A 72089-nucleotide genomic window follows, 5' to 3' on the forward strand; every position below is an offset into this window, starting at 1 on the left:
GTTGATTTGAAGTTTATACATCTCATCGGACTTCTTTTCCCGTCACAACCGTTAGCTATAGTTCTTTCTTTTATTTTTATTTTTTATCTTAGCAAAAGCGAAAAAAGATCATCTTATCCGTAGATCTATAGATCTGCGTAATTGAAAAAAAAAAGGATAGATTCGAGAAAAAGCCTAAATGATAGAGTCTGGTTTTAGAGTGAGAAAAGTGTTATGTTAGACTCATAAAAGAAAAAGGCTAGCTTACGGGATAGCTTTCTCTAGCTTACTTTAGCTTCCCCTCCCCCCGTCCATGGAAAAGAATTCCTTTCTTCTTCAGCCAACAAAGCTTGTTCTTATTCCTTCCCCGAGCAAACCTTCTCTGAGCCAACAGCCCGATCCATCTTAGTTCGATTAGGAAGTCCAGGCACAACGAGAACGAAGTCATGCGAACTCAGAAGGAGCAGCAACATTTATTCCGTTTCCGACCGGCCTATATAGCTTTCTCATCACAGTAACCTGCTCTTTTCAAAATCCTTAGCTCCCTGCTATCTAGTTGTTTTAGCTGTCAGCTATCTAGTTTCCAGTCCTAAAAGACCAGCTAAGCATCATTAGGGTTCCCTAAATGGATGTTTCCTCCTATCTATGCAATTCTCTGTCTTCGGTCCCAATAGCTTCATTCAGAAACGAACAACCACTAAATTGCTTGTTAAATGGAGGAGCGGAAGGGGCCAAGTCAACAACCAAGGGACTACAACAATTTTCCAACAAGATTCAAATTAGTAGAAGAATATGATTTTTTTTAGTGTTTTGTATTTATACCTTTTATGGTTCTTATAGCTCTTTAGTCTTTTGTATTTCTTTTGTGGATCTTATACTGACTATAGTTTGTATAAGTTGGAGATTTTATTCGTCATGTATCCATTCTCTTTAATCTAATGGAATAAAATTTAACAAAAGTTTATGGATTAGAAAAAAAAATATTACATTTTAATATAATACGTAAGCTTTTAGAACTTTTAATGGGTAAATTATATTTATGATCACTCAATTTAATACTTAACATTATAGTGATCTTCAACTTGAACTTTTCCGTTTCTGAGATCATCAATGGTCATTGAAACCATTTACTTCGAGTCATAATATCGATAGCAATAATCCATCAGCTATATCTTCATTGTTGGTCCGATGATTTACGATATATGAACTTTTGACAAATGGTATGTATAAATTATATACCAACCAAAAACAGACCAAGAATTTCCAGATCTTCCAGTGATATCTCAATTTGTAGAAGGAAAAAAAGACACTACACGACGACACCCGATGTTTTCCATAAATAAAAAATATATAGTATGTTTCCATATTTCCTAGTAAGTACAAGCAAACCACCATAGGTCGGATTTTGGGAGTGCCAAAATCGACAGAGAGACAGACTTAGGACAACAGATAAAAATATTCAATCAAATTTCGACTCTTTTTTTTATGTATGTGTTCTGTGAGACCCCAACCTCCAAGAACTACCAACTCCGGACGACAAATGAACTATGATCATGGGTGGTTTCTAAGATTTTAGTAGTCAAAACACCCGATGAACGATCCCCATCCATTTGTCTCTCCACACTGTATTAATTCTCGCCCTAGCGACACAACGCGGACCAGGCCAGTACCCTCCCGACCACACCTTTGACTGACTGGACTTGTAGACCCAAACATGACAACGAGATACCTGACCTCAAGATGACAACTGTCCCGCCAAATTTCGATAGGCTTCCGTACAGAACCAGCAAGAGAACTCCTGAAGGTTATAAATCACAATGTAAACAGTAAATTAGCCATTTTCAAAGTTGGAGAGGTCATTAGACTTAAGGTGATGATGATTCCTTACAGATGGCAAGGATTGGAGGAAAAATTGGTACATACATTTAGCTGAAATTGAATCCACCGGATGGAACAGATGGCATCTCGTTGCCCCCAAATTGGAAACCAGACTGGGAAGCATCTCCTGGAGGCATTGTCTCATCCTCCTCCAACCAATATGCCTCGAGAATCTTCACAGCCTTCTCATAAATCTCTGTATTGTCGTGAGACTGTAGATTCTCAATTTTTTCCAACCCCTCAGCATCATCAATCATTTGTGCATAAATATTAACGCCGTTGTTTGCACCCAAGTTCTTGTCCGATTCTCCTACCTTCAAAATGTTCTCAAGACCTTCTAAACAGACTGTTACAATCCTTGGATCAGGGCAGGTTAGAAGGTCGCATAAGGGCTTGATGCATCCTTGGCTAACGAGGTACCTATTAGCTCCAAGTACAGTATATTAGCAGCTTCATATGATATTGATAAATTAAATTGGGTAATATATTTCTCAAACACTAAGAACAAATAAAATTTGCTTTCCATACTTGATTTGCTCATGTGTACCACCAGATGTAGCATTTGATAGAGCCCAAGCAGCTTCTTTCTTAATGTCAAATTCGGCATTTTGAAGCAAATGAACCAGCGGACCAATAATATTAGCCTCTACTACAGCCTGTATGGTTTTGTAAATATATCAAGTTGATAACAAGTCGAGAACAATGCAATCTATAATATCAGAACAACATACAGGCACAGAATTACCTGGATCTGTTCTTTGTTACCAGCAGTAATATTAGAGATTGTCCAACACGCTTCCTTCTTGATGCTTTTTTTATAATTATTCGTCAACAAATTCAGTAAGCAGGGCAGCGCTTGATGATTGATGATACACTAGAAGACAGCATATCATATTAGTGTACATAAACGAAAAGTAAAACTAATTCAGATGGCAAAATGCAAAACAAGCGAACTCTTATAATTAATGTCAGGGGTCGTTTTGATGGCAAGAGAAGGAAATTTGCATCCTATGTTTCTATTTAAATAATTAAAGAAATACAAAGCGAAAACAAATAATCAAGCTCCTACCAAATTAGACTATACTCTACAAACCAATTTTTTTATTATTATTAGACCAACTAACCAATTATATAAAGGCTAAGAAATAGTGCAATATATTTATATGGTGAGAAGTACCTGGGTCTGCATATCATCTCCAGTAACAATATTCCCAACAGTGCGAAGTGCAGGGATAAGAACTGAAGGAGATGGATGACTGACGAATCATTAAAAGAAGTCAGTCTTCACCCACACAACATAAAATAAATATCATAAACTTAACAGCCAAACAAATAAAATAAAAGAATCGGACACTCACAGCAGAAGTTCAACAAGCCGAGGGCATACACCTGCTTCAATAACAGCTTGAATTTTGTCATTGGTCCCATCAGAAAGATATGAGAGTGCCCAACACGCATCAGTTAACACTTCTTCATCATTAGAATGAATTAGGCGAGCAAGTGCTGGAAGAGCAGGCTTAACCTGATCACAAAAATGCAACGAGCACAGAAAGATATTAGGCAAGCGACTGAGTCACATACAATAAACATAAGAATTTGAAGGAACCAATGCTTATCACATACAATAAACATAAGAATTTTGAACAAACAAATGGTTACTCCATAACTTCTAATCACTGTAATCAAACTCGCACGAGACACGAGTCAGCTAGATTTCAAGTCATATATATAGAGTATCAAAATGGATTAAGACTCGGTACTGAATCAGTGTGTCTGCCGAGCTTGGAAAAGGGTGAAAAAGGGGGGGACTTAGGACTCCTGAGGCTTTCCCAGTGCTCAAGCATCACAACAGCCTCACTGTTTTGGTAACAGTAGAGAAGAGAGAAGTGGAATGTTTAGATATGGGGGCATGAAGAAAGAAAATACTGAATGAAACAAAAGACCAGTTCTGTTTAGAAGGGAGGAAAGGGAAAGCGGGGTAGATATGAAGTGGCGGGATAAAGGGGAATAAATTACAGAGAAATGGTTCAGAAAGGACATGGAATTGAAGTGGGGCAGAAGAAATGGTGGGGATAGAGGGGACTTAATTGTATTCTATTCTCATGTTTCTAGTTCCATTATGGGAGAAATTAGAGATTTAACTTTTTCTATTACTGTACCATAAAAAAAAAGGCGGCCCGGTCGCACTACGCGTCCCCGCTGAGCGAGGGTCCGGGGAGGGGTCCCACCACAAGGGTGTACTGGGGGCAAGCCTTCCCCTGCCAATTTATTTGGCAAGAGGCCGCTCCTAAGACTCGAACCCGTGACCTCTTGGTCACACGACAACAACGTTTACTGTTGCGCCAAGGCTCGCCCTCTTGAGTTTTAGTGTACCATAAACCAATTTTTAATTGAGTTTTAGTATTTTAATAGTTTTATTAATCATAATAAGTTATTTATGTAATACGAAATTGTTCATGATATAGATTTGATTCACAAGTCACGATTCACAAAATACGGATTTTGATTCCAGAGTCGAATCTCCATTTGAGAACTATGCTTCTAATCATTTATCAATTAATGGCCATGAGCATTACCGGCTGAATATAGAAAATTCAAAAGAAACTATTTTCTAAAAAGAAACCTGGTCAAAAGGTGGCTGTGGCTTGCCACGGCAGAAGTTTGATAGTGTCCATGTTGCATTCCTTAGCATTGAGAGTTTAGCATGCTCATTCAATTGTGCAAGTAAAGGGAGCAGAGCTCCATTCCCAAGGACAAGATCACGACATTTAGGAGAATCCCCAGCAACATTTCCCAACGCCCACACAGCCTGAATACATAAAAGATACACAACAGTAAGTCATCAAAGTTGGAGAAGCACATAATGGAAAAGGAAACCACATAATGGCACAGTCCAACTATCTTTGATATTCATACCTGTTCACGAACATCATCACTTGGAGAAGCAAGAAGCTTTACAAAAATAGGGACAGCTCCATGGTCAATCACCACCCTAGTATTTTCTGATGTTCCAGAAGCAATGTTTGTGAGAGCCCAAGCAGCTTCAAACTACATGAAAATTTAGATAATTAGATTCTCATACTGTTACCATAATTGATGAACAATAAATGGATAACTAAGGTAATATAGGAGACCTGAAGCTGAGGAAAGTCCTCCCTCATAAGGAACTCAACAAAGCGAGGAACAACACCAGCCTGAATGACCTCTTCAATTGGAGGGCTGCGCTCTGGTGAAGCATGATAATTAGCACAACAGAGATACTACACAAATGAAACAGAACTCACAAGATACATGATTACAGAAAAAATTTACTCACCAATTGAGAGCAACTTCCTAAATTGAGTCGTTGCCTCAAGCTGCAAATTACTATCATCAGACCACACACCAGCGACCATTGATGGTAGATGCTCCAGCTGCACATAAGCCATTTAAAATAAAAATGCATACTAGAAAGAGACACCAAATATATTCCAAACTCTCATAGCCAAAGGACTAAAAGTTTCTCAAACTTGTAGATGCTCCAGCTGCACATAAGCCATTTAAAATAAAAATGCATACTAGAAAGAGACACCAAGTATATTCCAAACTCTCATAGCCAAAGGACTAAAAGTTACTCAAACTTAACAGCAAACGAGTTGATATAATTTATTTGACCTAGAATGTAAATTCTAAAGCCGCAACTGCTTCTGCAATGCTACCAATCCAAATAAAATGGATATAGAAGTAAAGGTAAATTATGCTGTCTCACAAGAAAACCAAAAAACAGTTCCACAGAATTAAAAGGAAGGACCACTTATCATCAAAGGGCAAAGCCCCAACAATCTATAAAGTATAAACTTCCAACAGATAAAAACAGTTACCCAGACAACACACCAACTATCAGTTAATCCCATTTTTTAGGAACTGAAGATTAACATAAAATAGGATACCTACTTCGTCACCCCAAAATGCTCAAATCCATACAGGTGAACAGAATAAATCATATTACTCCCTCCATCTCACGAATTCTGCAAAAATGCATTTACACGCTGAACAAGAAAACATTAAAAACTATTGATATTTACTTAGATACCCTCAATCTATGAAGCACGGACTCTTCCCCGGGGTCGCCGTGGCCGAGTCGGACTCGCCGGACTCGGGGACTCGGCGGGGACACAGCGGGACACGGCCGGAAAATGGGACACGGATGGGGACACGGCTGGGGACACGGCTGGGGTAAAATAAAGTTAAAAATTAGGGTTTTTTTTAAATTTTTTTATAAAATTTAAGGATCAATTATGCAATTTATCAAAAATCCTAAATTATAATCTCATTTGTGATTTAGCATGTTTTTTATATATTTTTATATCTAATATATATATAATTAATTATATAAAATTTGCCGTGTCCCCGCCGCACCCGTGTCTCATATTTTCTAAAAATGCTGTTTGCCGTGTCCGCACCCGTGTCCGCACCCGCGTCCGTGCTTCATAGCCCTCAATTAATGAAGTGTTTTAATGAATAAAGCATTTAATTTATTCTATATTTAGTAATTTTAAACGATAATAAATAGGAGCACATTAGGAAAGTGGGTTATTTGTAGTTAAAAGAGAAGTTATTTTGCATATATTCATAGGACAGAGAGAGTATATCCTTATAAAACCCACAAGGCTTGCAAACCAAAATATCTCTTGTACAAGGGTTTGCTTGGATAGAGGTTAGAGAAGGTTTAATAATGGAAGCGAAGCTAAGGGGAAGGAAAGGGAGGTTGAGTAAAATGCTTAACCTCCATAATCCCACCGAATTGGTGGGACTAAAAATGGAGGTTTTTGGGGGATTTTTAACCTCAAACTAACCTTTAAAAACTTTCCCCTCCTAATAATCTTCCTTCCCAAGCATGGTTACATAACTAACCTTCGAATAACTTTCCTTCCCAAACATGGTTAGATTATTAACCTTCCATTATTTAGTCTTCACCTCCATCCAAGCAGACCATAAGTCAACTGAATGCTCAATGCATCTTTGAGAACTCCTACTAATGCATTACACCGCATTAGGCCAACAAAAATATCAACAATTTAGCAGTGTCAAAGAAGTCATTCTGAAAATCACAAACATATAGATACAAGCAATACTGTAATAAAAACTACTCATCCACATCTTAAGCCCCAAAAATTAAGAAAAAATAATGACAAGTTGATTATGTGTCAACTCTGAACCCTGCTAGGAAAAACGAAAGCACAGTACTTAACCAATGGGTTTTCGGAAAATAATGCACAAAAGGTACTTCAACGAGACACTAAGGTCCCAAATCATTCATTGATAATCCCTCTAAACAAAAACCATTACACAAGCCAATAGTACCCAATTTGCTCGGTCATCACTAACGAAAAAATTAAGCCAAAAATCCTCAAAATGCAAAACCCATTCAATAATTAGACCGATGTAACAAAATTAATAAAACCAAAACACATTAGAGCTAATATCAATAAAACCCTAAGTCGAACTAAATTCCCAATAACGCAACAATCAAAGTCCCCATTACTGGATTCATCCGAAAAGGTAATTCGTACAATCAATTGAATTGACAAAACTGACCTTCTTCTCAACAGCCGATGAGTGAAGAGAAGCTGGCATAGGCTGAGTCTGGAGTCCCTCTCGTCGTTTCTTCTGGAGACTCTCCTCACGACGATTCTTCCGGATCTCCACCATGTTATCCTCTCGTCTACGGCGACCTTCCTCAGCATCCACGGCCACCTTGTACCTGTTCCTCCGGACCTCGGTCCTAGCGCTTGGCCTCAACGACATCTTTACTTTGTGTAATCAACGAAACGATTGATTGATCAACGATCTCACAGGATTGATTTCTAGAGGAAGAGAAATCGAACAAGTAGGGAGGGTTTTGGTTGCAGATGAAAATGGGGGAAAGTGAGGGTTTTTTATTTGAAACCAGAGAAGAGAAAAATGCAAAGAGAGAGGGTTAACTTAACATATATAGGATACATTAAAACGAGTTAGGGTTATTCAGGGAAAATAGGCATGGATCAAGCTTTTATTACTGGATTTGCCATTGGGTTTGAATTTTGAAGATGGGGAAAGAAAGCGACTTTTTAAATTGTGGGGACTCTCCGGCGGTTTTATCGCTGTTTCTACGGTGCCGTTTTATATATGTATATAAAAACCGAATTATCCTACCGACTCGATTTGATTCGATTTTTTTTTTCAGTTAAAACTGAGTCTGGTGTCAGATACTACATTTTAGTATTTTTTTTTATTAAACCTTTCAAATTGCTGGTGTGTTATTTAAAAAAATTTCATTTTGCATAATATTTGCTTTTTAGAGTATGTAAATTGATATTTAGATACCTATTTTTGATTGGATTGGAGGTTTCTTGGCGAACTTAGGTATTTGTTCGGCTTTCTTAGCGGAACTCTGGGAGTTATTTTTTTGGACTCACGCTAGCGTGGAATAAGGGTCATCGGAAGGTTCACATGGAGTTAGATTCAGCATCGGTTCTACTGTTTATGAATCTAACAACGACTGTCCATCTCAAGATTCATGATGAAAACATGATGATGAAGATGAAAGAAGAAAAACTGAGTTTATTTATTGAAACAGTAATTACAATACGGTTGATGGTGGCATTTATACAAATAGTTACATAGCTTTGACAGCTCGATTTCTACAACTTCTAGATCTAACAGAATTGTAGAATTCCCGCCAAGCTAAGTAAGTTTGTCGACTGAAGATGTTGACAGTTGTAGCCTCTAGAAGCTTTAGTTTGCTGTATTAGCTTTCTTCAACAGTCCATCATCCTCAGCGTGACTAATTTACAAATGTCAAGAACTTCGGGTCAGACCTTGGGATATCAGGTTTTCCCACATTTTTAGGAAAGAAAACCAAGCAGCTGACTGGGTGGTGAATTTCGCAGGTACTCTTCCTTTGGGTCATCACGAGTGTGGTGCGCCTCCTAGAGGCCTACAAGATATCTTCTTTGCCGATCGTTGTGGACACTCGTCGTTAAAGATAGCTATTAGTTAATTTTTGTTGTTTTGTTTCTAGGCTTTTTAGCCTTCCTATTCCAACAAAAAAAAAAGATAACTATTCTGAATGAAAAAACTAATTATTATTTTTTTTGTTACTGTAACGACCCGGTCCGGAGTGGGTGGCGCCGAGGTAAGAAGGCCTGAGCAAGGAGCGGCCCTAAGGGATGGCGATGGGGGCAGGAATGAACTGAATCCCACATCGGAAATGGAGAGGGAGTGATTAGGGCTTATTAGTAAGATGTGAATCCAATACATGCAGACGCGTTTTAAAGCCGTGAGGCCCAATGTGTTGGAATTGGGCCAAAGCGGATAATATATACATGGTATTGGACCAGAGTGTTACAATTGGTATCAGAGCCTCTAGGACCAAACAGTCGAGGGTTCGAGTCCTGGCAACCTCATCAATGTGTTGGAATTGGGCCAGAGCGGACAATATCTACATGGTATTGGATCAGGGTGTTACAATTGGTATCAGAGCTGACTCTCCACGTACGATGTGTGGTTCGAGGACGAACCAGGCGGAAGCTGGTGGGCCTATAACGACCCGGTCCGGAGTGGGTGGCGCCGAGGTAAGAAGGCCTGAGCAAGGAGCGGCCCTAAGGGATGGCGATGGGGGCAGGCATGAACTGAATCCCACATCGGAAATGGATAGGGAGTGATTGGGGCTTATTAGTAACATGTGAATCCAATACATGCAGACGCGTTTTAAAGCCGTGAGGCCCAATGTGTTGGAATTGTGCCAAAGCGGACAATATCTACATGGTATTGGACCAGAGTGTTACAATTGGTATCAAAGCCTCTAGGACCAAACAGTCGAGGGTTCGAGTCCTGGCAACCTCATCAATGTGTTGGAATTGGGCCAGAGCGGACAATATCTACATGGTATTGGATCAGGGTGTTACAGTTACAAGGGAAGCGTTAAAAGCCACAAACGAACAGAGCAAAAAAAAATAAACTAAATTGTAGGCCGCTTAAGGTTGCCCACTCCTCTTTCGTCAGCGATAAGGATGTCATGGAGGCCTGCAGGATGCTCATCACATTCGTGATGACCTAAAGGAAAAGATCATGTGAAGTTCGCCAACCAACCAGCTGCTCGGTTACCCTCTCCCAGGGTGTGAACAACTGTGACGTCCCATCGTTGCTTTAACATTTTACGACATTCCTCGATCAGCCAGTAATGCCTATAAGTCACTCAATCCGACTTTCGTGCTAGTTTGCTAACAGCTAAGGAGTCAACTAATTAATTTATTAGTGATATAATTTTGAAATTTGATGTATAAATATAACAATTTTTTTCCTATAAATTAATTTCTTATTTATTGATATAGAAACAAAAAATTAAATCAATTCTCACGTGTATTTGATAAAAAAAAGTTAACAAATCGGCTAGTTTTTATTACAAAATGGATTAAATATCACTTATAGTTTATATATTATTCGGTTTGGTATTGACATTAATTATTTTATACTAAAATATCCAACTCGGTTATACATTCGTGCATATCTCTATCTGTTGAGAGGAGAACTTCTATTGGTGTAATACACCTGACCAATTAAAAGAGTAATGAATATTAGTTCATAGGAGGTGATTGGTATTAAGAAATAAATATGTACAAGTGACATTTTTTTATTGGCCATGTGTATTGCACCGGGAGTATAATAAAATTTCTCCTGTTGAGGAAATGATTTGACAATGTTAATAATAAATAAATGAATGAGATGGGGATAATGACAGAATTATTTGTCATTTTGAAAAGAAATAAGGATATTTAGTAATGATTTTTTTAATATCCTAGTAGATATAGGAGGTTTGTGGGAAAACTGAATTATCTTACAGTGATTAGGCCTGATATAGCATATTATATCAGTGTTGTTAGCTAGTTTATGTCTTCTCCTACCATTGATCACTGGACTGCGTTAGAACATATCTTATATTACTTGAAAGGAACTCCTGAATGGGGAATATTTTATACAAACCATGGCCATACACGTATTGAATGTTTCTCTGATGCAAACTGGACAGGAGACAAGGAAAAACGGAGATCCACTATAGGTTATTATGTTCCCGTTGGAGGAAACTTAGTTTCATTAAAGAGTAAGAATTAGCATGTTGTATCTCGCTCTAGTGCCGAATTTGAATATCGAGCCATGTCATAATCAGTTGGTGAAAATATGTGGATTCGCCACCTTTTATCTTAACTTGGATTCAAAGTTAATACTCCAGCAAAATTATGGTGTGACAACCAATTAGTGCTTCATATTGCTTTTAACCCAGTATTTCATGAAGGAACCAAGTATATTGAAATAGATTGTCACTTTGTCCGTGAAAAACTGGAACAAAATATCATATTTACATATGAGCAACTTAGAGATATTTTTACTAAAGCCTTAAATGGGGTTCGGGTAAACTATATTTGTAACAAGATGGGCATGATAAAATATCTATGGTCCAGCATGAGGTGGAGTGTTACATAATACAAGATAGAATACAAGTCAGGATAGGGTACAGACTATCCCCATACCGTAACAGACAGACCATACCTCTACCCATACATCTTATCTTTATATATAGATATGTAGGTTTCTGTAAATGTTATGAAGTGTAATAATACTTTCATCATAATATTTACACTAACGAATGATCCAGACTAATTATTATTCCCTGCGAATAAAAATGAAAGTGACACAATAATCACAAGATTAAATTAATAGTCAAAACTTAATTATGAATTGACCATATGCACAATTGGATTATAGGTTGAACCAACTTATTTTATGATTGTTCTTAGCATGTGATTCCATAATCGGGCCGTAGGCAACTCAAATGGTTTAGGAACTAGGATATGTTTATTGTGGTATTGTCAATACCTACAATTTCCGGTATGAAACCGTTAAGATTCTCCTATATGAACTCAGATTCATATTCGGACTTGTGAAAAACTTAGCCAATAATACAAACATACACAAAGATTAAACTCATACGAAGAGATATGCAATTAAATCATATTCAGATTAAAAATGAACAAAAGTAATAATGTTCACAACCAATTCAAATCCGGAAAGATCTTACAAATTATCTAAGGAGAAATGAGAGGAAATCGTATTTGGAGCTTCGCTAATTAAAGCAATTGTTGTCTGAATCGGAGGATAAACCTTGGTCATTGGTGAAACTGATGGAAGATGCAAGCTTGTAATGGAATATGGAAATGGAGGAAATGATGACTGTTGTTAAGGGGAAGGGTAACACTTATATCTATCTATCTATCTATCTATCTATCTATGTATGCCTTTGAAATGAATAACCCAATTTATTCAAATAGAAAATAAACCTCATTCCAACAGTTATAAAATATTATGTTCTGATTACATATTCAAAAATTGCATGAATTAGTTAAATCCGGTAGAAATCGGGCCAGCTCGGCGAGTTGGATGGCACCAAGTGGGGGATTGTTCATCGGACGACCAACTTATCGAGTTGGAAATTCTAGCCTGTCGAGTTGGATGGCGATGAGTGGAGGCTTCGCCTGATTAATGGCCAGCTTAGTGAGCTGACTAGTAATACGTCCTGGCATGCAAATTCTACTATAATCTTTAATCAAACCTTCAATGTTTGATTAATCCCTTAAAAATCTGTCAAATCTCACCAAATCACATTAAATCTTCACTCAGTCATCAATTAACTTACCAAATCCTTCTCTATCCATACCAAGTCAAACAATATATTTTGGTAAATTAATTCCATGATTTGGGACAAGTTAAGCTATAATTTAAATATGAAAATCAATTTATCAAAAATAACAAAATAAGTTGACAAAAGTGATAAATACGAGAAAATGCTAGAGACATAACCAAAAAATTACAATTGACAAAACAAATATTAAATTGATTTAAAATAAATACAAAAAATAAAAGACACGGAATAATCCTTTGTAATAAAATATATGGATAAATAGAGTCTCATTGGGCTGGGTTAGGCTTTGCTTATAGGGATGCGTTGGGTCGTCTTATTCGGTGTTGGTCAAAATGGTTTGATTGGGTGTTGCCGATGTATTTGGTGGAGGTGATGGGCTGAAGGAAGCGCTAATTTGGATAAAGAATGAAGGTTTGCAAGGGTGCGGGTGGAGTTTGACTCGGTGATGGTGGTGGAAGGTTTTTATAGTAAGGCTCTGGAAATTTTAGAGTTTGGTAGGAAATTGAGATGTTGAGGTCTGGCTAAGCATTGCGTGAACATTCGAATTTCGTACGTCCTTTGTCAAGGTAATAAAGTAGCGAATACATTTGCTAGGAACTCATTTGATAGGCAGAATACTATGATTTGGGATTCAGCTCCTCGTTTTATGAGGAATTTAGTGGTGTCAGATATAACAGGTTGAGTTTTTCTAATGAAAGTTTCTCTTTGCTACAAAATAAAAAAAATAAAAACTAATGATAACCTTATATTTAAAAAGATAAATTTTAATTGTTCATAAAGTTCAATAAAAAGTTAAATTTATTCTAAATATTAACACTCATAATTTGATAAGACAAAGAAGACCTAAACTTAACCGTCAAGAAACTCTCTTCTTTGTTTTGGGATTTTCTTCCGTATTTTAGCCGGAAGACCATCTCATTATTTGCTTTGATTTGCTTTTTCTTTATTGAATAAATGTTTTATTGATTTATTATGGTAGATTTGGTAGTTTCTTCTTTATTTGTAGTTTTTTGTTCTTTCTCCCTTTATAGATGGATGTGGCATGTCTCCCTCTATGGGTGTTATCATGTTTTCCTTTATGAAAAAACAGAAGAGTTTTGTCCATCATCACAGAGATCTGACTCATTGAAAGATCATGAAATCGTTGCTGGAGAAAAATACTACAGAGTCGGTTCTGGGTGGAGTGTGTTTCTCGTTATTGTACCAAAAACATTTTTACTATTGCTCTATCACGATTTATGATATTGAAGATGCAAATTCAACCTTCTCGATTATACTTCTGGACTATAATTTTTTAATTATTTATATCGAAATGTGCAATTTTTGCAATGAATGAAACAATTATTCTTTCTTCAAAAAAAAAATTCCATGTTAAGAATGATCAAATATTTTAATGTACAAACTTAACCTCATTAATAAAAAAAAAATACCAACCTTATCAAGCGACCTATAGATGAACAATATTACTATTATGGTTAATTTCAAATAAATCTTTTGTGGTTTTACACTTTTACAACCGATATCTGTGGATTTTTTTATTACAAACTGAACCATATGGTTTGCAAAATCTTTATTTTTTTTAACTTTGCCAAATTTGGCCGATAACGATCTCAAAATGAAAATTTTCAAAAATTAAATTATATTTTAAGCAACTTTAATTTTTCAACTTTTTACGTTTGAGGTAAAGTTAATGTTTAGAAGAGAAAACTCTAAAAATGATGATTTTGAAAAATAAAAAATATGGTTTCATAATAAATATGATACTAAACAACTTTATTTCTTGAAAATTTTCATCTTGATGTTATTATCGGTCAAATTTAAAAAAATAAAATTTTTACTAACTATAGATACCGATTTATAAAAAAATGTCAAACCACATCACATTTATTTAAAATTAATCCTAAAATAAAATATGTTACATACACGCCATTAAAATTATTGGTATCTCAATAGTGAAGAAAAAAAAATTAAAAATAGTAATTGTTAAGACATTTTCTGTGTCTTTTGTCCCGAGGTTAGCGAATAGAGCTGCGCATCAAATAGCTAGGCAGTCTCTTTCCAATGCTAGCTTTTATTCGTTTTTTGAGTTGCTGATAGGGATCAAAAACCCCTATCTTTGGGTACAGTTTTAGGACGGTTTTTAGCGTTATTTTATGAATAAGCGAGCAATTCTCGCATTTATATGCTTTTGTGTGAGTTAGTTAGAAATTGTATATGTTCTATTTATTTTTCGTTGTTTAAACTCGTTTTCTGATTATCTTAGGCAATTATGGCCAAACTAGCATGTACGTTAAATTTCCATTACCTTTTATAGCTAATTGATCCGCCAAAAGTCGCACCAAACGGAGTGTTTACTCAAAATGAGTGATTGGCGGGTCAATTTAGCCTCGGAACTAATGTTATTTGGAGTTTACGTGCATGTGCGGATTAAAATAGGAACGAGTTCGGGTGAAAGTTGCATTTCGGGATATCCAGCAGTCACGCAAGGCGTTCTGGGCATTCCCGCTCGTCAATGGCCTTTTTGGGGCCAGATCGGCGAGCTGGCACTGCCAGCCCGTCGAGCAGGCCCTTAAGAGGCCAGCTCAGCGAGATGCCCTGCGGGAATCAGTCAAAAGACTGATTCCCGATCCTACGACGCCACGATCGACCCCACGTCTTTCCACCTGCAAAAGGATATGAATTAGGTCAGAAAGAGGGCTCGAACCGCGTCTATAAATAGGATTTCGCAATTGTAAAATAGAGATCTTTTATCTTTGTAATTTTCTTAGCTTCCACCTTGAGAAATCCTCTCCACCTCCTCCATCTCCTTCAAACCTCCATTGAAGACATCTCTGAAGCTCCATTCACCGAGGATTGCTCAAGTTCCATTCTTAAGTCCTAGGAAGACGCCTGCATTGGTAGACAGGTTCCCTAAAAAGGGATTTTTATTCTTTTATATTCTGTCTAGCCTCTGATCCATGTTATGAATCCTAGGCTCATTGTATCTTCGTGACAATACTTTTCATCTTTAATATATATTATAGTTTTGTTTGTTCAATTGTTTTATTGCTTGATTCTTTGTCTTACGCTTTGTCTGATTGGTTTAACTCATTCGATAATCCCAAAATTAAGTTGGCACATATTGCGAGTTGAATCTGACCTAGTCAGTGCCTATAGGATTGACGACCCTATAGAAGATTAAGCCCAAATTGCTGAGCCTTATAGCTAGTTTCGGCCTTACAAGGGAATCACGAACTAGGTACCTCAGGAGGATAGGTAGGGTTAATCGCCTTGGACACAAGTGACTTAGATTAGGTTTTAATTCCGTTGTCTAAATAATTTATTTTCATTATTATCGTATCACCTCCTATCCCTTCGGGTAATTACATTGGTAAAAGATCACCTAGGAGTAGAATAACTTAGCTAGGAGTAGGGGTAACTTAACTAGGAGTAGTTTAACTTAATCAAAACCAATTCAAACCCCCCATAGCCTAGATAACACATGAGACCAAGTAGCTCGATACTTGCAGGAATAAATCCTATGGATTCGATACCTGGACTTGTCCAGATTTTATTACTTGATAACGATGGGGTACACTTATCCCTTAGTGAGCCTTGCGGTGCGATTGCCATGAGGCGCATCAAGTTTTTGGCGCCGTTGCCGGGGATTTATTTCTTCTGCAATATCGAACCAAAGGTCGATTTTTTAGTTTGGGCATTCGTTTGTGAATATCCTTTGTTTATATCGTTTATACCTGTTTATATATAATTCTTTATACCTTCTATACTTGTTCATATCTTTTGTATTTGTTCATAACTGTATACTTTTACTTATCAACTTTTGTGCTAGAACTTCTCTTTTTCTCAGCATTCTCTGATTAATGAATTGGCAAGAAAGAGTCGAGTGGCAAGCTCAAAAGTTTACTATCCCATCAAGACAATACATTCATGCCCTAGAGAATGAGGCTCCCAATCCCTCCATGGCCGAGTTAAATAAGAAAATGGATATCTTGATGGCGAAACTGAGCCTCAACACCGATGAAAGTGTAAGTTTTGTGGGTAATCACCAAAGGTACAATTCTAACCCCAATTCTTACAGCTTTTATGATAGTGATTGGAGGATACCTCAACACTCAAATCTGTCCTACGGGAACCCTAACATGTTGAGGCCTCCAAATAGGTTTGTTAATGAGCACAGGGAAAACGAATTGGGAATGTTTCCTTACGAACAAGCAGGCCAAGTTCCTCCACAACCCTCTAGTTCACAAGATGAGGTGTTGTCCCTTTTGAAAGGAATATCAGCCCGACTTACAATCAATGAGGAGGTTTGCAAGGACTTGAGCAACCAATTGGCTCAAATAAACTATGAGATGCAAGAGCAATCCCGAGATGCTCTCCCAGACATAAAGGAAAATATAGAAATCCCACAAAGGGAATCAGCTCAAGCAATCTCCTTGAGGAATGACAAAAAGGTAGAACCAAGTCCATTATCACATGCATCACTCAAGGTAAGTGAGGAACCGGGAGCGGTAAGCAACCCCGGTTCAAAATCTGAAATCCTAAATCATGTGATAGATGATCAAATAAAAACTTGTGTATATCAAGTACCTTTTCCTCAAAAGTTCGAAAAGTTTGGGTTTGCTTCATGCTCAGAAGTTTTCATTCTCTTCGACCTACCAAGAGAATCCAAAAGGGAGCAAACCAAACTTTTTCATAATATGTTTAAATTTGGCCCTCTTACTTTCATTAAACTTATTTGAGGCTCTTAATCCGTTTTGTAGGTACGGATTGTTTGTTAAGGAATTCGAGTTCCTAACACGGATAGAAGCTTATACTTAGGAACAAACTCTATGTCGAGCTGACCGACTATAAAAGTAGCGCTTCTTGGGAGGCAACCCAAGTTTTGATTAAACTTTTTCTAGGTTTGTTTTTCTTTTTAATTTAATTATAGATTTCTGTTTTTAACTTTAGTTAGTAAGTTGTCTTCTCCACTCTAACTCTTTACACATGAGCTTTCTTGTTTTTATATGCAATGTTGGAACTTATTGCATGATTTAAGTGTGAGGAGGAGGGGTAGACACACTTACAAAAATTGTATAAATTTTTTAATTTTTCTTGCGTCGTGTCTAGTTTAGTTTAGCGTTTTTGGGTTTTGTTTATGCTTTATTTATGTTTTTGCATGTTTAGGACCTAAAACCGTAAACTTCCTTCGAATCTAAACTTCGTTATTTGTTTTTGGGGGCTGAGAACCGAATCTAAAATTGCATGACAATTAGTTTAAGTGTAGAACACAATCCTTGTATCTGTAAGAGCATGAGCTAAAGATTGCATTTAGACCCTACTTTTGAAGAAATGCTAAAATCAGTACTTAGGTAGATAACTTAAGAATTGAAGGCATGTGATATTGAATTTGAGCTTAGGGAGAACTAATAAGCACAAATTTGAAACCCAAGAATTGTGAGTTGAATTTGAGCCCAAGAGCGAACATCAAAAAACTTTTTTTCTTGACATTTTTGTGTGAATGCTTTGACTTGTGGAATATTACAGATTTTGCACCTAATACTGAGTTGAACCTGCATGAAATGATTTGAGATGATAAACGATGAATCAACTTCATTAGAACTAATATTTTTCTTTACCTTATTTTCTCTTTTTCATCTACTCTAGGAAGCCCCTTTGAGCCTGTATTTTGTATCTTGTAGATTTTCTTTCGTTCTAACCCAATTTTGTAAACTATCACTTAGTTTGTTACCTATCCCGAGTTTTTGCAAAGCTCACATTGAGTCTTTGTTTTCTTCTAGCACTTTCTCTTTGTTTATAGCATTATAGTAGCAAGCCAAAAAGCTAAGAAGTGAATGAGCATCACTATTCAAAAGAAAAAAAAAAAGAGAAAAAGAGAAAGAAAAAGAGACGAATAAAAAGGGGAGAACTTCATTCCACAGTTCTTAAAATTAGAACGTCTCAGAGAAAAAAAAAATATTTATCAAGAAATAAAAAGCTCAATCACTTCATATTTGCTAAAGCCATTTTTAAACTTTGTTCTTCTAGCGCTAGAACTCCTAACCTTTGTTGTACCTTTAACCCTCTAAACACATTATAACCCCAATTTGAGGCTGTTTTTTATATCATCGGAGTCATGTAGCATAGTAGAGGAACTCGGATGAACGTGCAAAGTCAACGTAATCCTAAGCAAGAACATAAGCCGAGAGTAAACACTTTAGCCACTAAAATTGTGTGAATTGAGTGAACTAACTATGGTGAGGTGTTTTACTTAGCTATCCCCTTAAGCTCATTTAATTGAATATGTATCCTTTTCTTAAACGTATGACCTGTGATAATTGAAATGCGGCTTTTGGATATCGTGTCTCTACTGTGTACTTCCGAATGCATGTAATTACAGATGCTCGAAATTGTGTCAAGCACCTAGTAAAATCAGGAGGTTTTCTAGCTGGCTTGTGATTGCGGGTTTAGTTTTTTAGTTTACTTGGGGACAAGTAAAGTTTTAAGTGCGAGGAGGTTTGATAGGGGTAAAAAACCCCTATCTTTGGGTACGGTTTTAGGACGATTTTTAGCGTTATTTTATGAATAAGCGAGCAATTCTCGCATTTATATGCTTTTGTGTGAGTTAGTTAGAAATTGTATATGTTCTATTTACTTTTCGTTGTTTAGACTCGTTTTCTGATTATCTTAGGCAATTATGGCCAAACTAGCATGTACGTTAAATTTCCATTACCTTTTATAGCTAATTGATCCGCCAAAAGTCGCACCAAACGGAGTGTTTACTCAAAATGAGCGATTGACGGGTCAATTTAGCCTCGGAACTAATGTTTTTGGAGTTTACGTGAATGTGCAGGTTAAAATAGGAACGCGTTCAGGTGAAAGTTGCGTTTCGAGACATCCAGCAGTCGCGCAAGGCATTCTGGGCATTCCCGCTCGTCGAAATGGCCTTTTGGGGGCCAGATCGGCGAGCTGGCACTGTCAGCCCGTCGAGCAGGCCCTTAAGAGGCCAGCTCACCGAGCTTGCCTGCAAAGGCCAGCTCGCCGAGCTGGCTCGCCCAGCTCGGTGAGCTGCCCTGTAGGAATCAGTCAAAAGACTGATTCCTGGTCCCACGACATCACGATCGACCCCACGTCTTTCCACCTGCAAAAGGATACGAATTAGGTCAAAAAGAGGGCCCGAACCGCGTCTATAAATAGGATTTCGCAATTGTAAAATAGAGATCTTTTATCTTTGTAATTTTCTTAGCTTTCACCTTGATAAATCCTCTCCACCTCCTCCATCTCCTTCAAACCTCCATTGAAGACACCTCCGAAGCTCCGTTCACCGAGGATTACTCAAGTTCCATCCTTAAGTCATAGGAAGACGCCTGCATTGGTAGACAGGTTCCCTGAAAGGGATTTTTCTTCTTTTATATTCTGTTTAGCCTCTGATCCATATTATGAATCCTAGGCTCATTGTATCTTCGTGACAATACTTTTCATCTTTAATATATATTATAGTTTTGTTTGTTCAATTGTTTTATTGCTTGATTCTTTGTCTTACGCTTTATCTGATTGGTATAACTCATTCGATAATCCCAAAGTTAAGTTGGCACATATTGCGAGCTGAATCTGACCTAGTCAGTGCCTATAGGATTGACGACCCTATAGAAGATTAAGCCCAAATTACTGAGCCTTAGAGCTAGTTTCGGCCTTACAAGGGAATCACGAACTAGGTACTTCAGGAGGATAGGTAGGGTTAATCGCCTCGGACACAAGTGACTTAGATTAGGTTTTAATTCCATTGTCTAAATAATCTATTTTCATTATTATCGTATCACCTCATGTCCCTTCGGGTAATTACATTGGTAAAAGATCACCTAGGAGTAGAATAACTTAGCTAGGAGTAGGGGTAACTTAACTAGGAGTAGTTTAACTTAATCAAAACCAATTCAAACCCCCCATAGCCTAGATAACACCTGAGACCAAGTAGCTCGATACTTGCAGGAATAAATACTGTGGATTCGATACCTGGACTTGTCCAGATTTTATTACTTGATAACGACGGGGTACACTTATCCCTTAGTGAGCCTTGCGGTGCGATTGCCGTGAGGCGCATCAGTTGCCGAATTGGCTAATAAGTGTAATCGAAGAGGATATTTATGCCTCAGCTAATTAATTAAAGAGTTTTACTTCAAAAAAAATAGTAATTGTTTTTTAAAAAAACATAGTAATTATTAAATTTTAAATTTGATTAAATATCATCTTTATTGACAAATTAAAGTTTTTTTTAAGTACGCTAGGACTCGAACTTGAGATCTAGTTTAAGCGATTTAAAGCCCTTAATCATTCAAGCCAATTTTGATTGATTTTAAAAATAGTGAATTACTATACCCAGCCCCAATTTCACACTTCCAGCGCCGAAAAAAGACGTTACCGCCCTTTAGCCAAAAATTAAAAATTCTCAACCCTTCTTAAACTCTCTCAAACTCTCCCAAATACATTTTGTTCCGAAATCAAAGACAACACGTTTCATGGCGAGCAATCCGTTATCACCGGGAAGAGACGAGAATGACGTTGTCCCTGAAGTCGAGGTATTTTTCCGATTGAACTTCCATTGATTTCTGTAAATTTTTTTCAAAAAAATCGCTATTACGGACCGCGTGCGTATGAACATCACGCCTCACCATGTGGTGGGGCGTATGGCTATTACGCCTTACCACTTGGTGAGGCGTGATGTTCATACGTCCCACCATAAGGTGGGATATGATGTTCATACGCCCGACCATTTGGTGGGGTGTGATTTCCACATGCCCGAGCTTATTTTTGGCGAATTTTCGAGATTAGACACTGAAACACTGTGTAAATATCGCGTATTGGAATGTAATGTTCGTTATTTATCATTTGCAGGAGGTTTCGTTTGAAGATTTTGGCGGAAACGACATTGATTATAGTTGGTAGTTTTTTCCCGAACAAACATTTCAAACATATCAAGAAGCTGTTAACTGGGCAAAACAGACGGCAATTGAGATCGGCTTCGAGTTAACTACAACATCGCACAAGACAGGGGGCAAGTCAAAATGGATATTGGTTAAATATGCTCGTGGTATTAAGAATTATCGAAGGCAACATGATATGGATATGGAGGAAGTAGTACGGAGGAGTACAAAAACAAAGTATTGTGGTTGCAAATTCCAGATAAAGGTTCTGGAAATCGCTGAATTAGGCGGTTGGGTGGTGAATGGGATTGCTGGAAATAGAGGACAGCACTGTCATCAGTTGGCTGTATATCGTCAGGGCTACAGACTGATGAGCGCACTAAGTCCCGATTCCAAAAAAAATTGTTCGTCAAATGAGTGCAGCTCAAGTTAAGCCTTGTGCTATTTTTGCTGCAATTAAAGAAAAACATCCAGAGGATTGCCCGATACAAAGACATGTTTATAACTATAGGGAAAAAATCAGGACTAAGAGTTTTGAGGGTCGGGATGTAATCGGTCAGTTTTATCGGCTTGCTATAGATAAGGAATACATACATTGGATGCAAGCGGCGCCGGGCAGCAATGTTGTGACTCACCTATTTATGGCACATCCTACATCGATCACACTGTTCCGATCTTATTACTTGTTTGTTGGTATGGATTCAATATATAAAACAAACAAGTATAAAATGTCATTCTTTGAGATCATTGGAATGACGCCTTCAAACAAGAACTTCTTGATTGCCTATGCAATCATGAAGGATGAAACTGAGGGAAGTTATATGTGGGTGTTAGAAAAATTGAAGCTTTTGCTCCAACCTGATGTGCATCTGACAGCCATTGCTACGGACCGGGAGTTAGGACTAATGAGACCGGTTCGTGAGGTATTTCCTCATAGTCATCATTTATTGTGCATATGGCATATTAATAAAGATGTGGAGGATAGAGTAGGCAAGTTGTGTGGATTGAAGGTTTTTGGTGAAATTTTTAAGAATTCCAAATGGAAAAGTATAATTGAAGCCCCGACAGTAGCCGAATATGAGAAGGCAGTGGTAGCCATGAAGAATACTACTACCAACTGGCCTCGTGTGATAGAGTACGTGGAGACCACATGGCTAGTGCATAAAGAGAAGTTCTGTGACATCCCTAAAACCCTAACATATACATCTTCCCACATTCATATATGTTTTCATGATTGAATACATACATTTTAGATTCATCGCATTGTCATTAGAAGTTTCATATGCATAATGCGATTACCGTGCGATTAGTAGATGATTAGTGTATCGTTAAGATGTAACGATTGGTTAATTGAGTTAGGACTTAAATGAATGAATGAATGAATTCATATGTCCTAAATTGATTAAGTTACACTTTAGGAGGGCTGAATTTGAGGTTTGTGAGCAAGCACGAGGTGTCACCCCAATATTAAGACAAAATACACCTCTTCATTTGCCAAATGATGTGCACAACTCATTCTTTATCTATTCCAGCCACAATTTCGACCAAAGCTTCAGCAAAACCTTCCTTGTTCATACCCTAAACCTCTCCAAAGAAAACTCTTCCAATTTCTTCCATTTTCGAGTCAAACAAGTCAAGTTAGGAAGCATACTAGGTGATAGACACGAGTTGAAGGTTAGTATGTTGTTTTAGCTTATTTTCTATGAGTTTGAGATTCTGAAATACCTAGGTATGATCATAGGATTTGTTGTGGATGAGTTGTGATGGAGTTTGTTGAGTTTTTGTGTTGTTTAAAGTGGTTATAGGCTGTTCAAATGAAAGATATGTATCAAGTGCCCTAAACAGAAATTTAGGGTACTGCTTTCAGTCATTTTGGAGCATGTTTTTCATATTGATATTCTTCGAATTTGAAGATATATAAAGAATAACATATGTTGCTATATGTCCTCTGTAAAATATGGGACTTTAATTCCATATATAGATGAAGAAAACCTAGATGGAACATGACTGCCTCGAAATTGAATGTCATGTGAGGCAGCCATGTTGATGTAGCATTTTGAGGACCTTAGAGTCATAATTTGAGAAATTTTATTTATACAAAAGTGTTCCTAACTACTTGAAGTATATGTATGTCAAAGGATTTGGCAATACATTGTGTTTAGTATGAGCTAGGTTGAGTGAATTATGGTAGATGCAAATCTGGATAGTCTGTTTCTTGGCAGGAAACAGGACAGAATCATTTTGCATGCCATATATTGTGTAGAAGTGATCTTCATATGAATTTTGGATATGTTATACCCATATATGTCTAGTTTCAGTAGGTTCAAGAATCAGGGCATTTGGATTTATATAGAGAGAGTTATGGCAGAATGAGTGCAAGTAGGTCATGTGATGATCTAAGACAAAAGGATTAGATTGCATGAACTTTGTGGCATTAGTGTCTTATAAATCATATAGCATTCCTTAGTTTATATTTTCATTAAGTTTATGTTAAGGCTAATTGGATCAATGTTATGTGACATTAGGAGGGCAAGGTGCAATTGAACGCACAACCGATCGTGTTGAATAGATCGAACCAAGTGCGATGGTAAGCATATTGCTTATATATGTGTATGACTGTATTGTGCCTTGTGACTTGTTGAGTGTGAGATGTGGTTGAATCTGATGTGAATGATGTGGATAATGTTTGAGTGTTTATGATACGTCATGATTGATAAGAAAGTGTTATGATTGAGTATGTTGCAGTGTTATGCGTAAATACGGCATGTTAAGCCTTGTGCACATACTGGAACTGAATAATGGTTGGATTATAAATGAATATGAGCTTGCTTAGATGGATATGTGAAATGGTCCAAGTTGAGAGTGCTATCCGAATATTGTGAGCCGGAAGCACATGTGTTGAGATATATGAGTACGTGAGTGAGTGTAACTCCTCCGTAGCACAGATGATTGTATTCTGAATTTAGTGAGCCGGAATACAGATTGGGCCCAAGGACCATTTTATATATATTGTCTAAGTACAGCAATGCCTTTCTAAAATAAGTATTACTATAATAAGTGAAATAGGTGAATAAAGTCTAACTTGGTATCGATGATATATTTTGATTTGTGCTCTTTACATTACTTTTGTATATACATATATGCGTAATATGTTTATTGAGTAGGCAGCTCACCCCTTGCCAACAGATTTTACAGGTTAGGTGGAGTTCTTCTTGCTTAAGGTCGCACCAGCAGTGTCAGTCCATTCTCATCTAGGCATTTTGGAGTCTTGTGATATACTTTTGTTTTGTAAATCCTCTATGTAGGATAATGACTTAAACGTGTATTGTAAATTGTAAATGCTTTCTCTTATGTATAATATGTAAAGTTTATATGAGATTGAAGTTTATATGATTGAGAATTGAAAGCATGTCTATAACTGATATTGTGTGAGATATCATGTGATCCAAGTGAGGGGGTTACAAGTTCTGTCGAGCATGGACGAACAAGGTGTTGCACTTAGGAAACACCACAACCTGTCGAGTGGAGAGTTCACATGCACAGTTGAAACAGTGGTGGAATTCATCTACTGGTGCACTCGATACAGTGTGGGCAAAGGTGCACAAGGACATTGAAGCTCAGATCGATGCGATCAAGTAAGCCGAATTATTTTGTTATTTAATATAATCTTTTAAATTGCAATACATTAGTTATAGAATCTTTTATTGTATATAACCAGATATTCACTCGAGGACTCGAGAAGAAGATCTGCAGTGGCTCACAATAAAGATCCTTTCAAGTACCTCGACTTACACGTTTCACATTACTGTTTGCGTGTACTGAATGATGAGCTCAAGCGTATGTGCGAATTGAGTATGGATGTGGTAAGTGAATGCGGATGCGTGTTGCCCATGACTCATGGCATTCCTTGTGCATGTGAGCTTAAAAAGTATATTGACACGGACACATCGGTCCGTGCGGACCGCATCCATCCTTTTTGGAGATCTCTTGCGTTTGAAGGTTTGAGTGACATACCAGTTACTGCTCTTGTATATGCTGACGGGTCTGAGGATCACCAGTTTTTTCACTCTCTTGTGGAAAAGGTTGAAAAATTAGATCCTTCAATGGTGCGTAGCATATCGATGTACATTCATGATCAGATAAACCCGGATCAAAGTAACTTCAAAGAACCTGAGGTCAAAGACACTCTTAGGGGTAGACCAAAGGGAAATTCATCAACGAAGCGGAATCCGAGTGCATGGGAGTACAGTCAGGGACCACGAGGTCGTGCACGGTCCTCTCCTTTGAGGAGTAGTCGTAGTCGAGGCCGATCCTCATCCTCATCTATGCATAACAACGAGATGCCGGGTATATTTTATTTTAGTAATATATATATTGAAGTTAAAGTAAATATATTATCGCTACAAATTTCATATATTAATATTTTCAGCCGGATTTGATGCGGATATCGCCGGTTACCACCATTTACATCGGGTTCAATGGCTCATCGTACCATTTATTACTGGATACCATGATGTTGTAGCAGATGGTAACTATGGATTTCGTGTTTTAGCTGATGCCATCACAAATAATCAAGAGGAGTGGAAGCTCATTAGAGTGCTTATAGAGAATGAGATGCGGGCACACCGTGATCTGTATGCGCAAGTGTTCTAGAACGGATTCGATGCTTCCCTCACGCGTATTAGATGGGCAGGAGCGGGGTGTGGTGAGTCCCACTGGATGGTGAGTCCGGATGACTTATATGCTGCTACATTTGTATTGAATGCAGTAATATTCCTTTTTACTACATCACAGTTAGGATGTTGCACTATACCGCCGATGCGTTCGGACGATGGAAGACCACCAGAGCGAGAGATTGTGATTTTTCATTTGAGGAGTTATCATCACTACATACATCTTTATTTAAGACCTGGATTTCCAGTGCCTCCCATTGCCACCCAATGGCATACATTTCGTGAACCGAGTGTTCGTCACTTGGACAATATATACGCTGAAAGGAGAGCGGCTTGAAGTAGATTATATTAGTTTTATGTGTTGTAATTAATAATATTTATTCATGAACTTATATTATTATTACTGATTTTAGTTAAAATTGTATGGTATTTAAAGGTTTTTTGTACAATTGTGTTAAAATTGAGCTGGTAACAGATATTTACGGGTTTAACAGACTATTTTTTTGCCTATCCGTCACACGGGCGTGTGTCCATCACGCCTCACCGTACGGGCGGGCGTGTGGCTATCACGCCTCACCGCATGGACGGGTGTGATAGCCATACGCCTTACCGTGTGGTCGGACGAGGAAAAAAAAATAGCTTTTCACCCCCAAAACCCATGAAAGGGCATTTTCGTCCTTTCATGGGGCTGAGGGTGGGAATTTGGGGCTAAGTACAACAACACCCTAAAAATATAATTAGTTATAAAACTAATTGACTAAGAGTTTTTTTTTTTATGAAAATCATAATTAGTTATAAAATTATAATTACATTATATTAATAAAATTAATGGTTATAAAACACTACCCTGTAGTTTGGTCGATTTGTAGACCGGTATATATGATATTTATTTTTTTACAAACACAACCATGTAGTTGTCACCGTTACCAAAATGGTAGCAACTAATTTAACAGTGTTAAATGATAGCGCAATTTCGGAAAACCAAAATTATATATATTTTTTTCAATCACAATCCTATGGTTGTCATCGTTACCAAAATCGCGGCAACTAATTTAAGATTGTTAAATGATAGGGGCAATTTTGGAAAACCAAAATTTTATATTTTTTTTTTACAAACGCAGCCCTATGATTGTCACCGATATCAAATTATTATTTAACATAATTATAAATATTTTTAAAAAAATGAATTTCTATATAAATGTTTTTTTTTTGAAGGAAATTTCTATATAAATGTTAAGATCCAATTTTTAGCATAATTTCCTCTTAAACATAAGCCCAATCCACTAATGAACAGGCCAACTCTAGGATCCATCTTTACACCCTTTCTATTTTTAGAGAAAACTCTATTTGATTTTTTTTTTTTTATAATTAACTATCCTCTATTTCTATTTTTATTTTATCAATGACATTTTTAATTTAAAATATCAAAAAGTTATATTTTTAATTATTATTTATCAAATAGTTAATTCATCCTTTTTAAAACAACACATTAATTCATATAAAAACTGTTTATTAAACATTGTTTGATTTTTTTTTCTAATAAGCATAAAACAATTATGAAAATTGAGACTTTTATTTGATTTTCTGTAACTTTTTTATATTTTATATTTCCATTCCTCTAACTACATTTGTATTTAATTATCTTTATCGTATTGCTAGTTTGCTCCTATGATGATTGAATACTATGATACAAAAAATTTGATATTTAATTTAAATTTTGGTTTTGTTATGATCGAGGTGCAGCAGACCTATTTTTTATTTGATTATTTATCAAAAATTTTGACGATGACATTATACCCATGTGATTTCCGATTTTGAGCACCATATAAACAATTGCGCTCTCATACACTTTTTCTTGCTACTCTTAAACTCTTTCCTCGACTATTACCTTGGAATATCAATGATATTCTGTCTAAAAGGTACTGTAATTAAATCGATAACAAAGCACAAACGACATGAAAAGAAGATAGAAAATGTGAAAAGAAGAGGGAATGAGAGATTTTTTTAGAGTTTTTATAAATTTCGAAAATATATATTTAAATTTTTTTTTTTTTTTTAAATTCAAAGATAATCAAGACCAACGATTAATCCTAAATTCATACAGTATACTTGAGAATGTCACGCCCAAACTAACCACGGGTGCTTGTGAGCTATTAATGAGTACTTTTACAGCTGCAGAAATCAAGAATGCCGTATTCTCTATGGGTCCTGACAAGAGCCCTAGACCAGATGGCTATAACCCTAGCTTTTACCAGAAGCACTGGGATATAGTGGGCTCTCATGTTACATCATCATGTCTGCAATGGCTGAATTCTGGGATATTATCCGAGAACATACACGAGACACAGCTTGTGCTTATTCCAAAAAAATCAAAGCCAGAATTGGTCTCAGATCTAAGACCTATAGCATTGTGCAACGTCATCTATAAAATTGTGTCCAATGTATTAGCAAACAGACTAAAGCAGGTGTTGCACTTGGTCATCTCACCATCGCAGAGCGCCTTTATCCCTGGTAGGCTGATCACGGACAATGTTATGATTGCATTTGAGGTTAACCACTATCTCCACCAACGGTCCCAACGAAAATCGGGTATTGCTTCTCTTAAATTGGATATGGCGAAGGCATATGATAGAGTGGAGTGGAGATTTTTGAAACAGATAATGTTAAAGCTGGGTTTCCCTGCGGGTTGGATGGATATTATTATGCAGTGTGTGAGCAAGGCTACATATACAGTCGTAAGCGGGAGTCATTCAGTTGGGCCTATTACCCCTCAGCGAGGGTTGAGACAAGGAGACCCTATCTCACCTTACCTGTTCATTCTTTGCGCTGAAGGGCTATCTCTTGCATTATCACGGTTGGAGGATGATGGGGTCATACATGGCTGTTCTGTTGCACGGTCCGCTCCATCCATCTCTCACATGTTCTTTGCCGATGACAGTTACTTATTTTTTAAGACAAACAGGGTGGAAGCGGAGGCAATTAAGCAATGCTTGGCAGAATACGAACAAGCCTCGGGTCAACAGGTAAATTTCTCCAAGTCATTTATATCTTTCAGTAAGAATTGCCCGGTTGGGGATAGCTTGTTGGTTAGTTCTATCCTTGGGGTATCCTCCTTGGCATTGCCGGATAAGTACTTAGGCCTCCCCTCTCTTATCGGAAGGAGAAAATCCCAGGTCTTTGGTTACATCAATGGCATGGTACAAAACAAAGTGAGAAGTTGGAAGGCTCGATTTCTCTCAAGAGCGGGTAAGGAAGTGATGATTAAATCAGTTATTCAGGCCCTACCAGCGTACGCAATGAGTTTATTTTTGATCCCAAACGGGTTATGTTCAGAATTGGAAAAAATTATGAATTCTTTCTGGTGGGGTGCCCCGGGAGCAGGGAAGAGCAGTATTCATTGGCAAGCATGGGACAAGCTATGTGTACCTAAGAAGTTTGGTGGTATGGGGTTTCGGAAGTTGCACTCGTTTAACAAGGCCTTATTGGCGAAGCAGGGCTGGCGTCTACTTACTAATCCAGACTCGCTTCTGGCTCGGGTTTACAAAGCTTGTTACTATCTTGATTGTTCCTTCCTCGATGCAGTTCTGCCTCATTGCCCAAGCTATATTTGGCGAAGTGTGCTGGCTGCCCAGGATCTAGTTCGCTTGGGGGCGCGCCGTCTAATTGGCCCGGGGAGAAGTGTCAGAATTTGGGAAGACCCCTGGCTCCCCGACATTACGGACCCTTTTATTGTAAGCCCACAAATGCATGGAGTGGAGCTGAACATAGTCGACGAGCTACGAACTGATGATGATGGGGGATGGGATGTGGAGCTAATCTGTGGCTTGTTCACTCCACGTGATCAGACGCTAATTCTCAGCATCCCGCTGAGCAGAAATCAGGACAATGACTCGTGGTACTGGATTGGAGACAGAAGAGGTAAGTACTCGGTAAAACTTGGATATCGTTTGCTGCAACACCACGCTTTTACCGATACTGTGGCTGAAACTAGATGGAACGCAATATGGCAACTCTCAATACCGCCTAAGGTTAAAGATCTCTTGTGGAAGGCGTTATCGAACATCCTACCTACAATGGTTGCTCTCCAAACTCGTATGGTCCCGGTGGAAAATGAATGCCCTAGGTGCTCCAGGGCAGCTGAGTCTGTTTTTCATGCTCTGGTATCGTGTGAGTTTGCTAGAAGCATCTGGGCTCTCTCGCCTGTGGGTGATATCAGCCAACATTTCGAATGCTTCACTGAATTCTGGTCAGCTATACTGAACCGAAATCGTCAGCTACAAGAAGTGGCCACCATGGTTTACTAGGGTATTTGGCTTCATCGTAATGACTTTGTATGGAACCATAACAGTACTGCAGGTCCAATTTGCCTGCAACAAACTGTGAAGTTCCTGGAATGCTGGAAAAATGCACGTCAGTGCAGCAGGGGGCCAGTGCAGGTACCGCCTAATTCACTTAATGCCTGGTCTGCCCCGCCTACGGACTTTCTGAAACTCAATTCCGACGCAGCAATCCTTGAGGCTGCGGGCTTGAATGGCTTTGGATGGATCGTACGGGATGAGAAAGGTGACTTTATCGCAGCAAAAAATGGTGTCTTACCTAGCCCGGCTGAAGCTTTAATGGCGGAAGCAATGTCAATACGAGAAGCGTTGAGTTGGATAAAGGATAACAACTGGTCACAGGTTCTCATAGAAACTTATTCTCAAATTCTTAGAGGTGAGTGGCGTTTGTCCCCGCCGGACTTTATTTTTTCTGTCTTGGCAGCTGATTCTCAATAAGATTCTTATTCTTTCTGTGTCAAAAAAAAAACTCCCCTTCTAAGGCTTCCCTTATTTTAAGACAAAATGCAAAAATAATGCTCGTGATTTAACCTATTTACAAACAAAGACGTCGTGGTTTAAAAGTTTATAAATAGAGATATGTGTTATGTTTTTTTTATAAAATAAAGTATTTGAAATTTCAAAGTTTAGTTCTAATGACAATGAATAATATTTTTTTTACTAACATATTGACAAAACAAATATTCTAAAATCGAATTGCTACTTAAATATCAATGTAGTGTTGAATGTATAGTTTGATATAGAGAGGATTATGGAGATAGAGAGAGATAAGTAATAACACAATTAATGGTTTGAATCACCTTAGTGATTATGGCTCAGAGGCCTTGTATTTATAGTGAGCCAATAGTAGTTTGTATAGGAATACAATACACAAGTATAATCGTATTAGAACTCTACCTAGCTAGGGTTATAGACAAATTGAAACTCTAACGAGATAAGAATCTATTTACAGAGATAATAGGAACATTATCTCTAACACCCCCCCTCAAGCCGATGGCGGGCACGAACAAAGAGGCGAGAGCGTAGCATCGTGAAGCGGGCCGGAGCTAGCGGCTTGGTGAGTATGTCGGCAACCTGATCATCAGTGGGAATAAATCTGACACTGAGAAAACCTCTGTGAACTTGTTCACGAACAAAATGATAATCTAGCTCAATGTGCTTCGTACGGGCATGGAACACCGGATTTGAGGTGAGATAAATTGCTCCAACATTATCACACCATAGCTGAACCGGGGTGGGTAAGGGAAATCCGAGATCCGAGAGAAGAGATTTGAACCATAGGAGTTGTGCTGTGGCATTTGCCACTGCCTTGTATTCACTTTCTGTTGAGGATCTGGCTATTGTGGGTTGCTTACGGGTCTGCCACGATACAATGCTAGATCCAAGATAAACACAAAAGGCACCCGTGGATCGTCGATCATCAGGACATCCTCTCCAATCACTATCTGAGTAACAATGGATGTGTTGTATTGGTTTGATGGACATGACTATGCCAAAGTCTGATGTGCCTTGAATATAGCGTAAGACCCTCTTAACTCCTTTCCAGTGCTCATCAGTCGGACAGTGCAGAAACTGACGTAATTTGTTAACTGCAAATGCAATATCAGGACGAGTGAATGTTAAGTATTGAAGTGCTCCCACAATGCTTCGATATTCATCTCCAGAGGTTAAGCTGATGCCTAGCTCCTTTGAAAGTGTTGGCGTGGTGGCCATGGGCGTTAATGTGAGCTTGGAGTCAATCATCCACTACAAAAAAAATGACTTTTAGTAATGGAAAAATCTGTTATTAAAAGTCCAAATACCCTTAGAGAAGGCTTTTAATAAGTGGAAAAGCCCCTTATGGACCCATTGTTAAACGTTGCCTTGCTAATTGTTTTTAATAACGGAAATGAGTCCGCTTATTATTTAACTTACAATAATGGAAAATCTACCATTATTAATAAATATTTATAATAATTAAATATCCGCTTATTAAAACTAATTATAATAACAAAAAAAAAACACTTATTAAAAACCAATTTAGATGTTAAAAAGCACTTATTACAAACTAATTATAATGATTTAAAACCCTTATTAAAACATCTTTATCATAAAAAAATATTATAATAAACAATGCACCGATTAAATAACTATTTTTCACAATTAAAGCGTCTCAATACAAATTAACCATAAAAACTAACATATTATAAATATTGAAAGACCAACTATTGAATAATTACAATTAGGGGTGTTAATGAGCTAGGGTGGCTCGCGAACTATTCGAGCTCGGCTCGGTCAAAGCTCGGTCAAAGCTCGACTCGACAGGGCTCGACTCAAGCTCGCGACCGGCTCGAGACATTAACGAGCCAGTACCAAGCTTAGAGAGGTTCGGCTCGAAAGCTCGTGAGCCGGCTCGAATATTTTAATTAATATATTTTATTAATATTTAATTTATAATATGTTATATATTTTATTATTAATAAATATGAAAAATTGTAATAAATAACCTTTTTTTAAGTAGTACCTAATAATAGTTTTTGGGCTCAAATACATAATACCCAACCCAACCCAAAAACCCACCCGTAATGTGTGAAGCTCGATTTGAGCCTAAAAATTTCAGGCTTGCGAGCTTTTCGAGCTCGAGCCGAGCCTGAAATTTCAAGGCTCGTCGAGTTTCGAGCCGAGCCGAGCTCGAGTAAAAATTTAATCGAGCCAAGCCTGACAGGGTTCGGTCTCGGCTCGACTCGTTAACACCCCTAATTACAATATATATGTACTTCTAATATGTGTTTAAAAAATTGTTTGTAAAGTTAATTTCATCAAAAGAGAATTTTCTATTTAGCTAACAAAATATATCCAAAAAGTTGTTCTAATTCAGAGGATATTGGTGCCTCAGGTGCTACCAGTGGTGTAACGACCCGGTCTGGAGTGGGTGGCACCGGGGTAAGAAGACCTGAGCAAGGAGCGGCCCTAAGGGATGGCGATGGGGGCAGGAATGAACTGAATCACACATCGGAAATGGAGAGGGAGTGATGGGAGCTTATTAGTAAGATGAGAATCCAATACATGCAGACGCGTTTTAAAGCCGTGAGGCCCAATGTGTTGGATTTGGGCCAGAGCGGACAATATCTACATGGTATTGGACCAGGGTGTTACAATTGGTATCAGAGCCGACTCTCCACGTACGATGTGTGGTTCGGGGGCGAACCAGGCGGAAGCTGGTGGGCCTGTAACGACCCGGTCCGGAGTGGGTGGCGCCGGGGTAAGAAGACCTGAGCAAGGAGCGGCCCTAAGGGATGGCGATGGGGGCAGGAATGAACTGAATCACACATCGGAAATGGAGAGGGAGTGATGGGAGCTTATTAGTAAGATGAGAATCCAATACATGCAGACGCGTTTTAAAGCCGTGAGGCCCAATGTGTTGGAATTGGGCCAGAGCGGACAATATCTACATGATATTGGACCAGGGTGTTACAAGTGGATTCTCATCACGTTCCTTGTTCTTCAATCCTTGATTCCCTGCTCATTTGTCGACTATCAAGTGACGGGAAAATTATTTTCTCGTAATCATCCCCAAGCCTTTGTTATTGCTCCAAAGTGACATACATTTCCCAACCTAGATAACAATATCAGGAACAAGGATCAAAATAAAGGAGAAATATTCAAACAGGTAATGGTCTGACTACAATAAGTACTTGGCTAGTACCTCTCCATGGGAAAGCTTCTCCAGTGCCATTACATTTTTCTTGGCAGCCAGGTCCTTGGCCTCAGTCATGGCCTTGCGACTACTATAGACGTGGACATTCCAATAGAGATAGAGATAAAGTTAATCAAATCGCAATTTTGACAGCTAAATTCAGCAGTTATTCTGAGAGCTCAGATGAAAACCACGCTATTTCAGTTGTTATAAATGACTAATGCACAAAACATTACAAAGAGGACAAAGAAAGATGAAGGGACCAACCCATAAGCCTTTTATACAAATACCATAACTGAGGACATCTATTATACAAGGGCCTTCCAGGACCAACATATTTTCACCATGAACAAAACAAGTTATTCAACAATTTTGCTTCAGGTACTAATTTCCACAAGGCCATATACTCTTCATCATGACCAAATTCCATTTGTTTACTCTATAAATAGTTTTGAAGCATACAAATTTGGTACAGGCACCATCCAAGTTTAGAAAAAAAACATAACTTAGTGAAATCAGTTAAAAATCATTAATCAACGAGACTATAGATAGAAACAGATTTATGTACTGAGAATAATAGATTTTTAGATAGTTGATGAAAAAACATACCTCATCACACAATTGCCTTACTGATTTGATATTTTCAAATGCTTTGTCCTTCTAGATCACAGCTGAAAGCTCAAACTATAAGGTCTTCATTTCATTATAAGAAAACCTTCACTACTAACTAAATTAGCAAGTTAGCAGGCAATTCTGATTATAACATAAATTAAAAACAAGAACTAATCTAGAGAATCTAGAAAAAAGTACAAAAATTTACCACAAGAGAGCCAAAATTTCAGATTTCTTACTTTGACCTGGTCTTGTGTAGCTTCTTTCTGGCCCATTGAATCGTGAATCTTTGCTCCCATAGTAGCATTAGCAATTACTTTGTCCCTTGTCCCCTCAAACTGTTTTATTTCTATGAGGATTTGCTTCTCCTCAGTCAATGGGATGCTCTTGTGCTGTATACAATATTTTGAACTACAGATTGCATTTATCAGAAACAAAGCAAAGAGTTACAAACAATGCATAAAATTTTACTACGGCTGAAAGAAATAACAGAGGTCCAATACCATTTTGAATGCTAATATAATGTGTCTAAAAAAGTTAATAGTAAACGTAGCTAAAGGCGTGCTACAAGGTCCTTGAACTTTTGAAAACCTTATCGAAAGGATGAACTGTTATTGCTCTAGGAATTCAACTTATGAAATGCAAGTAAAAAAATAGGGATTTTGGTCTGAAATTAGGGGAAGGTCACACCTTGCATTCCGTTCGACGAGACACACCTAATTCATCAATTAAGGGACATGGTAGATAAAATAAGAGAAAAAAATTCATAAACTTGCATGCTAACTTTCACCAATTCATTTTTTATTTTTTTTCCCACTTTATCTAAAGCAATAATATGACCTTCAGAGCAGTAAAACCTATCCACCTGTTTGATAGTTGGGTGTGCAGTCCGGAGGTTTGAAAGTATGAAAAAAAGTCCTCAATGCCATTATGACTAGCAGGTATATATGACGAAGCTGTCAAGTATATGATCCAAAAGAATGTGTGATGGCACTGGATTAGATTGAGTAACAAAAGTAGACAAGCTAATAGTGTAATCACTGTTAGTTTCTCCATGAAATCAGATGTTTTAGCTTCCGTGTCATAATCCTGGATATCCCAAGTGAAATTTTACCTTATCCACCTTGCTCGGGCTCTCGTAGCATATGTATGTACAATTTTCTCTTCGGATCAGAATAACTGAAGCTAACTCGATACCCTAATATGTACATTTCGAATGTGCAGGCATTACAATTATGGAACGAAGGGAAAGAAATGGAACTGGTTGATCAGTTATTGCAGGAAACAAGTTCAATTGAAGAAATTGTTAGGTGCATACACATCAGACTACTTTGTGTGCTAGAAAATCCGAAAGACAGACAGAGTATGTCAACAGTACTCGTGTTGCTGGGTACCGAAACATTGGCTCTTGCTGAGCCAAAACCGTCAGCCTTTTCGCTTTGCAAAATAAGACTAGTTGATGGTCATTCAACAAGTGATCCTTCTGTTAAGCAGGTGACTAATTCTGAAATCTTACCATGTTAAATATACCAACATTGGATTTAGGATAAGTGACAATTGAGAAAACTAGGCAGAATTCTGAGGGAAATATATGGATTATGTATATGCATTGCAAACACCAGATTTGTTGAATATTATTAGTTATTTTCATGTCTTAGAATTTGTCATAAAAAGGTCAAAATCAGACACCTAAGTATGGATTGTCAAATAGCTGAAGCAACTCATATCGAAATCGAAAGGTTCCATTGATTTCTTTCATTTTGATAGGGAAAATGGCGACCAAGACAAAGTCGAAATAGTTTTGCAGGAAAAGAGAAAACCTCTGTTGAAACAGAAGAGGTGAGGCTTGAAAGAAGCCATCCATGTGATGAAGAAGGAGAGGATTCCTCCGAGGAAACTAGAGGATGAATAGCAAGGGAGGAAGAAGATGTAGAAAATGGGTGTGTAATGGACTCTTAATAACCCTTTTGGTATATAGGAATAGGAAGCTAAAAAATAAGAATAGGCTAGTAAAGTTGAGAGTAGAGAGATTGGGATGATTGAGTTTTGGGTATTTCAGTCTCCATTTTTCTTCAATTTTGAGACTTTTGGATTTGATTTGCTAATATGCATGCGAAGATGGTTTCTTTGTGGTCATAATCAAAATGTGAAGGATTATTAAATTGGTTCAGCTAATAGTGAAGGATTATTTCAATAACACATGTAAAATTTTGTGTGTGATGACACTAGATTAGATTGAGTAACAAAATTATACAAGCTAATAGTGCGATGACACTGGATACTGGTTCTGGAAACAGAACTGGATACTAGTTCTGGAAACAGAACTGGGTACCAGTTCTATTTCCAGTTCTGTTTCCAGAATTGGTACACCAGTTTTGGAAATGGAACTAGATACTAGTTTCCAGAACTGGATACCAACACTGGAAATACAACTACCTAGTAAAAGTATGAATATCAACATTTGCTTTTGAGTACTTCTCAATAATCTAAGAAGATACAACTTAATTAATTTATCAGTGCATAAATCATCAATGTCAGGCACCTTTTGCGTGTCATCATGAGTATTAAATGAGTTCATCAAGAGCAGGGTAACATTGCACGTATACGTCGAATTAATATTCTATATCAATCCTAATAAAGTTAGTCACATACACAAATAGAACATCCCAAAAGAATATAAAAGAACACATAAAATTATACTCTATACAACTAGCAGAGAAAGAAGTAATAACCTCAATCTGGATGACAATAAGGTCAAAGAATGTATCCATTACGATTATTGATAGCTTATCATGCAAATCATAAAATATCATACAATTATTTATTTAGAAATTCAGAAGAAAAGTTCAGCCAGTCTGAATCCCCAACAACAAAGCAGCAATCATACAATGTTGTTAACTTTAGTTCTAGTCCATCATTTGCTTTGAAATGTACTAACAAAGCTTAATTGGCTATGGTTCTTGAAGCCACACAAGGAGTAAGTAATAATTGGGTAAGGCAGGATAAAACATAACTTGCTTGAGCTGTTCTTAACTTAGGTTTGATAAAGATGGGTTCGGTAGAGACGAAACAGAAATCATCAAAGTAGCAACATCAATAGCTAAAACAATCTTAACTAATATAACAAAGCACAATGAAACATTCAAAAGATAAATTGAGCATAATAGAAACGAATATAATAGAGCATAAGACTCTGAACCATCAAGGAAAACATAAAGACCTCTCTTTTACCATGAATTAGCACATAGATAAGGTCAATAACTAAAGCACCAGTAAAGGCTACCAAGCCCTTAACACATTATGAAACATTGTTGTCCCTATATAGCCAAGTAGCACAAGCAGCATAACTCCGATATGTATAGAATAATACCTTAATGGCACTCTCAAATGTTGTTATATCATCAACGTTCTGCCTCTAACAGTGCTCCAAAAGAAATAGCAAGCTTCTTTCTAGCCTGGACAGTTGCTCGGGAAACCTGTTCAGTGATGAAAGAAGTTTCAGAATATGACACTCCAAGAAGAATAAAAATTATATAAGGGAGCAATAACCAACCATGGCTGAAGGATAAATGTCATTTCTATTATGTAGAGAGACATGGAGACTTACTTAGGAGAACTTTGAAACGTAACTACCAGACTCGACACCATTTTCACCAAGACCCTTAGAGTGAAAGACAATGTCGAACAACAAAACATATGAGCGATGAGAAGAAATAGTGCAGAACATAGGAAGTCATCCACTCACTGTAATTGTATACATGGAGCTCTTGGTTAGAGAGACAAACATTTAAGAGCAAGGACAAATTCAGAGCAGCAGGCGGGGGCGTTGAAAAATATTTGAAAACTTTATGAAACTATACATGTACAAAAGTTTTAAATTTATACTCATATATCAGCAAAAGCACTCCAAATACCCGGTATAAGTGAATCCTAGATCCGACCTTGATTAAAAACACGTGAGTAGTTTGATCTGTATATCATATAATTGTTTTTCAGTTCGAAATTAGATTGTTATATGTATAATGTGGCGATAAGAAAACTAAGACCCTTTATTTCTCTATATAGGAAGATTGACGTGTCAAATTTATAACAGAACACACACTTTTACTCGAATTTGATATTCGTCCTTCTTTATACATACAAGTCTCATTTCTTTTATAAAAATCCACCTCAAATTATCAAATAATTGCATATTCATGTTCTCTCACAAAATCATAGAACTCCGGCATATGAAATCACCATCTATTAAGGGTTGATCTTGTTGTTCAATAATTTATATAAAAGAGTTAACAAATTTGTGACACATGACACAGTTGTACATTCAGGTATAACATTAGTATACTAGTTTTCGATAAAGATATATACCTTCAAGAACAGGGGGTCAAGGTATCATAAGGAACAACTACTTCATCAGATGGTGTTTGAATCTTGCTCCATTCTACCTGTTGAGCTTCCCCACTTTTTCGCCACAATTTGACAGCAAAAGAAGCACATAGTCAGGAAATTGCAAATATAGAATGCCGAATTAGATATCAATATCATAGAATAATATATTCTTTGAGTTATAAACTTTTAACAAAGTTGAATAAACAATTAGGAGTGCAAAAAACTCAAATATTAGGCTTAAGTTCCATCTAGGTTATGTTTGTCAGCTTGCTTCAATGGTAATTTCTACCAATTGGTCTGAGTTCATGTGGCTTGGTAAATTCTATCACTATATTAAACAATTCTCAACCTGCTGGAACTTAGTTGGATCTTTCTAATCATTTTAGTTATTTTCTCAGGAATTTTCATTCCCACATAGACTCTTGCATTTCATAAATTGAAATGGAACAATTAACATACAGCAATAGCATCAAACTCAAGTATGTCTGTCGAATATAAGTAGTTGGAGTTTGTTCTTGGTCAATGCATCTTTGTTGTTTCCAGCTATGTTCAAAATGCCTTAACATATATAATTGTAGAAACTACATAACAAAGAAACCCACAAAGTAAAGACCTTACCATTCCATTGGGGATTGCTAGTTTGGAGCTTGAGAGAGCTTGTTCTTGCTTTACCATTACATGTGAACACTACACGGGGATCCAAAAGCCCTGTTAAACCCAATGATGCTAAATTGGTACCCTAAATTAATGCTCCAGTGAGAATACATCCACTGCCTTGGGCTTTAATGCCATGATCACTTCCTATTGCCATCAAAATCAAAATGAAAATTAGATATGTTGTAGCCATACAAAAATTTCAAGACCTACATGATATTAACTTATTAACAACCATATACAAGAAGAGAAGATATTTACCTCCTTCTAAACTAGCTTGTACAAAGTGAATCAGTGGAATAAGTACCTTAAAACTCTTAGCCAAAAAGCTGGCAAACTGATCAAAACTCTCTTTTAGACCCTGCCTTGCTCTTTATAACCACATAATATAGAACTATACAACAAGTGTTTGATTGAAAATATTACAGAGAGTATGTAAATGTAGAATTTTCCACTGATGATTGATAGCTTATCATGCAAATCATAAAATATCATACAATTATTTATTTAGAAAATTCAGAAGAAAAGTTCAGCCAGTCTGAATCCCCAACAACAAAGCAGCAATCATACAATGTTGCTAAAACAGAAATCATAAAAGTAGCAACATCAATAGCTAAAACAATCTTAACAAATATAACAAAGCACAATGAAACATTCAAAAGATAAATTGAGCATAATAGAAACGAATATAATAGAGCACGAGACTCTGAACCATCAAGGAAAACATAAAGACCTCTCTTTTACCATGAATTAACACATAGATAAGGTCAATAACTAAAGCACCAGTAAAGGCTACCAAGCCCTTAACACATTATGAAACATTGTTGTCCCTATATAGCCAAGTAGCACAAGCAGCATAACTCCCATATGTATAGAATAATACCTTAATGGCACTCTTAAATGTTGTTATATCATCAACATTCTGCCTTTAACAATGCTCCAAAAGAAATAGCAGGCTTCTTTCTAGCCTGGACAGTTGCTCGGGAAACCTGTTCAGTAATGAAAGAAGTTTCAGAATATGACACTCCAAGAAGAATAAAAACTATATAAGGGAGCAATAACCAACCATGGCTGAAGGATAAATGTCATTTCTATTATGCAGAGAGACATGGAGACTTACTTAGGAGAACTTTGAAACGTAACTACCAGACTCGACACCATTTTCACCAAGACCCTTAGAGTGAAAGACGATGTCGAACAACAAAACATATGAGCGATGAGAAGAAATAGTGTAGAACATAGCCTTATCTCCATGTTCAGACGAGTTCGCGTGGGTTAATTAGGGTTTGAGAACAAAGGGTAAAGAGAGAACAGAAGAATGATTCATTTGCGTTTAGGGTAAATTAGGGATGGAAGAACTAGGGATTGACAGTAGAAGGCGGCTAATTTTGAGGGAACGATTCCAATTTGGAATTTTGGTCTGAAAATTTTGGAGCATTTAGGGGGAAGGGAAATTTGGGGAGGGCGGAAAAACCAAAAACTTTTATTAAGGGATTTATCTCTTAATATTTGAGTTCATTTACTATCAAAAAAAAATTTTAATAATGGGTTTATTTATTACCATTACAATTTATAAGTACTTGTAAGAGATTTATTTATTACTGTTATAATTAATAAATATTTACAGTTTTCTAATACAATTCTTAAGGGGTTTAACTTTATTATGCAAATAAAAATAAAATTATTTTAAATTTTGAGTGAATTAATAAGGGGAAATTTAACAAAAAAATATTTTGCTTATTAATAATATAGTAATAGAATTTATCCTTATTATATGTATGAAGAATATATTTTTAATAAGTGTATTTTACACCCTTATTAAATTTTGCTTATTATAACTCATTTTTCTTGCAGTGATCTTCACTCTGTCTAGGATGTTAGCCACATACTTGGCCTGACACATGTGAATGCCATCCTTCTCATATCTGATCTCAATTCCGAGAAAGTATTCTGCCTTGCCAAGATTGCGAATGGGAAACTCATGTTCGATGGCTGCAATAGTGTTGGTGATGTGTGCAGGATGGTTACCTGTTATGAGTATATCATCAACATAGCACAGAATGTAAGTCTTTTCAGTGTCGGTGCGTCTGATGAACAGAGAGTTGTCAGCCTGTGACATTTTGTACCCAAGGGAGAGGAGGAATGTGCGAAGGCGTGTGAACCATTCTCGCGGTGCTTGCTTTAATCCATAAAGACTCTTTTTCAGAAGACAGACATGATCTGGTCGGTCACTGTCCCGAAAACCCTGCGGTTGTTCCATATATATTGTCTCTGATAAGTTTCCATGAAGAAATGCATTAGAGACATCCAGCTGATTGATGAACCAGTTGTTTGCTGCTGCAATGGCAAATACAGACCTAATGGTTGTAGCTTTGATTACTGGACTGAATGTTTCTTTGTAGTCAATCCCAGCTTTTTGAGTGAATCCTCGTGCTACCAAGCGGGCTTTGTGACGATCAATGGTTCCATCAGACTTCTTCTTTGTACGAAAGAGCCACCTGGAGGTGATGACATGCTGATCATGTGGTCTCGGTACAAGTTTCCATGTGCCATTGTCCAGAAGAGTTTGAATCTCTTCAGACATTGTTGTACGCCATTCGGGTTGTTTGTTGGCTTTACTGAAGCATGTGGGATCCACTGTGCCATTTGGATGTGTAGCTAAAAGTCCCTTAAACCTTCCTCTTGACTGAAGAGACGACTGTCGAAGTTGCATATAATGTTGTCATAGACCAATCAACGGTGCATTGCGAGGCCTGGGCCTTTCAGTTGGAATAGGAGCAGGTGGTGCAGTTTTAGGAGGAGGAGAATCTGTTTGTGGTATGATGTTCTCTTCATGAGGTACTGCATTCTGTATTTCTGGTGTGGTGATGTTCACAGCATCAACTGGTGTACTAGGATCATTCTGAGGAGCAGGTGTTGATGCAGCAGTGACCACTGGTGACAAACATTGACGTGGAGCTAAAGGAGCAGTGTTTGTGGCTTCAGAGTCAGGGGGAGTAATTGGTGTACTAGGATGAGGTCCAGAGTGGACAGGTGTGATGGGTTGGGAGCATGGAACTAAGTTAGAAGTAGATAATATAGGATTGGGATTAGAGAAATTACCTGGATACGGGCCGAGTAAAGATGGTAGTTGACACGATGTGCTTACCCCCGAGTTGCTAGATGAAGGTGATGATGTAGTGACTGCTGATGCAGGAAATACTTCTTCATTGTGCTGCACAAATTTGCAGATGTATATGCGTCCAGTGGTATACTCAAGACAGGTATCCCCAGAATGATTTTCTGATGGACCAAGATAGACACATAGCTTGGAGCGAAAATCAAATTTGTGCTGATTGTATGGAAGAAGAAGAGGATAGATACCACTGCCAAAAATGCGTAAGGCCTTATAGGCAGGCTGTTTCTTGTAGAACAAGAAATAGGGTGAATTGTTGTTCAGGATTTTGGTGGGTAAGTAGTTGATTAGCCTAATGCTATGTATCATGGCATAGTTCCAGAATTTTAGAGGTAAAGATGCATTGGCTAGCAAAGTAAGGCAGGTGTCAACGATATGTCTAATTTTTCTCCCAGCTATACCGTTTTGTGCATGAGTGTGAGGGCATGCAATTTTGTGTATAATGCCATATCGTTTGAAAAAAGGTTGTAGTTTTTGAAACTCTCCCCTAAAATCAGAGTAAATATTCTTAACCCTTGCACTGTACTGATTAGAGATCATGGCATAAAAATCACAGAAGGTTGAAAAAACATCACTCTTATTCTTTAAACAGAAAACCCATCCAAATCTAGTGAATTCATCAATGATTATTAAAAAATAACGGTAAAGACAAGAAACAACTGGAGCTGGCCCCCAAACATCCAGATGTAAGTTCTCAAAAGTAAATGTGCTAGAGCGACTAATAAAGGATAAAGAGCTTCTAGCAAGCTTGCCTAATGGACAAAAAGAATAATTGCTAACTGGTTTTGAAGAGGATAGATTGTTTCCTTTGAAAACTGACCTGACTGTCTGATTCTAACAATGTCCAAGCCGTACATGCCACCTTTCAAAAGACACCTTCTCTCCAACTAGCACCTCCTTCAGGGTGGGTGTAAGCACATAAAGCCCATCTTTACTTCGGCCCCGTAACAGGATTTCCCCAGTTGTTTGGTCCTTCACAAGAAAATGGTTAGGCCAAAATTCAAAGAAACATGAGTTGTCACAGGTAAATTTTTGAACAGATAATAAAGATTTTGTGAGCTTGGGAACAAGTAGGGCATCATTAATTTTCAAATTATTGATATTTGAATTTCCAAAGTGAGAAATTTGCAAACCTTGACCATTGCCAAACTGAACTGTATCATATCCTGGATATGGCTGCATTTGATGAAGTTGAGTCGGATTTGCCGTCATGTGATTGGTTGCTTCTGTGTCTGGATACCACGGCTGATTAGGACCCATGAATGGATTTGGTGGTTGTTGCCATGCCATGTGCGCTTGTGGTCCAGGATTGTAGTGTGCTCTTGAATTGTTCTTTGGTCTTTTGCACTTGTCAGTCCAGTGGCTTGGATCACCACAATTGTAGCACTTGCCACTTCGTCTCTTCTTTGGATTCTGCTTCTTTGATTGATTTGTTTCCATGGTGGATACATTGGCCTCCCGATGTGCTGATACACCATCGGGCTGAAGCAAAGTTGTCTTTCTGGTTGATTGAATCATGCCCTCAACTATCTTCAAGCTATGCAAAATCTCTTGATAGTTGATGTTTGTACCGCGCTGAGTTACAAGATTCTGGACAGTGGAGCGATACTCTTCTGCTAAACCTTTGTAAAGAACTGACGGTAGTAGATGTCGAGGATAAGGATTCCCTGAAGCAGCCAGATCATCAAGGATGGACTTCACTTTTTGCATATACGCAGTGACAGACATTCCCCCTTGCTCAAGCTCATGCAGTTCGACTCCCATCTGAAACTACTTGCTGCCTGTAATAAGCTCGTAGGCATCCTCTAAGGCTAGCCAAATATCATGTGAGTATTTGAGATATGCAATATCAGAAAACACCTCTTCGATGATTGAATTTAGGAGCAAAGTCCTAACCACATTTTCTACATCATCCCATTGAATAAAAGATGGATTTATGATTAAATCCGCAGCTGATGTCACAAAACCTGTTCTAGGAATAAATTTGGGTGGAGGTGGTGTTGAACTAAGAATATGAGAAAGAAGATGATAGGTTTGAAGGGTAGATTCCATGGACATTCTCCATGCTTTGTAGTTGTTCGAGGTTAATTTGATGTTAATGTTGATATTTGTGGGTGGTTGTCTTGGTTGTTCAACATGAGTGGGGATAGGTTCTGGATGGACAGGATTGTTTGTATTATGAGGGATGGATGAGGAAATAAAATTGTGTCTAACATTGTTTGACGGTGCATCAACAGTGTTGTGAAACGAATTTGAGAAGAAAGATGGTGAGGGATCATGGGATAATTGAGTATTGTAACAAAACGGTGAAGTATGAGATTCAGAAATAACCTGATGTGTGTTACTGGCTTCAGCCGCCTGATATGCTGCTAGGGCAGCAAGAACTGATGGAGAAAATAGAGTTGGAGGAGTCGAGGATTGTTGAGTCCGTGAAGGCGGAACAGCCGCCTGATATGCCGCAATGGCGGCTAATACCGCAGCGTCAGCGGCGGACGTTGTCGGTGTTGGTAGCTTTGCGTTTTGCACAGGAGCCGCGGAAGGGAGATGGCTCGCGGGTTGGACAAGAGCCGCAGTTGCCGTTGGGAGCGCAGACGGCGCGCGGGCGCTGGCCACTTGATACGCATGGAGTGCGGCTTGAACCTCCGGCGACAACGAGTCCACACCGGCTGCCATTGTTGGATTTTGCGCTATGTGCGCAGATGGGGCAGCGACTGCGATCGTCGGAGCACCGGTGGTAGGCGCGCGGGCGCTGGTCGCTTGGAATGCGAGAAGCGCAGCTTGCACTTCCGGAGGCAGCGAGGTTGTCGCGGCTGGATTTTGCGCAACCTGCGCAGACGAACCAACAGCCACAGTTGTCGGAGGTGCCGTAGTTGGCGCACGGGCGCTGGCCGCCAGGTACGCGTGGAGTGCGACGCGGACGTCCGAAGGAAAGTAGTCGCCCACCGTCTTCTCTTGCGGTGGAACTATCGCGGCAGGTTTGGCGGCGGCGGTGGCGGTGGCTAGGAACTCGGATTCTCCGGTGACGAAGGGTGAGGTGAACCGCCATCCTGAAGATGCAAACGAGCCTCCGAGGGCATCGTCCGTGTTCTGAGCAGCCGCGGAAACTGAAGCGGCGTTTGGTGCGATGGTGACGGCAGCCACACCTGCGGCGGTGGCGGACGCAGCGGCATTTGCGGCGGTGGTGGCGGCGACGGAAGCTTTGTATTGAGAATAGGTTGGGGATTGGGATGATCAGAGGATTCAGAAGATGCGGAAGTTGATACTACTGATACCATGTTGAATGTATAGTTTGATATAGAGAGGAGTATGGAGATAGAGAGAGATAAGTAATAACACAATTAATGGTTTGAATCACCTTAGTGATTATAGCTCAGAGGCCTTGTATTTATAGTGAGCCAATAGTAGTTTGTATAAGAATACAATACACAAGTATAATCGTATTAGAACTCTACCTAGCTAGGGTTATAGACAAATTGAAACTCTAACTAGATAAGAATCTATTTACAGAGATAATAGGAACATTATCTCTAACATGTAGTTCATAAACTGTCAAGTTAGTAAGAAACGTAAAACGTCCATCATTTGATTTATGATTTCGATTTAGGAAGTTGTGTTTTTTTTTTGGCGCGGTTGCGTTTTGTCGATATGTAAGAATAAATTTTTAAGATAAAAATGTCATTAATTGTAATCATAATTTAAAATACTTTGTTTTGTAAAAAAAAAAAAACAAAACATTATACATATCTTTGTTTGCAAACTTTAAAGCACATGCCTTTATTTGCAAATTGGATAAACCACAAACATTATTTTATACTTCTCCCTTATTTTAAATAGGCATAACACTCATTTAGAAAGATTCAAATTAATTAGAACCTTCAAAAATCAGCAATTGAACAATTGAACTAAACAAAAATTAAAAATTCAACCAAAACTAAGACACCTAAGCTAATATGATAACTAAATGAAGGAATTTTAGTTGGCCTCTCTCTCGTTTTCAACACTAACTAAAGGCCATCCATATTCGTTTAAATATTATTGACACTTGTAATCATCACAATCCCCACATGCACAAGAATTTAAAATGGAATAAGTAATTCGAAGACTGATTGTCATTAACCTTTATTTAAAATTAAAAAATACACCATCCTACCTAAACTTTCATCTTCCTAAGTTCATTCATCATTTCCTTCCTTCCTTCTTATATTTGTACAATTCAACTAAGAGAGGGTTGAATTGTTTATTTTTGTTTAAGGGTAGACCGGTAATGGGACAGCTGCCCCTGCCTATATATTGATCACTGCTGCCACTAAAACCCAAACAAGGAGTAGCGGAATCTATACCTGGAAGACTAATTTGAGAGGCTAATTTTAGCTTTGTTGCTAGGAGTAATTTTTCAAAGTCCAACCGGTTAGAAGGGCTACACGGGCTAATTTTAGACGATACTCAAATACAGAACCAGTGGTCGGACCTGCTTCAGCCCCCGGGCCCTGGGCTGGTGGCTCTGCCCCTGCAATCGACTTGATTTTAACATGCATGTTTCCACCAATACAACTAGCACAAAGATCAACTGAACATGGGAAGTTTTTATTGCATGAAATCATCATCACAGCTGCCAAACTTTCCCTGTTCATACTTATATATATATATATATGTAATAACAATTACAACCCTAATCAGAACTTTACCATAGTACACTTATCTAAACCAAGTGTTCAATAAAGCACCCAGCTGCCCAATTTTTTCCCCCATCCAAAACAAACTTGAAGAAATCAAAACCGTCGAAATAGTACAATGCGTTAACGGCAAGAGGTGTTGCGTTTCCCGGATGAGTTGACACGTGCCCTCTTTCTGTCCGTTGGATCTTCATTGAGGTCAAATCCCATCTCATCTCCACCGACCATTTCTGCAAACATCCTTTGTAGATCTTCAAAGCTATCTCCCTAATCAATCAATGCATCACACTCATTTACAATTATGCCCATCATATATTTTTAACACAATAATCCAAACTAACAGTATTTTTAGCTCTTTAATTGGACCTGATTTTATCAATTAACTTCATATTTTTATAGAATTAATCCAAACTAACATGTATTTATTATTTAACATTTGTTCAAACTATCATATTTTCACTAATTTGACAAAATAAATAAATTAATATCAATTGATCTCAACTCTGAAGTTGAGTAATAACACCAATTTAGTTTATAATCAAGTTCAATTATCAATTTGGATTTCAGATCAAATTAACACGTATAAGGCTAACAACAATTTTGCTCCTTATCGTTTAAAATGATACACTTTTAGATCTAAAGTTAACAGCCAAAAGCAATTTTTACAAGTTAGATCAACTATCTTTTCGATATGAATCACGTTATCTACACTTCACATATACATCATAATATATGTTATTATATGCGGAAAAATATACTGATTTTGTACAAGTTCGACAAAAAAAAAATTCAAATGTTTTATTAAATTTATAAATATCATCTCAAATTATATTATTAAATTATAAAAGTAATATGATATTTTTAAAACCAACTAATGTGCAATTGGTGCAGAATAAATAACAAAATATTTATATATTGATGTCTGAAATTGAACTAAATTATCAAGGTTATGGTAAAAATATGGTAAATTTAGACATTAACGTAAAATTGCTCGTGACTAGATGTTTTTTTAGAAAACACATGTCAACATGAAGAAGATTAATTTAAAATAACACATGTCAAACATGAAGAAGATTAATTTAAAACACATGTCAAGAAGTGAAGTGTGACAAATAATTACTATCATATATTGAAATGTGATGCATGTCAACACGAGGTAGTGAAGTGTGAAAAATAATTATTGATTATGGGACAAGGGCCAAATTTAGCCCAAACTATTTTTTTATATAATGCAAAGATAACGAAATTTTAAAAATGTTAGTTTGGCTGTTACTTTAAATATCTAGATAAGATCAATTATGCTTGACATATTTAATGTGTTACTAATATAATTATATTTTTTTTTTTTAAATGCTAGCAACCATATACAAGTCCATAACAATTTTTTTTATCAAAATAGTTAAAATGTTTACTGAAAGTGTCAAAAATATTTACTGTGTACGAAACTGCTTTTGCTTATTGAAAAACTTTTTGATGACTTTAAATAAGAGTCAAACCATCGTTTTCCCAAAAAAAAAAAATTGATAGTTTAAAACTAAAATTGATCTTATTTGGAAGATTAAAATTAAATTTAAACTATATGAAATTGGTTAAGGCTAAATCTGATATTCTAAAAAAAAAAAAAAAAGATCAAATTTTATACTTATCCCTACATTGAAATGTGTTATTTTGGCTTATACAAACTGCGCGTCAAATTGATACTACAACTTGATTTTGGACCAAGGACTAAATTGATCATAATAGCTCTTTATGGGTAAAAAAAAAATTGATACACATAATTCATTTTTGAACCAAACTACTAAAGTGAGAATTTATCAGAAAGATTGAATACCTCGTCTTTCACATTGTTCATCATGGTGATCATCTCTTGCATGAAGTCACAGAAGTCCTGTTCATAGAAATATTGTAAAAGTTAAAGGACCATGAAGCAAAGTAAATTAAATTCAGACCCCAATACTAATACAAATTTAACTGTTGAGTCATCAATCAATGATGCTCTATTCCAAAATAATGCATTGGAAGAATCAACACGGGACAAGACAAAAAAGATAAAGAGAATTTCACCAAGACAATCATTCCAATTCCCAACAACAATAATCATGACTAATACGCTACCGTTTTTAAAACCATAAAACGGCATCGTTTCCAGCTCTGCGGGTTTTGAGAAAATAATATAGCATTGTCAAAAAAAATAAAAAGAAGGAAGATATTTGTACGAACATCATCTTCTTCCTGGAGAGAATCATATAACCCAGCGTCGTACATTGACCTCTTAGATTTATCAGAGAGAACTGCAACGCAAACGGACAGTTAACGGTGAGTTAACTTTTCCATGGGAAAAGAGATAACGGAAAATATCGGCGTAATTGTAAAGTTACCGGAGTAAGCTTCTTGGATTTGCTGAAACCGGCGTTTCGCCTCCCCAGCCACCGCGGGTTTCTTCGTCCACTTGTCTGGGTGCCATTTCTTCAATTAATCCAAAGAAAATCACAATTTCAGCCAAAGATTGTTACAAAATCACAAAAGAGGGGGAAATCACATATGAAACGGGAAATTGAAATCGGAATTGGAGAAACGGAAGTGTATAATTACCATCGCAAGTTTCCGGTAAGCAGTACGTATATCAGAGAAGGAGGCATCCCGGCGAACCCCGAGAACAGAGTAGTAGCAAGATCCGCCATTAGAACCTCCTTCTCGATCCATCTCTAATTCGAAACTATACTCCAATAACAGAAATCCTCCCGGAAAAACAAAATCTGTATCAAAGAGAACTGATCTCCGAGTGACCGGAGATACACATAGCAAAAATCGAATCACAGAAAAGCAAATCTCTATCTCCTCTTCTTTCTTCCTTTGCTTGAGCTCGTCTCTGTGCGGGTAATTATACGGAGGAGGAAGTTGTGGTGGCTTTTTACAGGGGTTGGGAGAGAGAGAGAAAAATATCTAGTTCGGACTTTTTTGATTGAGAGACGAAGTTTATATTTAGAAGGAAGCTTCGAGAGATTACGATCCGGTGGAGTGTTTCAGAGAATGAAGATATTTTACGCGGGGTTTCGTTTTTGACACTTTGAGTTCCGGTTATTTACAACTTATGCCATTGCTGACTCGGATACCCACGTTTAGTCATTCTAGCATTTTATGTTGGCAAAAGATTTTTTTTATTGAACTCTTTATTAATAATTACAAACAATAGATTTCACTCGGTTATTTGGTATTTTTTTTTGTTTTTAATCTTAATGGAGGGATCTAATCCTAACCTTTATCCACGGATTAGATTTCACTCGGATCTAATCCTAACTTTTATTCTTATCTATTTTTTTTTATTTTAATGAAAAATAGATAAGGATAAAAGTTAGGATAGATCCGGTCATGATCGGGTTCGAATCGTGTTAGATTGGTTTTTCTATAAAAGTCTTTAGCCTAAATCAAACCAAGTCCATTAGTAATTTAGGCGGGTTCGGGCCGAACTAGATTCGGGCTTAAAAATCAAATCCCAAGCTCAACCTATATAAACCCACATAAACATATATACATAATTTTTTAATTATAAAAAATAAATTTTAATACTTAAAAATAAATATATAAATCTATAAATATATAAAATTTATTAATTAATATTAATAGGCGGACCGGGCTGAGCCGGCCCGTGCTATTTTTATGAATCCCAAACCCGCCCAAAAAATAAGCGGGCTTTAATGGGCCTGGATCGGACTGGGCGTAACATCAATTAGCATTGTCCAAGCCCGGTCCAAGGGACACGGGCCGGACGGATACCCGAGCCCGTAGACAGGTCTAGTTAGGATAGAGATATGAATAAGGATAAATAGTTGGGATAATGATGACAATATGATAGTCGAAGAATTATTATTCAATGTTTAGTATGTGAGATATAGATAGAGATAAAATAATACATTTTACTATTTTAACCGTATTTAAACTATATAACATCAATTTGAGTGATAATATGAACTTTTCTATCCTATTAAAATCGCATGAACTTATCTCATTTCCTTATACCACTCTTTTCTGGGTATAGGATTTGAGGGAATATCCCTCTCTTATCCAACTTATCTCTAAAACAAACATGAGATAACTCATCTCAGTTTTTTTTATCCTTATCATCGTGTTTTTATCCCCTTTAATAAACATCCCGTTAGTGATTTAAACCGAAACTACAAAACATATTATTTTCAATAATACTTTTGATATGTTGTGTATTAGTATTTTATTATTAAATTGTTATATTTATCAATATTAAAAGAAAATAGATTCTATATCAGTAATTTCAGTTCAGTAATGTATTATTATTTATTATAATTATAATTATAATTATTTATTATTATTATAATTATTAAAACCATTATTACTATAAGTTTATTTATTTTAATTATTACTGTTTTTAAAGTTTAATATTATCATTTCAGTTCAGTATTATTCAATTCAGTTCGGTTTACTTAATTTCAATAAAAAAGAACAGTACCATAGTCTTCTCAATGATAAATTATTAATATAAAATAAAATAAAAATGAGACTAGAAACTCCTCAATAATAGAGAGGTTGTGAAGACTTCTACTGATTTGATGAATAACTAAAAGACTTTTGGAGTTGGTTTTTAACTCTCTCTCCTTAAATTTTAACTTTTAGTGATTTAAGAAGTGACTAATACATGCAATCTCTAAAAATACTCAGTGTACTCACTACTTATTTATCTTTTATCATTAAAATTAATAATATATTGTTATATTTACCAATATTAGAAGGAGAGAGAATTCTCAATAATAAAGTATTAATAAAAAATAGTTCGAAGAGTTATTAAGAGCCTTCATTCCCTCGTCAATAATGAGAAGAAAATGGAAGCTCTTAGTAATTTGAAGAGTCATTAGGAGGCTCTTGAAATTGATTTTTAACTTTCACTCTTTAAATTTTAACTTAAGAGCCCGACAAAGAAGTCTTGTGAGGATGCTCTAGTACATATCATCTCAAACAGTACTCCTTATATTCACTCCTTATTTATTATTTTATTATTAAAATTATAAAGTGTTGTTATATAATTATATTTAACAATAAGGAGACGAGGGAGACTCCTCAACAATAAATTATTAATAAAAAATGAAATAAAAATGGTACTAGAAGTGGAGAAAGTCTTCTCAATAATAGAAATAATAGGGAGACATTAATAGGTTGTTCAAGTTGGAGTCTCTTCCTCCGTGATCAAGTGGTGGCTTTCAGCTCCTGTTTTTTTGCCACATGTTTATCAATGATGACATTTGTAGTATTTCACAATTGCGTTTTTCTTGACTTTTCCTATCTTTTCTCCTCCTCCCTTCTTTTGTTTGTTTTCCTTCCTCTTCTCTTGTTCAAACACTCACTTTTTTCTTTTATTTATAATTGCGGGTTTGTCAGTTCTTGGGACATGAGTGCTCACCCCGTCCAAGTTTTGTCTCGTCCCAATTTCTATCAAAAAACTTAGAGCATCTCCAAGAGACTCTTAGTGAACTCTCTATAAATAATATAAATAATTGACTCTTAGTGATTTAAGAGTGACTAAGACATATTATCTCCAATAATGCTCCTTATATTCACTCTTTATTTATTATTTTATTATTAAAATTATTATTTATTGTTATATTACCAATAGTGTGAGGAGAGAGACTTATTAATAATAAATTATTAATAAAATATGAAGTTAGGAGGCACTAAGAGGTGGAGAGATGCTCTTTATTAATAAAGAGGATAAGGAGGCTCTTAGTGATTTGAGGAGCCACTAAGAGGCTGTTGGAACTGATTTTTTATTCTCGCTTCTCAAATTTTAACTTAAGAGCCAATTTAAGAGGCTGTTGGAGATGCTCTTAAGAGTCAAACTAAGAAACTTTTGGACTCTCTACACTTTACTCATACTCTATTATTCTACTAACTTGATCGTAAGAGCTTACACAGGGGACTGCTCCCGAAATAGGTTAAGCAAATCCGATGAGCTCAATATAAAACAATATGCACCTCATTAATAACCATAGCCCATGAACTTTGACGTTGTAACAGAATTTATTACTTTGAAATGAACGTGTTTAATAATGTCCAAAATTAGATCAACTTGTTAATATTAGAGGTAAATTTGCACCATTTATGATGTTTGGAGTAAACTTAACGTATTGTTAATATTATTAGTATTTTTGTACCCCATCCCTAATAATATTCCTCATTTTTATTGTCATTCTTTTGTACCCCATCTCTAATAATATTCCTCATTTTTATTGTCATTCCTGTGTTTGAGAATTCATCACCATCTACTTATGCTATTTGATGTAAACACTTAGCTCCGTTTGGTACGCTGTAATGAACGTTGTAATGAAATGTTCATTACCATGTTTGGATTAGTCATATTATTTTTATTGTAATGGAATCATAATTATATTACTCAATTTTTCTTTACAAATTTATGTAACGGGGATTACATAAAAAATATACATGAATTCCCATTACGACTATCCCTAATACTATATATATTTTTATTATTTATATTTATTATCCATAATTTTTATTAAATCGTAAAACATAAAGTGAGAAAAAAATGAAAAATATAATAAATTGAGCATGTTGGCTATCTTAAACAAAAATCATTGTTATAAAAATCAACCATCGTGATTTTGGCTAATCGTCTAGCAGGAATGGACATGTGACGTGATGAGCTAACACCTAAATAGGCATTTATAGGATAAATTTTATGGCGTTTTAAGAGTAATACACCTGCGAAAATTGTTTTGCATACCAATACATGGGAGGTGATTGGTGTAAAGAAAAAAAAAATACATATAACATTAATTAATGTGAAAAGCAGGGCCGTTTCCAACATTTTGGAGACCCTAGGCGTATTGTGCATTTTTTTTCCATATCTAAATCTAATACTATTTTAGAAATAATAAATATTAAATAGTAAAATCAATAAATTATTAATTACAATTCAAGTCATATAATAATAACATAAAGCTAATAAATTATTATTCTTCTTGCTTTTGTACATGTAAAATCGAGTTTTCTTTTATATATTTAAAATAAAGTTTCTTCTCACCAGTCATGCGAGAAGCAAGCAGACAACAAAATATTAATTTCTAGAAATTAATCTTGGACGGCTGAACTCGAACCTAATCGCAAGATTCTATGGAAAGAAAGAGAATAATTTATCTTCGAGATTAAAAATTGGTTGAGTCGCGTATTTATTATAAATTATAGACTTAAATCACTATTTGGACATCGATCGATCCAAGGAATCTTGTCATTTTGATCTGTCCAAAATTTTATCATTTGGCCACTGAACTATCCCAATTGGTGAAATTTCAATCCAATTTGGATGGAAACTTAATAGAATTATTGACATATGATGATATTTTGATAACTAGACTTGATAAATTTTAGTTTAGAGATTTGTTTTCATGTTTTAATCTCATTAATTATTTGGGTAAATCAACTTTAAACCATTGGTGAAATTTCAATCCAATTTGGATGAAAACTTAATAGAATTATTGACATATGATGATATTTTGATAACTAGACTTAATAAATTTTAGTTTAGAGATTTGTTTTCTTGTTTTAATCTCATTAATTATTTGGGTAAATCAACTTTAAACCGTACGACATATTAAGCTCATATATTAAAATATCAGCACATATCATAAGGAAACAATTTTATCAAGACTTCATCAAAATTAAGTAGAATTTCATCAATTTGAATAGTATATGGTACAAATGTGACCAAATGATAAATTAGTGGCCAAATATTAAAATTTTAAATAAATTAGAGTCTAAATAATATTTTATACTAAATTACAAATTGTAATTTATAAGTGCATTTCGTCTTGTAATTAAAAAAATAAAAAATTTAAAAATATCTACAATAACAAAATAATAGTTTATACATTGTTTCCAAATATGAAAAAAAGTTCAGAAAAAATCAATATAGATGTTGTCAAAAGAAAAAAAAAAATAAGAGAAAAAATGAACTAATAAATGTTGATCCAAAGAATCATCAAAATTGATTGAAATTTCATCAATTTAAATATTTTATAGTCAAAATGTGATCAAATAATAAATTAGTGGTCAAATATTAAAATTTTAAATAAATCAGAGTCTAAATAACATTTTGCACCAAATTACAATTTATAAGTGAATTTCATCTTGTAATTTATTAAAAAATAAAAAAATAACTACAATAACAAAGTAATAATTTATACATTCGTGTTGTCAAAGAAAGAAAAAAAAAATAAGAGGAAATGTGAAAAAAAAATGCTAACTCAGGGAATCAAACCTTCACCATTATAAACATCTCCACTATGTCTTTACCATTCAACCTAACAATATCTTTTGTTATATATTTAAATCTATATACTTTTTAACCAGAATTGTTTTAATAATTATCAAATTTTAAAAAAATTCCTGTCGGAGGCCCTAGGCTGCCGCCTAGAGCAGCCCTGGTGAAAAGTATAAAAATAAACCCTATGGTTTAGGTCATTGTGAGACATAAACTACGTGGTTTAAAAGTTTGCAAACTAGTACCATGTGGTTCATTCAGTTAGCAAAGACAGTCCAAATTGACTAACAATGTTAAAGAAAAGTCAAAGAACTATTTTTATAAATTAACCCATTTATTATCTACTTATCACAAACTCCAAAACAAAAAATCAAATTCACTATCTTCTCATTCTCTCTTTAATTTATTTTCATTCCCTGTCTAAACACACTCACTCTTTACTTTCTCTCTCTAAAAATAGATTTTATGTTTGCCATCATAATGGAGCGGAACCTCCTGGTTGATAAGGAATGAGTCTATTTGAAATTGACATCTATCTTAGCTATACTGTGCCCTTCCATTCCTTTTCAATTTTCTCCCTTTTCTTCTATTATTTTAAACTTCTCTTCCTTATCAACCCAACAAATCAATCGCCCTCTCTCTTTCTCTCACTATTTCGAATATCTTTCCTATTCTTTAATTATTCTGCAATCGATTACACAATTTCTTTCTCTTTCATCATCTTAGTAGAACAACTCTTTTTCTGCATAATAAGATAAAACCCCAATCCCAAATAATTACATTATCACGAAGAACAATGCCAAATTAGGTTTAGGAGGAGAAGCAAAGACGGTAATCGATAATACCAAGCGCTCCCAACAAGAACCATAGAACACAACCCTAATTTAGGTTCTTTAATTAATAATAATGGAGAACAAGAGGAAGCCCAACATCCACGTCAGTCTTCCGAAAGAATTCTCGTTCACTAATCACAATGGTTTTATGTTTGCCATCATGATGGAGTGGAACCTCCTGGTGTTTCAATTCACGTCCCGAATTCCTTCGACAATTCAATGTTGAATGCGCAACGGATTTACAGATGGAGCATAATTTCAGGAGCTTTTCATACTCAAGAAAGACACATTGCATTAATGAATCAGTATCTACCCACAACTTATTTTGCAATTCTTTAGATATATCAACATCATAATAATGTGTGTAAAATCAATTTTTACAGGTATTTTTAAAGAGAGAAAATAGAGAGAGAGTGAACCACAAGATACCATTTTACACACATTATTATGATAAAGAATTGCAAAATAAGTTGTGGGTAGATACCGATTCATGGATGCAATGGGTCTTTCTTGAGTATGAAAAGCTCCCTGAATTATGCTCCATCTGTAAATCCGTTACGCATTCAACATTGAATTGCCGGAGGAATTCGAAACGTGAATCGAAACACCAGGAGGTTCCACTCCATCATGATGGCAAACATAAAATCACAAGAATAAGTGAAGGGAATTCTTCCGAAAGACTGACGTGGAGGTTGGGCTTCCTCCTATTCAGTTAAAGAACCTAAATTAGGGTTGTGTTCCTACTGCGATTCTTGTCCGAAGCGGCTGGTATTATCGATTACAGTTTTTGCTTCTCCTTTTGAACCTAATTTGGCATTGTTCTCCATGATAATGTAATTATTTGGGATTGAAGTTTTATTGTACTATGCAGAAAAAGAGTTGTTCTACTAAGATGATGAAAGAGAAAGAAATTGTGTAATTGATTGCAGAATAATTGAAAAATTGGAAAGATATTCGAAATAGTGAGAGAATGAGAGAGGACGATTGATTTGTTGGGTTAATAAGGAAGAGAAGTTTAAAAAAATAGAAGAAAAAGGGAGAAAATTGAAAAGGAAGGGAAGGGAACATTAGAGCTAAGAACAAATGTCAATTTCAAATAGATTGATTCCTTATCAACCAGGAGGTTCCACTCTATTATGTTGGCAAACATAAAATCTCTTTTTACAGGTATTTTGAGAGAGAGAGTGAATGTGTTTATAGAGAGAATGAAAACAAATTAAAGAGAGATGTGAGAGAAAGAGAACATGGTGAATTTGATATTTTGTTTTTATTTTGGGGTTTGTTTGTGATAAATAGATAATAAAAGGGTTAATTTATAAAATAAATAAATATAAAGATAAAAATAGCTTTTTGTCATTTGACTTTTGACTTTTTTAAACACCGTTAGTCAGTTTGGACTATCTTTGCTAATAAATGAACCACAAGATACAGGTTTGCAAACTTTTAAACCACATAGTTAATATTTAACAATCGTTTATTAATAGTTAACAATCCATCAAAATACAAACTAATCAATTAAGTAACAATCACACAGAAAAGCAAGCAAGATCACAGGACAAGACCAAGAGACGAGAAAAATAATCAATGAAAATCAGATTTCGTTCAATTTAACCTATCGAAGATGGACATCCAACACTGGACATACAGTGATGTAGCAAGACACGACTGGAGGAGGGGAGACATGAGTTGGGTAAAGTTGAAAACTTAAGAGTGGATTTCAGAATTTTCGGGAATGAATTTAGAGATTTTTTTTTTATGGGAGGAAGATGAAGTTAATGTAATGGTCGAGTAAGAGTGAACTTCATAATTTTAGCTGTCGTGGGTTCATTAGGTTTAATTTTTTTTGGCTCCTTTCAACGCAAAACAACGTCGTTCCACTAACAACGTCAGTTTCTGTTGAAGGGAGCCATTTTTTTTAAACCTACATTGTTATCTTCTTCAACCTTCAAATAAAGAAAGCTCTCGATTTAGGCCGCGACAACAACAATGGAGGGGGACAACACTGTAATTTTCAAAAAATTTATATAGAGTTTTGATTTTTTTTTAGATCTCAGTAATGATAAGTGCCCCATTACCCATTATAGACCCGCCTTTGATTATTATTATAATAAAGAAAACAGTCAACTTTTTAACCAATTGTTAAATTCTTTATGAAAAACACATTAAAAACCAATCTTAAGGTTGTAGTAATAAGAGCATCTACAATGCAAGGAATATTAAAAGTTGACAAAATTTAACGCATCTTAAAATATAATATTTTCTTTTCTTTTTCCATCCACATCACTTTTGCTAATTTTTTCCTAAAAAAAATGCTCCAATGCTACCCAACTCCAAAAGTTGTCAATATGATTCCACGAATCATTACTTTATGTACAATTTATTTTAATTATAAATATTGTCCCATTGGTATTGAATAATAAAATATTTAATTGTATTTTTTTTTTTAAAAAAGATAGCAATGGTGTGAAATGAGTGTCAAAAAATGATAACATTGTCATAAAAAGGGATAAATTACACATATAGCCACTGAACTTTACCCATTTTAACATTATGACCACTGAACTTTAATTCTTAACGGTATGACTACTAAGCTTTACACTTTTTAACATCAGTGGCCACTTAATTTTAACCAACTCTTCAAAATGACCGTTAACGACCTCAAAATGAAAATATTCAAGAATTAAAGTTGTTCAGAACGACATTTACCATGAAACCACATTTTTTATTTTCCAAAATCATATTTCCTGAAGCTTTCTCTCTCTAAAAATTTACTTTCTCTCTCCTAACCAAACAACACATAAATGACATCAAAACAGAAATTTTCAAGAATTAAAGTTCCTTAAAATATCATTAACCCTTCAATTTTTTTTTATTTTGAGGCCGTCAACGGTCGTTTTGAGGTGTTGAGTGGCTACCGGGTAAAGTTTGATGATTGATGTTCGGTGACCACAATGTTAAAATGATAAAGTTCAGTGGCCATGGGTGTAATTTACCCCCATGAAAAAGCAAGCAACATTGTCTCTCCAATGTAAATCACTCTTCCAAGCACTTTCCACCTCACCCAATACCGTTTGGAGATTTTCTAAAATCACTAAGTAAAAACAATTTCCACTTTTCTAAATACGAAACTGAGCTTTCGAAGAAAAAAATTTATACTACACATTCATGGGACCACAACATTCGTGTATCATACTAATAATGTCACGGCATATACATTAAAGTTTATTTTTCAGGGTCTAAAGTTTATATTTTAAGGTATAAAAATTTATATAAATAACTAACTAAAATATATATAATTACACAATGTTAATATTTTATTGGTTAAAGTCTCACATGATATTAAATCATTGGTACAACGCATGAATGACGTGATGCGTCAGAGATTATAGTATAATCTTTTTCAAGTCTTTACGGATGTAATAATAAAATTAGAAAAGGAATACATGTATAAATAAATGATGAAAGGTTTAATTTAGAATTCATATTTATTTATTTTTTTTATAATAATTTGGCTCATAAATCAGGTTGGAGGATTAATTTAGTTGAAAATAAATTATAGATAATAGGGTAAATTACACCTATGGCTATTGAATTTTATCCATTTTCACGATATATGCACTGAACTTCAAAACTTAACATAAAAACTACTAAACTTTACACTTTGTTACACTGTTGATTCGTTTTTTTTTTTTACCTTTGACTCACTTTTCAACATATTAACTTTTTTTATCTCTCCCTATTTTACCCCTCATTTCCTTCTTTTTTTTTCACAATTTCATCTCTTTCTCTCTTTATAAATATTTTTTCTCTCTCTTCTTATAAACCTAAATTCTCTTTTCTTCTTAAACCCGCTACCATATAGAGTAAATAAGTTTTGAAAAGCAATTTTGAAATTGAAGCATGACGATTATGGTATATTGTGTCAGAGATTAATATAAAATCTATGGCTGGGTAGTTAATGTCCAGTCATAGATCTTTGATAAAGCTGATATAGTTAATACCCAGTCATAGATCTTATATTAATCCATGACAAATTGCATTGTCAAAATTTTTTCTTTTTCATATTCACTTCCAATTAGTTCGAACTAATAGGAAAAGTTATGACGATTCTGGTAAATTTTATTTCAGGTTTTGCATAAAAACATGATATATTAATGGAAAAGCTAAATGTCTTCAATATTATCTCAACATGTCAGTGATAGTATAGTAAATCACCATAAAAGCTTTAAAAGAGCGGCTAAAAGACCCACCCTCATTTGGTGTCTGTCAAAACGAGTCCAATTAAAAAACCCTAACTTTCCTCTCATCATCCCATCATTGAACTGGAGTTCCTATAACATTCTGCCATTTCTTGGTCTTCTTCTCCGTTTAATTCCTTTAGGATGGGCAAGATGTCGATTTTTGGGTAGTTTTTAGAGAGAGAAAGAGATGAAAGGGAGAAAAAAAATATGGGAAAAAAGAGATGAAGTTCTGAAAGAAAAATGAATGGAGGGTAAAATAGGAAGAGAGAGAAAAATTAACTTGTTAAAAAGGAAGTCAAAGATAAAAAAATGTGGATCAATGTAACAAAGTGTAAAATTCAGTAACTTTTATGTTGTATTTTGAAGTTTAGTAATCATAGGTATCATTTTGGTTATTCAATTTAGAATTATAGGTATCATTTTGGTTATTCAATTTAGAATTAATCTAAACAACACATGTTAAAATTAAAAAACGAATATATAAAAAAATTAACAAATTAACAAGGTTAAGGATAAAAAACGTTAGGCGCTAGTCGAACGGACATAACACTCAAGAATTAATCGGGAACTAGTCAAGAATTAATCAGATACTAATCAGATTTGTATTTTTATATTTTTTATTTGTTAATCAACAAATTGTTAAATAAATCGAATTAAAATATGTATTATACAATTATTTAATATAGAAAAAGAAGGTGCAAGCTATCGTTACTTTGTTTTTAACAAAGTAACCATTACTTTGTTTCCCACCATTGGATTCATTACTTTGTTTTTCTTCATCATTGGATTAATTTTCTACCTCATCATCCAATGGTGGAAAAAACAAAATAATGGTTACTTTGTAGTGTCTACCTAGAAAAATTAAACCAAAATATCTGAAAATAGTAAACACAATTTACGAATAACCATTCGATAATGTTCAGAATTGAATTATAATAAAAAAAAAGAAAATTGATAATAAAAAACACTTTTGTTCATCGTCACTTAGACGGCGCCTAGGCGGTCTAAGCAGCATCCAGGCGGACTGAATCCCCTAAGGGCCAGAAAATGTCTAGAGTGAAGTAATTAATTAAAAAATAACTAAATAAATAAAAGCATAGTCTATTAAGGGTTGAAGAACAGAATACTCAAAAAAACATCAGGGGCTGCTTCGTGAATCTTCCTTGCTTGCAGTCTAACAGGCAGAAAGTAATGGAAAAAGGAAATAATAATCGAAATTGTTTTCTTTTTGTTTCTTTTATCCATAACTTTCTGCCAGTTATACCCGAAAGCAATTTAATGAAGGACCTTCTCGTAGAAAAGAAGAATCAAACCTAATTTCTTTTCTCTAATTTTTTCGGTTTCTGTAATCATGTTTTTTTCTTATTAATTTGTACAGATTCTAATTTTTCGATTCTAATTTTCTTTTCTTAAATCTTCATTTTATTGATCGAATCCTCATTCTCGGTTCTACTTTTATGATTCTTTTTATATATTTTGTGTGTAATACGTAATTAGTTTTTTATTTCAATTTTGTGTATAGATTCTGCTTGTGTTTGTAATTCAATTTAATCAGATTCCATAAATATCTTTTCTCAATCTCTGCGTTGTATTTAATTTTGGATTTATTTACCATAAAGAAATCATCGAAAATGTGTATGGTTATGAAATAGTAGTCATTTCGTTTAGTTTTTTTAGAATATCATTTTCATCCACATAAATGTGCCTCAAATATTGGAGAAACCAATTCGTAATCATACCTTGACCGGAGAAATCAGTTCAGTGATTAAGCAGATGTGTTGTTATCAGATTCAGAATCCACATTTCAAAAATTTATTTAGTGATGCATCTGCAAATTTATTTTTAAACCTTCAGAGAAAGCAATATTTTAAAGTAGATTATATGAGAAATAATATATCTTTTTATATATTAAATCAACTCAGCAATCCATTAAATGGACATGAATAGTAATTAAATGCCCTGGATAATGCTCCATTAGAGCATTATTTCACGTTGATTGTCTGGTTAGAAATAATATCCGTGAGTGTACTCTGTAAACTACGGTGAAGTCGGATAAAGTTTATCCGATCTTAAAATTGTGAAGAAGTCGTATATCTGACTTCTTCACGTTGTAGAGATTCTCACCCAAAAGCAGCACGTTTGTGCTGCTTTTGGAACTATTTCTAATAAGGAAGTCGGATAATCTTTATATTCTTTGCAATTTTGAAATCGGATAATCTTTATATTCTTTGCAATTTTGAAATCGGACAATCTTTATACGATTTCAACCTAGTTTACAGAGCACTATCACGGACATTATTTCTAACTGGACAATCAACGTGACATAATGCTCGAATGGAGCATTATCCAGAGCATTTATTCATAGCTCGTTGTGGTAAAATTAATTTGTCGGATAATATAGATAAAGATTGTCCGATTATAAAATTGCAATTATTTGGATAAAGATTGTCCGACTTCGTCATATCGCAGAGATTTCCACCTAAAAACAGTACTGAGAATCGTGTTGCTTTTGGAATGACTTCTAACAAAAAAAATCAAATAAAGATTATCCGATTTTAAAATTACAAAGAAGTCGAACAAAGATTGTCCAACTTCTTCACATCTTAGAGGTTCCCACCAAAAGCAGCACAGTTCTCCGAAGGCAGCATGAACAACTGAAGAAACTAAAGGAAATTATACTCAGTGTTGCGATCTTCACCTGTGAAGCCGTGGAATCAGATCGAATTGCTAGCATTTCCTGGATTTTCATCTGGACCTTGTATGCATTCAATGTGAACCTTAAAGCCAAAGCTCTGGATACTCTGGAGATCAAAACGTCTGGTGTATCGGTCTGATTTCCGCCTACAACAAGCTGAACTCAGACTGATTTCCGCCGAAAAGGGTTCAGTAGACGAAACCGAATTGATCAACTGGCTCGACGGAATGGCTCTTGGTTCAGTCATTTATGCTTGTGTAGGCAGCATTCCTCGCCTAACAACAAGCCAATGGATTGAACTTGGATTAGGCCTAAAACAAGCGAAAGCACTGAAGGACTCAATGCAATCGAGTAAGAGATTACGGTGTCTGAAACACAACACAATGCTCCTTTAACATCTTCTGCGCCATTATTGGTTTTATCTTCTTCACTTGCTTATATCTATCCTCTATTCCACCTTTAATTCTTTCATGGAATTCATCATCTAGCAAGCTGTTTCCCTCTGTCACCGACTTCATTGCATCACAAACCAACTTATATGTATACTCTCTAGGTACGGAGCCCCCATCAACCAATTCAACTAGAAGATTCTGAGCTTCCAGCACTCTCCGTGATTCACACATGGCGTGTATAATTGGAGTATAAGAACTCGAAGTAGCCAATCCATGATTCATCGTCTGCATTTTCCTCAACATCTCAACAGCCTTATCAATTTCATTCACAGCACTGTAATACCTGATAAAAGAATTATACGTTACTCTATTCGGAACACAGCCCCTTTTATTCATATCCTCAAAAAGCTCAAGAGCCCTCTCAATTCTGTAAGTCTTGCAACAACCATCTATCAAACAATTATAAGTAACAACATCAGGCACAAAGCCGTTAAACAACATAATCCTAAACAAATGATTAGCTTCCCATAACCTCTTTCTTATAGCCTTCCTACAACCGGTTTGCTGGCTATATTTACAGTAGGAACTAATCAATATAGTGTACGTATATATGTCTGGTGGACACCTAAAGCCCGGCAACTCCATTTGTTCTAACAAAAATCTTGCCTTTTTAAAATTCCCAACTCGACAGAGAGCATAAATAATCGTATTATAAGCGTAGACATCCGGTTTGCAATGATACTGCTTCATTCTATAAAACAAAGCTAATGCCTGGTTCACCAGCCCTTCTTCTCCTAGGATTTTTATCAAACAGGTAATAAAATTAGTAGTAATAAGCTTTACTCCGACAACCCTCTCCTTTATTGTCAGTTCTCTGAGAAAATGCCATAGTTTCTCTGGTCTATTTCCTCTAGCCAAAACGCAAGCCATCTCTTTACATGTCATTTCAGTATGTGGAAGCTCAAAGTGAGTTTCTACCCAATCGAAGAACTCCATTGCTTTGTCCATACCTATATTCACCCTTTGAGGATCTCTATAAGCAGCTGGACCAAGAATGAGAACTTTGTTGAGGTACTTTTCGGATTCTTCCTTGAGATTGCGTTGTCTTAAAGGGGAGCGGTGGCGGGTAGTGATCTGGCGGCCAATTGAGCGCGTGGATTGGAAGAAAAACCGTGGTATTGAGCGGAGAACATCAGAAACCAAATCGGCAGTTAATAAACTAGAGGTAGTAAGTGCAGAAGCAAGTTGGGTATCAAATGGGCGGTTTTGGATCATAATGGATAGTACTTGGTTTACAAGGAGAGAAGAGCGGGTTCTGTGTGGGGGATTTGATGTTATCATTGTTTTTTGGTAACAGAAAACACTATTGTATGAATGGAGTAGGCGTGTTTCGACAAATGAGAAATTGATGAGAAGAAAATTTCATAAAGATGAACATCGGAATGCTGAGTTGAAGCATCATTTCCGATTGAAGATGCGTGCATCCATGTCAATTAAGCAAGCTCAAGCACAGTTTGGTTGAATTTTAGGAGATTCCAGAGTTTTTCAAAGTTTAATCTCCACAACTAGTAAATGGCAAGATATCTTAATAGCAATTCTTCAAGCCTTGTTGCTTTTGATCTGAAAGAATGGCACAACAAATGGCATATTATACGGATATCCCGGACTCTAACAACTAAATTTCATAGAAATGAGTTTATGCCCTGCATCTTATAAAAGAAAAATACAAAGCTTACAATCAATGGACCAGATACATTGTTAAATAAGAAACACCAGCTGTTTAATTATAGAGAAAAAACCAAAATAAAAACACAAATAAGCTTTTCAGAAGGAACAAAACTTGAAACTTATAATTTTTCTCATAATGACTTTCTATAGCCTGGAGAAGCTCAGCAATTAAGTTGTCTCTAGAGTTGTTCTGTTTGTAAAAAGCATTCAAAATCGCAGATCATCTTTAACCAAATTTTTACATTAATAAATCTTCTCAACTTCAATTTGAATTCAACCAGTTGACTATGATAGAAAATTTATGCCTTCGTTTTACTAAATTTTGTGCTCAAAACCTAAATATCAATGGCAATTTGACAATCCCCAATTAAATTTCATCCATTAGTTTTTTTTTCAAAAAATTCAATTAACAATAAACCTAACATATTAATAGCTAACAACTTAAAAAAAGAGAGGATGAGATTGCCTACCTTCACCACCGGAGGAAGGGTCCGGAAGGCTGAGTAATGGCGGCGTCCAGCGGCGCAACGGCGGAGATCGGAGGGAGTGAGACTGCTGTGAGGTGAGAGCAAGGAAATTAGAAATTGAAGGGAGGAGGGAAGCAGAGTGATTCTTCGACCAATCTGCTGCCTCTTTCTTTTATTTTATTTTGGCAAAATGTATCATAAGCCCTTGATCTTTCTTTTATTTATCCTTTAAATCCTTTAACTTATATTTATACCTGTTAAGTCCTCATCATTTTTTTTTTGTCACATTAAGGTTTGTTCGATAAAACTGAAAATTAAGTGCTGAAAAAATAAATACTGAATTTTAAGTATTTGATACTATAAGTACCGAACATATTAAATGATGTATTATACTAAAAATAAGTGTTGAATATAAAACTATTAGTTGATAATATTTAACTTAAAATATTAGATTAAATATTTTGATTTACCAATGTAAGTTGGTTTTTAAATTAATTGACTAATTTAGATAGTAGAGAAATAAATGTATTATCAAATATACTTTTTTTATATATATATAAAAGATACTTATATATTTCATTAGATGAACAAGTTTAAGTACAACATAAAAATAGTAAGAATAAAACCTTACTTAAGTATAGGTTAAAACTTAATACAAGATCACAAAGAGTAAAAATACCATCAAAGGTAAAACTAAAATAAAAGTACAACGAATCTCATACTTATCATGAATCCAAATCCGCATGAAAGCAATTGTCATCATTTAGTTTCTTTTTTTTATTCGGATCTGGGTCCTATCTATTGATGCAACCCCATAAATTTATAGATCTACATATAAGAGAATACGCTTCCGCTCTTACTAAACCCTAAAAAAGTGTAAATGGAGAGTTGTAGCTCACATGTACAAATCAAATAGAAAAAAATCTGATGAAATATATGGATTGAAAAAAGAAAAGAAAATATTGATAAACACTAAAAAAGCAGAGACAAAGCTATAGATGGGATAGAGAAGAGAGAAGACAATCTCTCTCTTTTCTCTCATATTATTTTTATTTTTTATTAGACTTCAAATCTACACATGGATAATGTTTGAAAGAGAGAAAGAAAGAAGAAGGAAGAAAGGAGATGGGGTGGCTATGGTTGTAGGGTTTTTCTTCTTAGAGAGAATGTGTTATTTTCTACTTCGCATACTATTATCAAAACATTCTTAAATTAAAATAATTAAATAAATATTTAACATTTAAATTTAACTAATTAAGTGAAATCAAATAACATATAAGTTATTGTTTACCAAATTAATTAGTGGTCAACATTCAATTCAGTTAAAATTGTGTTATTCATTTCATCTTTATTTAAAATTATATCTTTTATAATTCATAATAATATTTTTACAATTTTTCTATAGCTATGTGTGTATACATATAAAACTGTTATATCTTTTATATGTATATATATATAAAACTGTTTTTAAACTGTGAAAGTATAAATTTTGAAAGCATGTAAAATTAATAATATTTTATTATTTAAATTTTATATTCAAAGAATTGAATGTGGGTCAAAAAAAGTCTAACAAATTATATGCCATTACACATAGTACACGTGGCCAACATTTATTATAAATGCATTCAAATCTAAAAACAGATTTAATAATTTGATATTTTTGGTACGTTAAAGTTTAGGTAAGGGTAGGTCTATCCACTCCTAAAGTCAGGGCAAACACAGATCTCGATGTGGGTTTACAGTGGAATTTACAGATCACCTATTAGTGAGGGCCAAATTTTGACGGAGTGGAGAATCGAACCTCAAACCTGTCAAGCAGAGGTTCAACGCTTTACCACTCGGACCAACCCTCATTGGTTTGATATTTTTTTTTAATTGTGCATAATACATTTATATTAAACAAAGGAAGATTACATTAAAGAGGGGTAAATTACATACGTGGTGTACAATCTTTACCCGTAATCACACTTTGGTGTACAACTAAAATTTTGTCACACTAAACTGTACAATCTTTTAGTGACCTCACATTAAAGTGTACAACAGGTAATTTTGACCGGTCAACGCATGGTCAATGCGCCACCTCATCACTTTTAACCTCCTAATAAATAAAAGTGGATCCCGACTAATTTACCCTTAATTATATTTACTTTTATTTTTTATTTTTCTTTTATATTAATTCTTTCCTCTCTCCTCCCTATCTCAATCTTCCCGTCTCTGCCTCTTCCACTGGCCTTCTCCTTCTTCTTTTCTACTTCGTTGAATCCAGAATTTACATACTCTTCCGCCTCCACCACTTCCAGCCACATTATCTTTATAATTTATGAAGGCTCTCTCTCCTATCTCTCTTCCGCCTGCGCCTTCGCCACTTCTGCTTCCGCCTCTACCTCTTTCTGTTGAGTTATTGGGCTGTAAATTCAACTCATATGTTGTTTCTGCAACAACCGCATCGGTGAAGATGAATCTGGAGGGGAACTTCCCGTCCTACAACCACCACAACACCAAGGTTCGTCCTCCGTCGTACAACCACCGCAGCAGCAAAAGAAGAAGTTAGCACGGTTCGTCCTTCGTCGTACAACCACCGCAGCAGCATAAGAAGAAGTTAGCACTAAGGTTCGACCTCCGCCGTAAAGCCACCGCAACAGCAGAAGAAGAAAATAGCACCAAGGTTTGAGTGGGAGTTTGATGGACGCAATCATTTATGTTGATTTGGAGAAACATAATTTTGTCTGTAAATAAGAGTTGGAGATTTTTTTATTCATCCAATACTGTGTAATATATTATATTGAGTTACTTTATAATTTGATCTATCAATTTTTTTTGGTGAGGAAATATCATCCAATACTGTGTGTATATTTATATTGAGTTATTTATAATTTGATCTTTCAATTTTTTTTGCTGAAGAATTGATCTTCAATTTTTAAAAATCAAGTTTGAAAAAATCTTGATGTTGGAGGCTTGAGAAATATGGGTTCCTTTGTGTTGAAGAGAAAGAAGAACAAGTGAAGAGAGAGAATGTGTAGAAGAGAGAGAAGAACAAGTGAAGAGAGAGAAGTATGTACAAGAGAAGAAGAGGAATTAATTGAATGGTGTAAAAGTAATTATTATTTGATGGTTTTTGGATTGAATTTATAAAAAGGTAACTTAGTAATTTCACATGTCATGGGCCCATTATGTTAATGAAAATTGATGACATGGCGGTTTGATCAGCGTTGACCGGTCATAATTTACCGGCTATACACTTTAGTGGGAGGTCACTAAAAGGTTGTACATTTTAGTGTAATAAAATTTTGGTTGTACACAAAGTGTGATTTTGGATAAAGGTTGTACACCATGTATGTAATTTACCCCATTAAAGATAAAGGAAAACCTAAGAGCTCTCAAAATAGGTTAAAATTTTATATTTTGAAAATTTAATATATAATTTCTTTATGAATGGATTTTTATCTTATTCCGTTTAGGGTCATAAAATGTCAAAAAAACCAACCTTAGTTTTTTTTTTTTTTGAACCTTCATACATGGTTCGAATTTGTTTATATTATTGTATTATGGGAAATAATAAGCAATTATGTTAAAGCTGTCTTAAAGAAACTAATTACTCCATCCGGCTTTAAAGGTTTAAAGAAATGATGTAATTTCATTTTTTTTAATTAATTTCAAATTAATACTAGAATATTGTTATTATTGTTATTTCTATTTGGATTATCTTTTTGGACTAATATTATCATTTTATTACAAAAAGCAGATATCACAATTTTTAAAGTGTAGAAATGAAAATTACATTATTTTGTATTGAGAAGTGTAAATATATTCCTCAAAATACGAAATAGTATAAATTTATCTCTGACGTTTCCAAACTGAACCAAATTTACTCATATTTAATCGAAAATATGAACATGTTAGTTTGTCAATTATATTTGGCTGTTATATCAGAGATTCAAAATAAAGTTGTCGATAAACGGTATCATTTTTTGCATTCTCAAATTGTTTCTGATATGTTAGATAAACATTTTAGACAATTTGATTGTGTTTTTTATGATTAACTTACATGTGACATATTTACTGGTTGATTGATATATTGTTTGTAACTGTTTTTATAAAACAGTAAATATATTAGACATAATTGATGTGTGAAAGATTAGATGTAACAATCAATAAAATTGTCTTGCTGGTAAATTTAAACTTAAAAAAACTGACAAGGACAAATTCGAACCTTATCTTTGTTTTGATTGGTCAAGTATGAGTTTAGTTAGTAGTGTTTATATGGACCATAATTACCACGTGAATTTGATCATTCACCGTTAAATATAAGATTGGTTAAATTTAAACTTTAGGATCCATGTGAACACCACTGTTAATTTAGAATTCAACTTACAAATATTTTAATCCAATCTACGTAAATAATTGTATTTTTTTCAAAAGAGATAATTAGTGAAGAAAGTGATGTGAATTTTGTTATTGTTATTATTATTATTTAAATGGATTAAATTTGGAATGGGGAAAATGACAGGACTTAAATGGTACAGATACAGAAGAGGCAAAACAAAAAGAATTTAAGGAACATCCAATTAATTACTGTTAATTATTATTATTCTCTTAAAAAGCACAAATAAATGGTGTTAAAATATCATCCACAATTTCATAATTATTGGACGTGATCGAAACAACACTTATTTATATGCATCAAAATCAAAGTGTTTAGATAACCACCCAAAACTTAATTCTTACTATCCTTTTCAACTTATTTAAAATATAATTAATTAATTTTTCAATCATAGAAAAATAAATAACATATAAAAGGTGCATTCTATTCTCCTTAAAAGTTAAATAAATTAACTATGGGGTTGTGGTTGAGTGGTAAAGGCTCCTCATCCCTTAACCAAAGGTCCAAGGTTCGATCCTCACCTTTGGGAATGGAAAGAATTTCCGTGGCCAGCAGTCCCACCCATAAAGGTGCAAACCATCTGCGAAAGTGAATAGTCACTGTTGTCGGCGGTGGATACACTTACGAACAAAAAAAAAAAAGTTAAATAAATTAACATGTAAGTGACACATGACACTTGAACTCAGACATGGAAGAAAAAGGGAGTTGATTATTTTTTTTACCGTGAAATTCAATATCTTAACAGAACTGTTGACGTTCTTTTTTCCAGTTGTAACAAATCTTCCTCTCGGTGTACTAGACTATTAGAACACATTTAAAAATGAACAATGCTATTGCATAATTTACAAAGTTACGATTTTTAAGGTGAAAATAATAATAATTAATACTTTTTATTTTTCCTACGTATCACTTCAAGTTGAACGTGTTGTTTACATGTCAGTTCTTTTGACTTTTTCAAAATATGTGCAACACACCTTCCTCACAAACTTTACCTCTTTGCAACTGAGGAATTAATCGACTACATTTTAAGCAGGTTCAGAGGGCTACTGGGACATTTTAAGTAAGTTTAAAGGGCTATCATGATATTTTAAGCAAGTTGAGAGGGTTATCGTGATACTTTGAAAGTTCATGACACTAATCAAAGTTCAGGGGGGAGATGATGTATTAACCCAAACTAATAAGTGATACAGATCCACTTATATGGTCTAACACGAGATATCCATGCTCGACTTTCACCCTCCACATGCAGGTTGTGCGTGCTATTTCATGAACTGTATCATCATTGCTTCAAGATCAGGCTTTCCTTCATTAGGCCGAACAACTTGTTTCTGAACAGGTTGATTTGAACTTGAAGGATGTTGATATTGTTGCCTCTACGCCTGAAGGTTGTTGT

The 72089-nt window shown here is 35.6% G+C and overlaps 3 protein-coding genes and 1 long non-coding RNA gene across 16 annotated transcripts; all 4 read right to left on the reverse strand.

Annotated features, from left to right (window-relative positions):
* Positions 1 to 1286: 1286 nt before the first annotated feature.
* Positions 1287 to 7800, reverse strand: LOC136205440 (importin subunit alpha-1a-like). 2 transcript variants are annotated; one of them, XM_065996027.1, is made up of 11 exons: positions 7435 to 7800; positions 5174 to 5270; positions 4992 to 5083; positions 4774 to 4905; positions 4481 to 4666; positions 3216 to 3379; positions 3035 to 3113; positions 2603 to 2731; positions 2386 to 2513; positions 1868 to 2277; positions 1287 to 1777 (listed from the first exon to the last, which is right to left on the reverse strand). In XM_065996027.1, the coding sequence occupies exons 1-10, from the start codon at positions 7642 to 7644 to the stop codon at positions 1905 to 1907; spliced, it is 1590 nt and encodes a 529-aa protein (XP_065852099.1). In that variant the 5' UTR covers positions 7645 to 7800; the 3' UTR covers positions 1287 to 1777; positions 1868 to 1904. The 2 variants fall into 2 exon arrangements, with proteins under 2 accessions (XP_065852099.1, XP_065852098.1); XM_065996026.1 differs by having other exon boundaries at positions 1903 to 2277; positions 7435 to 7799.
* Positions 7801 to 33694: 25894 nt separating this feature from the next.
* Positions 33695 to 41288, reverse strand: LOC136206750 (uncharacterized). Of its 10 annotated transcripts, XR_010676416.1 has the most exons (10): positions 40930 to 41288; positions 40693 to 40798; positions 40071 to 40146; positions 39774 to 39956; positions 39135 to 39227; positions 38140 to 38245; positions 35009 to 35180; positions 34767 to 34828; positions 34167 to 34248; positions 33695 to 34076 (listed from the first exon to the last, which is right to left on the reverse strand). It is a non-coding gene; the product is annotated as an uncharacterized lncRNA (long non-coding RNA). The 10 variants fall into 10 exon arrangements; XR_010676410.1 differs by lacking the exon at positions 40071 to 40146; XR_010676412.1 differs by having other exon boundaries at positions 39774 to 40146.
* A 6257-nt stretch (positions 41289 to 47545) lies between these two features.
* Positions 47546 to 50652, reverse strand: LOC136206077 (uncharacterized). Its single transcript, XM_065996996.1, has 5 exons — positions 50250 to 50652; positions 50036 to 50123; positions 49878 to 49948; positions 49489 to 49545; positions 47546 to 47924 (listed from the first exon to the last, which is right to left on the reverse strand). The coding sequence occupies exons 1-5, from the start codon at positions 50358 to 50360 to the stop codon at positions 47781 to 47783; spliced, it is 471 nt and encodes a 156-aa protein (XP_065853068.1). The 5' UTR covers positions 50361 to 50652; the 3' UTR covers positions 47546 to 47780.
* Positions 50653 to 61339: 10687 nt separating this feature from the next.
* Positions 61340 to 66447, reverse strand: LOC136207487 (pentatricopeptide repeat-containing protein At1g77405-like). 3 transcript variants are annotated; one of them, XR_010676634.1, is made up of 4 exons: positions 66319 to 66447; positions 63732 to 65740; positions 62773 to 62861; positions 61340 to 62066 (listed from the first exon to the last, which is right to left on the reverse strand). XR_010676634.1 is itself a non-coding variant. In XM_065998739.1 (2 exons), the coding sequence occupies exon 2, from the start codon at positions 65459 to 65461 to the stop codon at positions 64088 to 64090; it is 1374 nt and encodes a 457-aa protein (XP_065854811.1). In that variant the 5' UTR covers positions 65462 to 65740; positions 66319 to 66447; the 3' UTR covers positions 63419 to 64087. The 3 variants fall into 3 exon arrangements, 1 of the variants encoding a protein (XP_065854811.1); XR_010676633.1 differs by having other exon boundaries at positions 61340 to 62861; XM_065998739.1 differs by lacking the exons at positions 61340 to 62066; positions 62773 to 62861 and having other exon boundaries at positions 63419 to 65740.
* Positions 66448 to 72089: the final 5642 nt, after the last annotated feature.

Source organism: Euphorbia lathyris, chromosome 9 (assembly GCF_963576675.1).
Source record: "Euphorbia lathyris chromosome 9, ddEupLath1.1, whole genome shotgun sequence".
In the NCBI taxonomy this organism is placed as follows: domain Eukaryota; kingdom Viridiplantae; phylum Streptophyta; class Magnoliopsida; order Malpighiales; family Euphorbiaceae; genus Euphorbia; species Euphorbia lathyris.

What these genes read in the sequence shown, in the direction of transcription:
- LOC136205440 (XM_065996027.1), bottom strand. Translation starts at nt 7,644, where the DNA reads ATGTCGTTGAGGCCAAGCGCTAGGACCGAGGTCCGGAGGAACAGGTAC. An exon ending in AGGACTTTCCTCAGCTTCAG is followed by an intron (nt 4,906 to 4,991) that starts GTCTCCTATATT and finishes ATTTTCATGTAG; the next exon opens with TTTGAAGCTGCTTGGGCTCT. An exon ending in GGTACACATGAGCAAATCAA is followed by an intron (nt 2,278 to 2,385) that starts GTATGGAAAGCA and finishes TGGAGCTAATAG; the next exon opens with GTACCTCGTTAGCCAAGGAT.
- LOC136206077 (XM_065996996.1), bottom strand. Translation starts at nt 50,360, where the DNA reads ATGGATCGAGAAGGAGGTTCTAATGGCGGATCTTGCTACTACTCTGTT. An exon ending in AATCCAAGAAGCTTACTCCG is followed by an intron (nt 49,949 to 50,035) that starts GTAACTTTACAA and finishes TTTGCGTTGCAG; the next exon opens with TTCTCTCTGATAAATCTAAG. An exon ending in CTCTCCAGGAAGAAGATGAT is followed by an intron (nt 49,546 to 49,877) that starts GTTCGTACAAAT and finishes TTCTATGAACAG; the next exon opens with GACTTCTGTGACTTCATGCA.
- LOC136207487 (XM_065998739.1), bottom strand. Translation starts at nt 65,461, where the DNA reads ATGATAACATCAAATCCCCCACACAGAACCCGCTCTTCTCTCCTTGTA.